The 72,089-nt window shown below is 37.7% G+C and overlaps 1 protein-coding gene, 3 long non-coding RNA genes and 2 pseudogenes across 4 annotated transcripts; 2 read left to right on the top strand and 4 right to left on the bottom strand.

Annotated features, from left to right (window-relative positions):
- Positions 1-8,982: 8,982 nt before the first annotated feature.
- Positions 8,983-11,113, bottom strand: LOC147505652 (uncharacterized). Its single transcript, XR_015193428.1, has 3 exons — positions 10,860-11,113; positions 9,827-9,906; positions 8,983-9,173 (listed from the first exon to the last, which is right to left on the bottom strand). It is a non-coding gene; the product is annotated as an uncharacterized LOC147505652 (long non-coding RNA).
- Positions 11,114-11,255: 142 nt separating this feature from the next.
- On the top strand, positions 11,256-11,850 carry LOC147505651 (inhibitor of trypsin and hageman factor-like). The gene is made up of 2 exons (XM_086558134.1): positions 11,256-11,399; positions 11,494-11,850. The coding sequence occupies exons 1-2, from the start codon at positions 11,384-11,386 to the stop codon at positions 11,685-11,687; spliced, it is 210 nt and encodes a 69-aa protein (XP_086414260.1). The 5' UTR covers positions 11,256-11,383; the 3' UTR covers positions 11,688-11,850.
- A 31,311-nt stretch (positions 11,851-43,161) lies between these two features.
- LOC147505650 (cytochrome P450 94A1 pseudogene) lies at positions 43,162-52,087 on the top strand (annotated as a pseudogene).
- Positions 52,088-53,149: 1,062 nt separating this feature from the next.
- On the bottom strand, positions 53,150-57,516 carry LOC147505649 (putative linoleate 9S-lipoxygenase 5; annotated as a pseudogene).
- A 2,446-nt stretch (positions 57,517-59,962) lies between these two features.
- Positions 59,963-63,564, bottom strand: LOC147505648 (uncharacterized). The gene is made up of 3 exons (XR_015220639.1): positions 63,456-63,564; positions 62,607-62,645; positions 59,963-60,015 (listed from the first exon to the last, which is right to left on the bottom strand). It is a non-coding gene; the product is annotated as an uncharacterized LOC147505648 (long non-coding RNA).
- A 309-nt stretch (positions 63,565-63,873) lies between these two features.
- LOC147505647 (uncharacterized) lies at positions 63,874-64,323 on the bottom strand. The gene is made up of 3 exons (XR_015221179.1): positions 64,229-64,323; positions 64,073-64,135; positions 63,874-63,930 (listed from the first exon to the last, which is right to left on the bottom strand). It is a non-coding gene; the product is annotated as an uncharacterized LOC147505647 (long non-coding RNA).
- Between the last annotated feature and the right edge of the window lie 7,766 nt (positions 64,324-72,089).

Here is a 72,089-nt window from a genome sequence, read left to right as displayed (position 1 = left end):
GTTGTGCAACAGGTACTAGATTACGATTATTGCTGAGAAGTTGTTGATTATAGTTGGGATTTGGATTGGTTGGAACAAGGCTACGGTTGGTTTGATAGTTAGCATCCGAAGTATTTTGAAAATGATTCTGACTTTGTTGGTATTGTTGATTATTGCCTTGGCGGTATGAAATAAAGTTGTTGGTTGGTCGAACAAGTGGATTAGCAAAACCTAGAGGAGCCCCCAGCTATTGGTTATTAAGCGAAATTTGGATGCTGTCGCCAAGGTGCATTAGGAATGTTGAATGCACATGCCTCTTCTGATGGTTGAGAAGGGGAGGCATATAACAAGGAACAATAAGCATCAGGATGGTCAGGAATGAGACAAAGAACGCATGGGGATGTGTCAACGTTCATGACCTATTTTGGGAGTTGATCGTTTCCTTGAACTGCAAGGGCATCTACTTTTTTAGTTAGGGATTCTATCAAAGTTTTTAATTCGGGATCGGGTTTTACCACAAAAATAGATGTAGCCTTTGTTATCATATCCTTTGATGATCTAGACGGCTCAGTGTTACCCCAGTGTGTACCTATTTTCGCTTGTTTTTCAAGAAAAGTATATGCTTTAGTAGCTCCTTTGTCCATGAAACAACCTCCGTTCATTATATCAAGAGTTTCTTTTTGATGATCAGAAAGTCCATTAAAGAAGGAACAGACAAGGACAACTTTGTCTAGTTGGTGATGAGGACATTCTAAAAGAAGATCAGTAAAGCGACTCCATGCTTCCATAAACGATTCATGTGGATTTTGACGAAAGAATTGAATTTTCTGAAACATTTTAGTATTTTTCTTTTGAGTGTAAAATTGAAGCATGAAAGCTTGAACAAGTTTATTCCATGTGTCTATGGATTGTGGCTGTTGTCCTGCAAGCCAAATTGACACTTTTTCTGCTAAGGTGAATGGAAATAGCCGAAGCAAGAGTTGTTCCTTAGAGATAGCTGGATGGTGAAATATTGTGGCCACTTGTTGAAGCCTATGAAGATGATTGTACGGTTTTTTGTGATCCAAACCATGGTACACAGGTAACAAACTAAAAACGTTTGGTGGGATACGAAAATCACCGACAATGTCCTCAAGTTTGATGCAGGAACAAGGTCCTTCATGTAATGTAGTATAGAAGTCCATGAGGGCTTCTCGGTGGAGGATCGTCAGCCATAACTGCAGAAGTTAATGGCGATGAAGGAACTTGATTAAGGTAATTAACAGAAGGAGAACAATTTTTAGGTGAGAACTTACGCAGTTGCTTATCGTATTTTTTTCGACGATAGGTATATTCAAATTCTTTAGTGGAACCAGACCTTAATCTCATGCAAGGATAAAATTAGATCTAATTGATAGAAGGAACTTATTATTACTTGAATTTTATGATTCTCTTAAAGATTTTTGAGTTGAACAACGTAGCCTAAGCCGCTACTAATGTAGCGATTGAAGCGAAAGGGGCGTGTATATAAACCAACGACCGTGTTACAAGAGAGATATGAGGGAAGCTTTCCGTGCAAGCACGGTTCTAATTAAAGTAACCTCAATCTTTCAAGTTTCCTAGACACCATTGGAATATGATTAAGATTTATGAAATTAAAATTTATGCAAGGTCGCTCTTAATTAATTTTTTTTTTTTTTTAGATTTATGCAAGGATGAAAGTTAAAGCATGCAAATCACGATCTACTCATACAATACTAGATACGATAGCATGTGAAGATACTCTACTCATAATGATAGCTATCTCTGAATAGGCAAGGTTGTATCATCAATAAATACTTCCATACGTCATGAGCAAATATACATCGATAATAATTATATGGACGCTAATTTGTAGATCGATATTACGTAGACGATATCAACAATAGAAGAACAAAAATTTGAACCACTCATAATGCATCTAAATACGATATCATGCGAATATAGTATAATGTCATGTATATAAATAAGACAATGCTAAAACTAAACATGCAACGTATTATACATAGACTAAAATACGACTCTTGTATTGCATAATAAAACGATTTCGGCAATACTCATGGAGATTGAGTGTCATATAGAGAGCGACTTCACCCGGTAGGGTTTAGAAACAACTTACCCAACTTAGATTTTAACCCTCGTTGGAATGTTCTCCCCTTTCTTGACAAAATCGAAGTATTATACAAGATGTGTACTTATACGTAGATAATTATTAAACATGCAACAATAGACACTTATATGTAGAAAGACAAATAACCATGCAAAACAGTACCATTTATATGTATATATACATTAAGATGCAATTCATGCCCAGTTAATCGTATATAAATATTTACAGGTATATGAACATGATTCATGCATATTTCTAGGCTAACACGTAAATAATAATCTATAAATTAGCACATAATAACTACGTACATGACATTCATGCAAAAACAGTAAAAATTTGGAACCTGTTGCTTCCTGTAAGTCCGCCAAAGAAATGAAACAGACGTTTCAATCCATCGACGTAATTAATCCCAGAAGATATTCGAATTTTATGTCACAGTTCCAGAAAGTTAGGCCTGGATATGGATCAGGATTTATTAGTGGATGCTGGAGGTAGAACAGGAGCAGGAAAAGAGAAAATACACCCGTGGACGCGGGTTACACCTGTGGACGCAAGTCCAGTACCGCGCACGAGTGTCGATTATGCCACAATGAGTTCAAATTTTCACAGAAACCTTAGAATCTTGTGTACTTTACTTTCCCGGTCCTAACTTTTTGTCCCTGGAAGTACAACAAAAAATTCGAGAGAGGTCAGGTCTATTGCGAGACAAAAATACGAAATAAAACAAAAACGTAAAAAAAAACGAAAAGGAAAGAAGGATGAGAGTGGGGGTTCCCCTTGGAGCAATTTCCAGTCTATAGCACAAGCCCTTGGTCTTCAGCGGCGCAGGCTTCCATTTTGATATTCATCTTTTGTTACATTAGAGATTTGAATCTCTTCTTATCTGTCTGCGAATTCAAAGATTTTCCTTACTCACGATCTTCGTGTTCATATAGTTTGGAGTAAGGATTCAACCAACCTAAATTCTAGGACCACTTACAACTTGGTTTTTACTCTTTTTAGGGAACTAGTGAGTAAGTTTAAATATGATTATATTAATACTAAATATTTGGTTTCTTACTACACAAAAATTAAAAACATTAAGTTACGAATCATGCAACTAAGACACAATAAAATTTTACTAAAACAAAAGTGGAGAGTTAATTCTCGTCATGTGAAGATTACTTTTGTTATTTGATTTTTATAAGTACATTAAAATCTTCCTAGAACTCATAGACAAGTTCTACTAAAAGAAACTTGATCCCTAACAAATATGACTCATCTCTAAGCTCATACATGCTAGCATGTGGAACCAAGCAATGACTTATCTCTAAGCTCATCACTTGATCCCTAACTAGACTCTACACCAACTATCATTTTTGGATAGAATGTAGGCCTAGTTTTTCTTCCTAAACACTTACTAAACCAAATAACAAGACTTTTCCCTCACATGAGTGTTATTAACTCCCCACAAAGGGAAGGTTTAGCTCATGATCCTTGGGCAAAAACTAAATCAAGTGTGGAATGTAAAAAGAGAGAGAGAGAGAACAAAAAGAATAAACTATTTATTTATAAACTCACTTGCATGAAGAAGTGAGAATTTTTCAAGAGGAACACAAGGTTTCCTCCATTAAAACTATTACAAGCTTTTGTTTCCAAAACCAAAAACTAAAAACTATCTAAAACTAAAGAACTAAAATAATACATGGTAAAGGAAAATAAGTCAAGGGAGTAAATGGCATTTTTGTCTTGACATGCTCCATGATTGATGACTCATCAAATCTTGCAGGCCCGTATAGTGGGTTCACGTGTAGTCCAGTGGCAGTCCAGTCTTTTGGCAATTTTACAACTTCCCACCTATGCGTAGAGTTCATCGCCCTGATTATTTGAGCAGCTCACTTGTCGCATTCAGAATCATGGTTCAAGAGGTAAGAGCTTCGGAAGTTTGATGCTTCTGTGCAGATTTGTTGGGCTTTACATGGCTGATTTGGAAGAATTCATATATACGTCGTTCCCCGTACTTTAACGCAGGTTTAACCAATATTTTCATGTTTACTGCGAATACCTGCAAAAGTACGAAAATATATTTATTTCATGATTATTAAACACATAATTAACCAAATTTATATGTCTCAATGGGGGTTTCATATTACAGTTTTGGGTGCTTATCAAGGAAACATGATTGTAAAGGATGGGATCAAAATGGATTGGTCCCTAGAGTGAATAAGCATATAGCCAAGATGATAGAAATATGTCCATCCTACATCTTTGAAGGTTCAAATGATGATCTTTTTGTTGTGAAGAATTACCATGGTGATAGGTGGAGGGTCAATATTGTGGACCACACTTGTGAATGTATGGTATGGCAGATGACTGGAATTGTATGTGTTCATGCTGTGAGAGTGCTTTTACCAAGAAGAGTTGAGTGGGTTGAGTACTGCAACTCTTACTTTTGGGTTTCAGAGTATAACCTAGCTTACATGAGTAATGTGAAGCCCATGAAAGATGTCAAAGACTGGCCTAAACTTGTAAGTGTTTATATATTTGTCTGGTTTAATATGCTTATGTTATTTACACTAAATCGTAGTAACTAATCTTCTATTAATCTTAAGTTTTTTTAGGATTCAACCAAACTTGTCAAACCACCTCCTTTGGTGAGGGGTATTGGAAGGCCTAAAAAGCAGAGAATGCGTGCTGAGGATGAAAATGGGAATGGTCATGTGCAAAAAAAGAGGAAAATGACTGTAGCAAATGTAAAGGAGAAGGGCATAATGCAAGGTCATGTAAAGGTCTTTCTGCATCACAGAAATAGCAAGCAATGCAAAGAATAAAGCACCAAGATTGAAACCTAAACCTTGGACAAGGTCTAGAACTGTCACATGAGAGTCCACTTGCATGGATAGGGCAAAGTAAGTTAAGTTTATTAATATTTGTTCAACTACTTTGTTTATACTAAAATGTTTTTACTACTTACTTTATACTTTGTAAACCTTGGCATAAAGATTGTAAGAAAAGACAATGGGTGGCATTAGGCGGCAAAAAAAATAGTGGTTTGCAAAGTGGAAGTGATGCTCCTCCAAGTGAGTGAGTCCATAGCAGAACCAACAAGCAATGCTCCTCCAAGTGAGTCCATATCGAACCACCAAACAACGCACCCGTAGAAGAGTGGCACTAGTGAGACATGAACACCCTAAAAGAGCCAAAACTATGGACCAACATTATTCAAAGCACCGTGAGCACGACATACTATGGGTGACTTGATTAGAAAGCAAGGAAAGGGGAAAAAGAATAGTGCAAGTGTGCTAGTTGCTACAAGACAAGTTGTGAAGGGAGTAGGAGCAACTTTTGCAAGTGTTATAGCTCCTTTCAAAGCACCAGCAGTTGTGAAGGGAACAACCAGAAATAAAGCACAAGCAAGTGTTACGACTCACATCTGTCAAAAACAAAGACTTGTGAAACAAATACAAGCTAGACTTGGATGAATATATGTTACATCTCCTTTCAAAGCACCAGCCAGTTTGCTTTTGATATTCATGTACAATTGGTTTTGGAAAGATTTCTTTTGGAATATATGTATACATAGTTGGACTATTTCTTTTGCAATGTGTATAGAATGTTCTATTTCTTTTCAGTGATTTCTTTTGCAGTATTTTCTATTTAAATTGCATTAAATATTATGTTAAATTTTATTAAGAAAATGTTGGTAGTTTTGGTAGTTTTGGTGATTCAAGTATGAGATATTTACTTGTAGTTTTTAGACTGTTTTTAGACTATGTATAGGTGGCAGAAAATCAAAAAATGTCTGCAGTTTTGGTAATTCAAATGTGAGATATTTACTTGAAGTTTTTAGACTATGCATAGGGTGACAGATTCATTTTACTAGGCTGGCGTATATTGGCAGATTCATTTCAATCAATGCCTCGTGAATCATCAAAACACCCTATTCACTTTCTATAAAATCAGACTACACCCCCAACACATCTCACATCAATCTTTTCTCATCTTTTAACTCTATTCTCATCTCAAGTTGCAACAGTTCGTTGGAAGTCATGGCTACAGGAAGAATAGCAAGAATTCAGCTTGATAAAAAGAAAATTGATGAGTATTTTGAGTAGATAAAAGCATTGTTAAAAGAAAAGAAAGATAAGCGGGTGTTTTTAGAGTTGATAGAAAATGAGGGCCAAATGAGTTTCAAGGTCTGTAAGGAATGCAGCAATATGTGTTATTTAAAGTTGACTGATACCATAGGGCAATGTCAAGCAGAAGAAGCAGCATCACCATATCCTCCACCAGGTTTTCCTCCTAAGCCACGCTTTGCTCCTCCACCACCAGCAAAGGGATTCGATTTGAAATTTGTTCCAAAAGCTAAATCACAACCAACACCATCACCACAACCAGCAGCAGTCCCTCCACCACCACCACCCCAACCACAACAAGTCCCTCCACCACCATCACAACCAGTATCAGCCTCTCCTTCACCCAGGTGATCAGGAGGATTACACACTCCACTTCCAGGACCATCACAACTTGGTCAATCACAATCACCAGCACGTGAAGCTAAAAAAATTGTATTGGCATTAGTAGCAGCTGGAGTGTGCATGAGCAACAAGAAGAACAAGAACAAGATGACCTAATGTGTAATGTGTCATGGTCTAGTGTTATGTGTTTTATGTGTCCAAGTTTGATGTTTGTGTTAGTTTGAACTAGTTTGAATGTGAGTCTCTGTTCAATGTTAAAGTCTCTGTTTAGAGTCTGTGTTCTATGTTAGAGTCTCTGTTTAGAGTCTATGTTCTATGTTGCTTCAATGATTCAAGTGTTCTTTGATTAGAGTGTTTTGAACAACAACAACAGTACTGTAACTCTTTCAATTAGACTTCAAATATAGAACTTACAACTTCAAACATGAAAGTTACAACAGTTACAACTTCAACTTCAACTTCAAACTTCAAACCATAGTCACTTGTGCTTCAAATCCTAACATCAGTTTCAAACCAACTTCAAAATGATGATTAAACTAAACCAAATACAAACATCAGTTTCAAACCACCCCTTTCCCTTTCATAGTCACTTGTGCTTCAAATCCTTCACATAAATTATCCACTTCAATTTGAACAGAAACTTTGGACTTCCCATTAGAACTCCCTACGAGCTCCCCAACTTGAGAAGACAACTGACTAGGCTTTTGCTCGGGCATTGACTCCTTCAGAGCATCCTTCATCCATTGAAAACTCTGGCATTTTGGGCAACTTAAAAACTTTTGACCCCATGAATGAGGTTGTTGTGAAGTTTTCACCTGGCGACTGTATTGCATCTCTTGCAAGGAGAGCCAATCCAAGGGCATCTATCATACCAATGATCAAGTTTTCCACATGAGAAGCAAGCACGAGCCTGAAATTAACAGTATGCAACTTTAATTAGTTTTCCATTGCCACCTGAATTAAGGTACAAAGTCGAGGAAATACCTTCTCTATTTGTGCTTTGGACGAGACAAGTTCACCACAACCTCCCATTTGTGCTTTGGACGAGTCAATTGCATCCATTTCCAGTTACAGATGCGTCTCCTACTTATAGATGGAAGAGCAGAGCCCAACGTTAAAATATAACGGTCTGATTCTGCATGAACCAACTATTTCATGAAAATTTATGAACCGTTGATTTCACTTCACAGGATGTTGACACGTGGCACATGAGAGAAAATGATTGAGGGTAGTTTGGTCAATTCAAGTTAGCAAGAGTATTGGGTGTCATTTAGGAAAAATATTTGGGTTCGTTGGATTAAATGAGAGGGATGATGTCATGTGTCAATTTGCAAGCTTTTGGACTTGACAGAGTCAATGGGCATTTTCATCATTTTGCCTGCTCAGGGGTAAATGTGTCTTTACACATGCACAAAAAAGAAACAGTTGAGTCAACTGTGAAGTTAGGGACGTAAGTCTTAATATGCAAAGGACTGGAGAGTGAAGTCTAATTTGATAAGTTGGTGGGACGTAAGTCTAAAAAACTGTTTTTTTTTTGTGAGCAAAAGCGTTTCTATAAGGCCTTGGCTGTTTCTTTGGAGGTGGGATCACAATTAATTTTTAATTTTTTCATTAGACGCATAATGAATCAAGAAAATATAGATCAAAATTTCCCTCTTGCCATAACCTCAGTGCGAGATTTATAATACAACTTCAAACGACTACAATTTAAACTTATCAAGCCAAATAGTGAAGAAAAATAAATCGATTTACTTACCTTGGATTCTACATTTCTAGAACATCCATATCATGATAAATGTACTTCATATCATACTAAACAATACCCCCTTCCGTTTCATAGGTGGAATGTGCGGAAGGAAAATCATGACAGAAATTTTACAAGAAGCTAAACACTAGTTCCAAGATAACACGTCTAGAGTTATTGTTAAACAAAATTGTGTGAACCAGCAATGGAGCCCAAAGAGTAATACGTAAACAAGACAACAATACCATAACAATAAACAAGACAACAATACCATAACAGCACAATTTTTGCCACTCAAAGTGACTGTAAATGAAAAAGAGTTCTACGCATCTACTGGCCATAAACTCTGATTAAAGCAAATTCTTCTTTGCCGCAAGTTGAATCAAAGAATAATCCATATAAACGTCGGGCAAATAGAAACCTTGGGCAATCGAAATAACTACTTCCTGCCTCTGCTAAGCCTCTGTAAGTGGTAATTGATGCTTCCCCATGATGTTCTACCTTTCCCAGCCTGCAACAAATAAGAAAATTGATTAGGTTGATGCAGTAAATTGATTTAATAAGAAAAGGATCGCCTTCAGTTACAGTGGCAGTAACACATGCAAACCAGGGAAAAAAGAAAAGAAATTACTGCTGCAAATTTTATAATCTTGAAAACAGATTTTGTACCTGAGCATCCATACAAGCATTCAATTTCTCCTTGAACAGGACGCACCTTTCATCATTGTTCTGGTTAAGAGACAAACAGTTCAGAAATGCTAACATCTCCTTCATGCACGGCTTCCCCATTCCACCCAAGAAATTTCTTTGGGTTTATGTATAACCCCCGCCAGCTTTTCTCCCCCATACTTTCACCAGTTTGAACCTGCACACTCAAGCATGTAGCCATCAGCCTCAGCCTACCGGTACAAAGGATATAAAGAACTCTGAGAACAAATATAAAAAACAATAGATCGCATTGGCAGTGTTATTGTCAGTCTTGACTACTGAGATCATGTGATAAGAAATCAAACAAATCCCATTTTACAGCTGTGAGGTCATCAAAATCCTTCATATTTTGAACCACCGAATTGCTGTTGCTCCTTCCGCATGCAAGTTGTAAAGTACATTTGTTCAATGCTCAATCAAGGTGAAAGTTCAAAAGTTTGGATGGATGGAACATACTCATAGACGCATCCCCACTACCTTACATGCGTGTGTGAAAAAAAAAAGTGCATCCCCACTAAACGAGGAGATCTAATGGTGAACAGGGTGCTGACAAAACGTTTTAAAGCAGAGCCCCTCATTCTCAAAGTCTATGACAATAATAGAGAAAAACTGGAAGAGAATGACAGAAATTAGTATACTATAGGAACAAGCTCAATGTTGCCTAGCACTTTCAAGATTTAAAACTCATTTTACTTGAAGACTTGATTACAAGTATAGTATGCAGTAATAAACATCGTTATTGGTCAGTCATGGAGACTGCAATAAGCTTATAAAGAAGATGATTAAGAAATGGTGATAAAGGTCACTTACGAGAACTACTAAATCTGACTGAAAACTGCTCACCCTATCCTATGCTATGGTTTTCCTAATGAGGAAGTCTCCCTGTCAAACTGAAATGTATACAAATCTCCAGATAAGATGACGAAAAAACAGTATGTAGGATGACAAACAATGTGTATTGAGGAATATTAAAGAAACTAGATGTGACAGGGGAGGAGGACGAGAACTCCAACAAAGAACATCTCCCTAAGGATGTGATATTACCGTTCCAAAATTCATAGAGAAGTTGCAGATTTTAAGTAACATAGAAACATATTGCATAAAGGCGGTTCCAAATCTTCCTCCCTAGCATCGATCATGGGAATCTAAGGGTTTGTGTGCTATGCCGTTCCCTTTTCTTTTCCATATTTTTTTTTATCGGTACAATGTAATTACATTGACAATAAGAAAAAGGTGTTAACAGTCTAGAAATCAAAGCCTTCCTACAGCAAGAGGCTAAGACCAAGAGTACTTAACCACTCAAAACAACAAAAACAAACGTAACAACTACATAACTAAAGTATCTCAGTTACACACAAAAATCTTGATATCGCAAGTCCCTCGAGCTAGTAACAGCCCTAGTGCAATCTTGCACATCTCCTTGGATTTGAATTAAGAAACACCCGAGTTTCCTTCCTTCCAAACATACATACGATGGCATCCCACCCTCGGTAAAACGGAACGAACTATGATAGATACATATACAAACCTAATCGATGACAATGAACCATGAGCAAAAAACTTTCTACCACACTTAGAAAGTACCCCTGCATATTAGTAACCACCATTTATAAAAATATGATGAATAAAAAAAAAGAATAATAGAAAAAAAGAATACCTATTTGAGAAATACATTTAGAACAGCATAATTTTGTATTGCTAGTTTCATTGCGGCATTTCTTCAAACATATGACTTCATTTCAAACAATACCAATCTGATGTAAAAATGTTAAGTTGATATATCTAAAATTAAACTACACATGGGGAATTCAGATTAACACATTATTAATGATTCAATTCTTACCTTTGAAATCGATTTCTTTGAAGCTTACGCTTCACCGCCTTCAATTTATTTTTTTGTCGTCTCCAACAGTCACTTTGAGACTTGCAGAGTTTATTAGCACTTCAGTTTTAAGCATGCAGCACGAAATGTTCCGAAATATCATGGTTTGTGATGACATGCGTTGAAATATCAACATTTCGATGAGTTTTACGGAATGTCAAGGATATTGCTAGGTGGACAGGCGTAAAGCCTAGCAGCAAGCCAGCAATGCACCATTAGACTGATGCTCGAAATAACAAATCAGATGGTAACGAAATCGCAATAGTTAAAATTTTCAGAACAAAATCAACTGACCTTATCCATGCAATGATGCAAATAGCAACAAGCACATTAAATGGTTATTTATCAAATGTCAATTGTCAACAATCAAATAAAGTGGCTTTGAATTAACATTATATAATGTGAACTCAAAATTAGGTGATGAACTTCTATAGCCTATTTATACTCGGCTTTCAGAACGACAATCGCAGCACCACAGTAGTAAAATGGCATCTTGTGAAGGTAAGTCCAATGTTCTTAAGCAATGTTGTTAAAGTAGTATCAGTGATGACTTTCTGTGTATATAATGAATTTCTATGAACAATATTGTTTACAGGTAAACGTGTATGGCCCGAGCTGATTGGATATGATGGGGAGGTCGCAGCGGCAAGGATAGAAAGAGAGAATCCTCTTGTGAATGCTATAGTTTTGCTGGAAGGAACACCAGTAACACGGGATTTTAGGTGCGACAGGGTTTGGGTTTGGGTTGACCGGGAGGGAAAGGTAGTAAGAGCACCTCAAATTACCTAGAAGAACGCGGATGGATCATACTATGTACTAAATGAAGTTGTACGTATATGCGTTCAATAAATATAAGCACAAGTAGACCTTGTTTTTGCATCAAATTACTTTGTGGCTTATATTAAATAAATTCTGCAGCCTATAACAGATCAGCCACAAATTACCTGGTCGACTACTTTTCTTGTGTTGAAGGTCTATATATAACTGAAACTAAAACCCGATCTTAGAAGACATATATCATGGAATTATTGTTTAGTGAACAAAAATTGGCTCTTCGCATTGGAGCAAATTGATTCATGTTTGGCTAGGCCTCAAGTGGGTTATATTTTCTTGTCAAAAAAAAAAGTACCAGATGTTACATCCCCTGGAATTCTGGAGCGAGTTTGAAGAGTTCAAATTCCAAACTCAGCCACAGAAATCTCACAACTAACGAAAAGGGGAAAGGAATTTCATATCATTAACAAAATCCAAAATTTTCTCTCCTTTTCCGACCTTGTTCACACTTCACACTCTTCAATCATTTATCGTCTCGTGAGTTCAAAAGTTTTTGAATACTATGAACAACAAAAAATGCAATATATAGAAGCTGTTAAATTATGATAGGAGATACATATAGTGGTTAGCTAGTTAGGTTAAAGAGATGGAGTGGAGAAGAAGAAAAAAGGATGGAGGCACAAGAAGAAGGTAGGGTTTAGAGTATATTTTACTCTAACCTACAATTCATATATTTATATTGGGTGATAGGTTTCACCGAAATAGAAACTACTAAATAAAATACAGTCTCACACTTATAGAATGTGTGAGACTCTACATACTTCAACACCCCACTTCAAGGAGTTCAAGCTAGAGCATAGATATCTCTCATGCCCAGCTTGTTGCCAATATAATTCAAAATTGGACGAATCACTAGTTTGGTGAAGATATCAGATAACTGATCTCGAGACGCCACATAAGGAGTACTTATCTCCTTTGTTTCAACCTTATGTCTGACATAATGACAATCTACCTCTATGTGCTTAGTTCACTCATGAAAGACTGGATTAGAAGCGATATGAATGGCTGCTTGATTGTCACAATGAAGAGGGATCAGTAGTTGTACCTCGAAACCTAACTCATGTAGATTACAAGTCCACATTAACTCACTCAAATTCGAGCCATAGCTCTATACTCAGCCTATGCACTAGACTTTGACACAACTGTTTGCTTTTTACTTTTCCATGTCACCAAATTTCCACAAAGAAAGGTACAATACCCAGTGGTGGATTGTCTATCTGAAACTGATCCTGCATAATCAACATCTGAATATCCAACAACATCAAAATTTCCATTAGAACGATATACCAATCCACGACCAAGAGAACCTTTCAAATACCGTATAATATGAATAACTGCCTGGTAGTGAGGAATCTGTGGTGCTTGCATATACTGAGATACTACATTGACTGCAAACGAGATATCTGGGCGAGTGATAGTAACATAGATCGCCTTTTAATTTCCCACCAGTCTACGGTATCCCTCAATATCAGCATACAACTCTCCAACATCTGATTGGAGTTTGTCATTCGAATCCATAGGAAGCTCTACTGGGTGAGCTCCTAAATTACCTGTCTCACTGAGCAAGTCTAATACATACTTTCTCTGTGAGAGATGAATTTCACCAGGGAACCTTGTAACTTCAATGCCTAAGAAATACTTCGGGTTCTCCTAGATCTTTGTCCGAACTGCCTTGAGATTGACTTTAAGTCGAAAGCAATATCCCGTTTGTCAAACCCCGTGACAATGATATCATCAACATACACAACTAAGAAGATAAATTCCTTTGCGGGCCTTTTGGTAAAACACTAATGATCATATTCACACCTAGTCATTCCATTAGCCATCAAAACCCGGCTAAACTTCAAAAACCAAGCTCTATGAGACCCGCTGAGCCCATAAAGAGACTTCTTTAATTGGGACTTTCCCCTTGAGCAACAAAACCGGAGGTTGTACCATATAGATTTCCTCCAGGAGATCTCCATTTAAAAAAGCATTCTTCACATCTAACTGAAACAGAGGCCAGTGATGATGAACAACAAAAGAAATAACAATACGCATAGAGGCAAACTTTGCAATAGGAGAAAACATCTCGAAGTAATCAATACCATAAGTCTGGGTAAAGCCTTTTGCAACCAGGCGAGCCTTTAAACTAGAAATAGTACCATCCGGATTATGCTTAATAGTGAAAACCCACTTACAAGAAACCGCTTTCTTCCAAGAAGGAAGATCTGTAAGGACCCAAGTGTCATTAGAATACAAGGCACTCAACTCCTCGTCCATTGCTTGCTTCTAGCCAGGATGAGATAGAGCTTCCCCAGAGTCGGGCGGGATGAGAGACGACAACAAGAACGTAGCAAAAGACTTGATGATGATGGTGGTAAATGATCGAGAGAAACATACCGAGAAATAGAGTAATTGGGCATACCGATAAGAACCCAAAACTGTAGTTTTAACCCTCAGAATATCATACTATTAGACCAATTATGTGAGTAATAATTAAGAGTTAACATTGACGTGTTTTTATGCATTTCAGGCTTCAAAGTCTATTATGTGCAGAAATGTGCCACTTTAGCGAGATAAAGGAGCAAAGGTCGGTTACTAAGGAGTTCCGTGACTAAAGGCCAAGATTCAAGAAGACAAAACCTTTTTAAAGCCCGATCAAAAGCTGAAAAGTCGACGCAGGCAGAAATAGCACACAAGTCAGCAGAACTTTCAAAGGCCGTATCTTTGGACTCAGACCTCGGAATGGGGCCTACCTTATGTCAAAACGACCGGCTCGGAAAGATATTTCCAATGGTATAAGCCTTGATCTAATCCAAGGAGCACAAGTGAACGAAAAGTCTGTTGAAGCCAACTGCAGTTGAAGAGCCCTTTTTGGACTGAAAGAATTGGGTTTTGGGCCTGATTCTCTGGCCCAAAACATGGCTCCAAGCCCATGCACGATTTTTGGATCTGAAAGTATAGAAAGCAAAGCTTCACTCTTTGTTAGTAGTAGCTAGTTAGACCTAAAACAATAGATAATTATAGATCTAGTTTTTATTTAATTAAATTAAGTTTAGTTTATATTCAATTCTTGTTTTAGATTAAACTCTTAGAATCATTCTTCTTAATTAGTTTGATAAATAAAATAGCTATTTGTCAATTTCGATTCTTGTCATTTACAATTGTTTAGATTTAATTTCCCTTATTACGTAGATAGCTAGACTTAGATTAGTTAGATTATTAATTTAGTATTTGAATCATTGTTTTATTATTCATTAGATTAATAAAATAGTGTTCTCCATAAGTTAGTTTCATTTCCATTAATTGTTTAGCTTCAATTCGTAGATTCAAGTAATTGCCATTATTAGTTTAATTCAATTATTGCATTAGTAGTTTTGAATTGGGTTTAAACAAGCAAAGTTTCAATCTTTATATCATGTCTTGTTTGAATTTCATTGGGAATGATAGCGTGATGATTCTCGCCTAAACCTCCATTGAGGGGTTGAGAAGCCTTGATGAAAGCTTGATTCCGATTATCGTAGAGTCGCCGAAATTCCTTTCCACTCTAGAAACGATTAGTTCACCATGAGAATGGGTTTAATCGCTCACATACTAGTTATGAATTGGTAGAAATGCCATGTGTAATTAGGGATTAGAGTAACCATATTGTTGAAGCCGATTCAGCTCAATTCGATTACTTACGATTAAATGGATAGTAGGATTAAGTCAAGTTAAGGTGGAATCAATCCCCCTCTAACTCCTTATCATAGAATCAACGTAGCATTCTCATAGTTGTTCTGATAGTCGACTAGTTGCATCTTGTGGGTAGTTGCATCGTAGTCAAGTTGCCACTTCGTAAATCTCTCATTAGACTTTAGAGTTAAGAGAACTTATACGTAGAGAACACAGCATGCGGAAGGACTAGGAGTGGAACGAATCACTCTACTCCACTATATCTCATAGGATTGAAAGTAGAATCTTTGATAAAGAATAGGCACATAAGATAGTTTTAGTTTAGTTACGTTTTGAGTTCATCGTTCATTTCGTAGGTAAACTATCAATTTTATGTTTATCAAATGGCGCCGCTGCCATCTTAGTTTAACTTTCGCATTGTTTTCATAGTATAACTCCTTTTCTTAAAGTCCCATTTCACCCACCCACCCTTGTTCGATTCTAACTGTGGTTGTCTTTTTCAAAGATTAAACTTCCTCGAAAAAATTTGCACGGAATACCGACTTCAAAAGGAAGGCGCGACTGCGCTCAAGTTATTGAAACCGAAAGACACTCGCCAACAAACACCGTAACTTGAACTTACACCGAAGCGACCAATTCGCGCCCAAAGTGAGCGCATACCACCGAAATGAATTTTGCCGGATTTCCACAGGTTTGATTCAAACTTTGATTTTTCAAGTTTTTCAGTGTTCTAACTAGTTATATACACTGAACACGCGTAAATAAGACGATATTCATAAGCGAAGCAAGAACGCTTGTCGGTATTCCTTTCTTCCACACCTCGCATCTCCTGTTAGAGGTTTATACTAGTATATCAGAATTGTTTGGAGTGTTGATGTATTTAGCGAAATTTGGTCTTAGCCTTGTATGAGATTAAGGTCTGGTCGAACAAAAACACAACAACGTCAACAAACGACTCTATCTAGTATATCACCCACTACACCTCTAGCTACTATTTCACACACACCACCTGACACAATGCCCGACGAAAGAGAGACTCCTCTCTCGGACTTTTACAAACCCTTGAGCGATAGCCCTAAATCTTGCATCGTTCTAGCAGACCCAGTGGGGGAATTCAAAATCCCCCCAAATATTTTTAATTTGTTACCCGTTTTTCACGGTTTAGACCATGAAAAACCCTATCGACATTACGCGTAGGGATTGAACAAGTCCTAACTACATTCCACCATCCCACGGTTGGTGTGGAACAAATTAAACTAAGGGTATTCCCTTTCACCTTAGCCGATAAAGCGTCTTGGTTAAGTGCCCAAGCCTAATTACCGTGGACTCGTGGGCTAAACTTGTTCAAATTTGTTTATGGAACATTTTACCCACCCCTAAAGACGGATGAGATGCTTTCCAAGATTCATTTCTTTTCGACAAAATCCCCATGAATCATTTTCGGAGGCTTGGAATCGCTTCACACCGATCTCCTTATAGAGTGTCCACATCATAACTTAGCGAAAGACACGTTAGTTCGTGCCTTTTTCAAAGGACTTCTACACCACCATAAAGAAGTCCTAGACATAATGAATGGGGATAGTTTCTTAAGCAAAGGAGCCTCGGAGGCTTATGATAAGCTTGTAAATGTTATATTATTTACGGCCAATTTTATATTAGTTAATCCATTTATTTTATTTGTTTGATTAAATTAGTGCATTTTCGGTGATTTTGCAGGAAATCGAAATAATGTATGAAAGTGTGGTAAAAGCGTAAATTGTTCACTAAATACATGTGTTGCAGCAGTAGAAGGATGGGCCACCCTTAGTTGGGCCTTAGTAATAGTACAAGCTTGTGAGCTATGGGCCAATATCTAAAGTCTAAAATCGCGATGACTAAAGGAGGTCTTGAAGACCGGACCATGTGTAACTCAAGAGACCGACCCATACCCACTAACTAAGGGCCACACCATTTCCCATCCGCTTGATTGATGTACCGTAGCAGCCCTTAGTTCCTTCTCCAAATAAATTCATTCCATCGCTAATAAAATCCGAAAACCCGCCTTTTATCCCGGACCAAAAGAGAACCTTCCTCCAAAGACAAAAAGGAAACTGCCGATCCCATACTGAAAGAAAAAAGGAGTTTCCTTTTAAAAGGGGATTCTCGTATAAAGTGGAGGCGACAGCAGTGAGTGAAGGGGCTCTCGGGGGCTAAAAGCGAGAGAGAGAGAAAAACGAGTAGGGGGGTCGTCTGTTAGCTGGAAAAAACGTAGGCGACAGCAGTGAAAGAAGGGGCGGCTCTTGGCTGAAAAGAAAGAGAACAAAACAAAGAGTGAAAGGGGGTCGCTCTTGGGTTTGGGGTAAAAGGTAGAACACAGAGTGAAGAACGGCCAAGCCGGAGACCAAAAAGGAAGAAGGAGGTCACTGGAGAGCAAGAAAGAAAAGGCTCTTTGGCTGGAAAAGAAGGCGAAACCAAACCAAAGACAGGCGTGGAGGCGACCGACCCGAGAGAGAAGGAGAAGACCTCACGTGGGCTGAACCAGAGATATATTTTATGAGGCCGTGACTTTGAGCTACGAAAGCACAACCTGTTGGAATAGGCGAGCAAGAAGAGAAGACTTCACAAAGAGGCTATGGTCTTGTTAAGGGAGTTTTATTTCTTCGGTTTTATGGTTCCAGTTAGTATGTGTGGCTAAACTATAAGCTAAGGCTTAGAGGAAGCCCTAGACTTCAAGTGAGGTTTATCTTGCTTAATTGATTCATAGTTCTCCATATTAATTAATAACTGATTGATTTCACTGATATTAGTAGAATACTTTCATTGATTATATCTCGCATGTTAAAAGTTCATGACTTGACTAGTTAATCGTTAGATAAATATTCTCGCTCTTATCAAAGCATCGCTTTTATCGTTTATGTAAACTTGTGAGAAGTCGTGCTGTAAGAAGACAATTTTTGCTAGGAGTTTATATTCTCGTTTGTTGAAATTCGATCGAACCCATATATAGATTTATATAGGAGCTCAACGTTCACATCTTCAAGAAAGCTACGATTACCTTTTCCTCGTGCTACTCTTAATTAAAAGAGAACTTTGAATTAATTAAATTAGGAAAACTTACAACAGTCTAGGGTGAATTCGAATGCCTTAGTATCCTCTCCACTGATAATTTAATATAAATTTTATAGTTTTCATAATTAAGTTAAATAGGACTAGTTACTAGTTAATCAAAATTTCATAAACCAATATAGTTCGGATTAGGTTAAGTACTATTTTAGTATTCAATTGTACCCAACACGCAATCTCTGTGGGATCGACCTCGTTCTTGCGCACCTATTACGATAGACCTCGTGCGCTTGCGAGTATTAGTAATATTAAAGAAGGGTTTAATTAGCCTGTTTATTTAGGCCGGTTAATTTCCTATCAAGTTTTTGGCTCCGCTGCCGGGGATTGTAGTAGTGCAATTGAGTTTTAAAGTTTTATTTATCGTGATTCAGTAGTTTAAGTTTAGTCAAGTAGTTATATTATTTCATAGTTTACGGTCTAATTTTAGTTATTTTTGCAGATAATTAAGCATAGATTTCTTCTTACAAGGGATAGTCGGACTTTGTTGTGAATGTTGTGAAGTGCTTGCTTGTCACCACCGGCGTCGCAAGTAGCCCCCGGCTCTCCGAGGTACGCTTTTTTTTTCCCTTTGTGGGGTTGAATTTTGTTTGTTTAAGTGGGTTGTGCTTGTTTTATTGTTTCTTGCATTTAGGAAGGTTAAATCACATTGACCAGCCTTAGGCATCTTGCATTAGGACAGGTTTTAGCCCGCCACTAGGAAAACTTTTTTTACGCTGTGGATCGAGTGATCGTGCTTTTTGCACAAGAACTGGGAATCGTGTGATTTGGGTTTAGGAGCAAATATATATTAAACAAGTTTTAAAATTCAATCTGGGCTGGAATTTTTTGTTTGGTATTGTCTGCATCTTTTATTAGAGTCTTAGGTTTTAGAAGTAGTTTATGGTAGTAACTTCGGTCCGATAACACACCTCTTACACCGCTTTGATCCCCGAGATTGAACGCACTCTCCTTAGAGAAGTAGGCATCCCAATTAGAGGTACCCGTAACTTTTGTTGACAATACACCAATTTTTGTTGACATGGAAGGTAATAATAATAACGGGTTGCCCAAGTACCTAGATCTATTAAGGAATATATATATCCTACTAAGACAACCCGACCATCTTGCATCGCTCACCCCAAACCAATGCTAATCACTTTGAGTTGAAGCCCAATCTGCTGGGGCTCCTTCCTAAGTTTAGTGGAACGGAAGAGGAAGACCCATATCTTCATGTGAGGGAATTTGAGGATATTTGTGGGACTATTAAGCTTCAACAATTTAGTGACGGCTATAAAATTAAAATTGTTCCCATTTTCTCTTAAAGAAAAAGCCAAGAGTTGGTTTCACACTCTCCCATCGAATTCCATAACGGGATGGGAAAAGTTATGCATTGTGTTTTTAAAGAACTTTTTCCCTAATCATAAAGGCGCATCGCTTTTAGAAAAGACTTGTCATCTTTTTGCCAAACCGATGGAGAGTCATTATGGAAGTGTATGGAGAGGTTTAAGGACATGCTCTTGCAATGTCCTAACCACGCCCTAGAGAACGGTAGGCTAGTGCATTCTCTATGAGGTTTCGATTTTAATTCTAAGGCTATGATTGAGACCATGAGTACCGGGATTTCTGTGATAAGATCAGAGAAGAAGCGTGGACCTTTTAGAAGAAGTCTATGAGAAGGTCCAAAGAATGGGAAACTAGTCGCGAGCCTAAGAAGGTGGCTAGTAGTACTACTACACGTATGGGGTTTCTTCCGTGTTGACAAGGAATTCGACCCAACGCTTAGGATGGCCGCTTTAATTAGAAGAGTTGAAGCTCGAAGCTAGAAAAAGAGACAAAGTCTCTAGCTCCAAGAGCCAATGTTGAAGTCCCCGGGTGTCCGGCAGTGAAAGTCTTGATCACGTTATAGATAATTGCCCGTGTAAATGCACAAGTCAATGCTTTTAATTCATACCAAAAGCCGCAATAATCCTTTTTCTAACATGTATAACCCCTCGATGGCGAACCATCCCAATTTGTCTTGGTCTAAAGGTATACATCGTGGAGGCCCCGTGGTTAACTCAAACCCAAAGATCACAAGATGCACCTCAACCACCTAAACTTTCACCTATAGAAGAGGCCATTACTCAATTAACACAAAACACCATGAAATTCCGTGACACAACGCAATGGTTTATGCAAGCCACCAAACGGCTACTTTCGGGATAATGCTCAAGCCATTAGGAAGATTGAAATCACCATAGGTCAAATTGCTAATACTTTGAATGAGAGGGACAAGGGTAGGTTTCCTAGTCAACCAAAAAGAGCTAATCCGAGGAGTCAGTTGGAAATAAGTTCTAACTTAAACCAGCTCACCAGAGCAAGCCAAGGCTATCACCGTCCCTGGGAGTAGAAAACGTGTTGATAATAGGGTTGAGATGTCTAAGGACGCCGAGGTCGATCCGATCCTATAGAGTGTGAGAAGGAGGTAGGTGAGGTGAGTGAATCTAATAGTCATAATACTTTTAAGAAGCGTGTAACCCTCCTACTGCTGTGGAGACTAACCCCGTGCCATCTTATATACCTAAAGCTCCTTTTCCCCAACGCTTGATTCCTCGCTAAGAAAGGTTCTAATCTTAATGAAATAATGGAAATGTTTAAACAGTTCAAATAAATATTCCGTTACTTGATGCTATAAAACAAGTTCCTTCCTATGCCAAGTTTCTTAAAGATTTGTGTACACAAAAAAACGTAAGTTGAATGTGCACAAGAAAGCTTTCCTAACTGAGCAAGTGAGTTCTATTATCCAAAACCAAACTCCACCTAAGTTTAGAGATCCAGGATGCCCTACTATTTCTTGTGTTATTGGTGATCATATGATTGAGAAAGCATTACTTGATTTAGGAGCTAGCGTTAATTTGTTGCCTTATTCAGGTTTATTTATTGCTTGGTCTTGGTAAGTTGAAACCTACATCAATTACTCTTCAATTGGCATATAGGTCTATTAGGATTCCACGTGGTGTTGTTGAGGATGTTTTGATTCAGGTTGATAAATTTTATTTCCCTGTTGACTTTGTTGTTCTGGATACACAACCTGTTCAAGATCCTAAACACCATATTCGGTCATTTTAGGTCGTCCTTTTAGCCACTTCTAATGCTATCATTAACCGTCGTGAATGGGAGTGTTGAAACTTTCTTTTAGTAATATGACTACAGAACTTAATGTGTTTAATGTGGGTCAAGAACCTCCCCGAACCCGATGATTTTTGGGATGTTAATCTTATTGATAGTATAGTTCATGAGACTTTCTTGGAGAAGTTATTCTGATGACCCTCTTGAGTCTTGTTTAACTAATTCTGGTAGTGGTTGTGATGTGGATGATGTAATTTGTGAAGTTAATGCTATTCTTTGATGCAACCCCAATTTTAGAAACCGATAAGTGGAGAGCCACAATAGAGCCTTGACTCCATCCGAAGTCTACCCCCCTCTTCTATAGAAATTCCTCCTAAGCTAGAGTTGAAACCATTACCCGATACCCTTAAGTATGTTTTTCCTGGGACCCGATGATTCTTTGCCGGGTTATTATTGCTTCTAATCTGGATAATGAACAAGAAGGTAAATTGATTAGGTTCTTAAAGAGCATAGAGCAGCCTTTTAGGGTGGAATATTGCCGATATTAATGGTATAAGCCCAACCGATTGTATGCATCATATTCATCTTGAGAAGGATGCTAAACCAACCCGTGAGTTTCGTGAGGCGGCTTAATCCTAACATGAAAGAGGTAGTGAGAGCCGAGGTTCTCAAGTTGTTAGATCATTGGTATCATTTATCCCATTTCCGATAGTAAATGGGTGAGTCCTGCTCAGTTGTCCCTAAAAGTCCGGGCTTACAATGAGTTAAGAATCACGGGCGGCGAAGTTAGTTCCCACCCGTATGACTACCGGATGACGCTTTTGCATTGACTATCGTAAGTTGAATTTGGCTACTAGGAAAGATCACTTTCCTCTTCCGCTTATTGACCAGATGCTTCGAGAGGTTAGCCGGTCATAAATACTATTGTTTTCTTGATGGTTATTCGGCATTACCAAATATGTATTATCCCCGAGGATCAAGAAAAGACTACTTTTACTTGTCCTTTTGGAACTTTTTGCCTATTGTCGTATGCCTTTTGGATTATGTAATGCACCTGGTACCTTCCAGCGATGCATGCTTAGTATTTTTTCTGATATGGTAGAAAGGTTTCTTGAGGTGTTTATGGATGACTTCTCCGTGTTTGGGGATTCTTTTGATGAGGGTTTGCACCGTTTAGAATTAGTGTTAATTAGGTGCAAGGAGAAGAATCTTGTGTTGAATTGGGAGAAGTGTCATTTTATGGTTCAACAGGGTATTGTTCTTGGTCATATTGTTTCTAGTAAAGGAATTGAGGTCGATAAGGCCAAGGTTGATGTCATTTCTGGTCTTCCACCACCTAAGACTGTGAAAGATATTAGGTCATTCTTAGGTCATGCTGGATTTTATAGGCATTTCATTAAAGACTTTAGCAAGATTTCTCGTCCCTTATGCAATTTACTTGGTAAGGATGTCGCTTTTGTCTTTGATAATGATTGTTTGAAACCTTTTGAGAAGCTTAAGCATTTATTGATTACCGCTCCTATCATACAGCCGCCTGATTGGAGTGAGCCTTTTGAGTTAATGTGTGATGCGTCTGACTATGCAGTTGGGGCTGTTTTAGGTCAACGGTTTGACAAGTTGCCCCATGTTATTTATTATGCTAGTCGAACCCTTAATGATGCACGATGAACTACACTACAACTGAGAAAGAGTTGTTAGCTGTTGTGTTTGCTTTAGACAAATTTAGGTCTTACCTCATAGGGTCTAAGGTTGTCGTGTTTACTGATCATTCGGCTTTGAAATATCTCCTTACTAAGAAGGACGCTAAAGCGCGTTTGATTCGCTGGGTACTCTTGTTGCAAGAATTTGATATAGAGATTAGGGATAAGAAGGGTACGGAGAACGTGGGTCACGACCACTTATCTAGACTTATAGTAGAATCTTCTACCGATATTTTGCCCAGTAAATGAATCTTTTCCCGATGAGCAAGTTTTGTTATATCACAATCGCCTTGGTATGGGATATTGTTAATTATCTTGTAACGTAAACAGTTTCCCTCATTGGAGACAACAGATAAATCCATTGTCACCAAATCGGCGTTTTTTTGAAAAAAACGCTTAAAACCCGAGATATTGCCAAAGGCGCCCCGGGTTCCAGTTTAAAACCGGGTTTTTCAAAAAACGCTTTTAAACGTTTTAAACCCGTTTTAAACTTAAAAACGCGTTTAAAACCCGAGATTTTGAAAATCTCCGCTTTAAAACTTTTTTTTTTTTTTTTTTTTTAATGCTAGAAAAGAAAAGGGTTTTGGAGTTTACCTTTTGAAGAGTAGGCATTAGATTGACTTATTGAGACCGCTCTCTATTTTGCTTTGGACTATTAATAATTAATTGAAAATTTTAAAGTTATTAACCTATTTGTAGTACTTAATTATGCCATTATGGTTGGTAATTAGTAGTATCTTATTTTGAGTAGTGTTTTGGCACTGAATCTAAAACTTATAGTATTTGGATGAGTAATGATAATTTGATATTTTCATGTATTTGAATTTTCTTTCTTTTGTATTATTATTATTTTTATTTTATGTGTCTATTTTTTTTCCACTTTTATAGAAAATCAAACTCTTTATCTATTATATTATTTATCATCGGTTTTTACCATTTTTTTTTACGTATTATACGTTTTAAACCCGTTTTTTATGCCCCACGTTTTTTTATGCTTTTTTTTTCCGTTTTTTTCCCGAGACGTTCCGTTTAAAACACGAATTAAGTTTTTTTCAAGTACACCGTTTTAAACCCGTACCGTACTTGGTGACAATGGATAAATCTAAGTTTCTTGCTGAGGTTAGGAATTTTTTCTGGGATGATCCATACTTGTTTAAGTCATGCCCCGACTGTGATTGTTAGAGATGTGTCTCCTCGAGAGTGAGTTTCATAGTATTCTCTTTTTTGCCATGACCATGCATGTGGTGGTCACTTTGGTCCTAAAAAAGGCGGCCGCGAAGGTTTTGCGGTGTGGTTTTTATTGGCCTACTCTATTTAGGGATGCACATGAGTTTTGTTTGAATTGTGATAGATGCCAGCGTACAGGTAATATTTCCCATAGGAACATGATGCCTCTTTCTTTCCCCTATTTTAGTTGTGGAGCTTTTTGATGTATGGGGTATAGACTTCATGGGTCCTTTCCCTCCTTCCTTTGGTTATCTTTATATCCTTGTTGCTGTAGACTATGTTTCTAAGTGGGTTGAGGCGGTGCCATGTAAAACGAATGATCATAAAGTCGTAGTTAACTTTTTAAAATATAATATATTTTCTCGCTTTGGTAATACGTGCAATTATAAGTGATAATGGTACTCATTTTACACACCGAGCATTTGAATCTTTAATGAAAAAGTACTCTATTACTCATAAGCTTGCTACCCCATATCATCCTCAAACTAGTGGCCAAGTTAATAGGGAGATTAAGCGGATTTTAGAAAAGACTGTACGACCCGACCGTAAGGATTGGTCTCAACATCTTAATGATTCTCTTTGGGCTTATAGAACTGCTTATAAGACTCCTATTGGTATGTCCCCTTATAGGCTTGTGTTTGGAAAGGCATGTCATTTGCCTGTAGAATTGGAACATCGTGCTTTTTGGGCCATTAAAACGTTTAACTTCGATATGCGTAAGGCTGGTTCACAACGTAAACTTCAGTTGAATGAGTTAGCTGAGTTAAGGAATGAGGCATATGAGAATGCCAAGATTTACAAAGAGCGGACTAAGATTTTTCATGATAAATCTATTCTTCGAAGTCTTTTTGAACCTAATAAAAAGTCTTGCTATATAATTCTCGCTTCGCGTTTTTCCCCGTAAGTTACGCTCTAGGTGGACTGGTCCTTTCATTGTTAAAACTGTTTTCCTCATGGTGTCTTTGTTGAGATAGAAGATCCTACGGATGGTTGTGTGTTTAAGGTAAATGGTCAACGTTTGAAACCATACCTTGACGGTTTGGCGGGCAGGGGGATGTGGAAGAGGTAAGTCCGCTTGATCCTATTTATCATGACCGATTGAGTATCCGGCTTGTTGATAAGCCCACATAGCACCGATCGGGCCAGGTGAAGCATTAAATCTGCTAGAGACGTTAACTATAGCGCTTTGTAATGGGGAGGCAACCCATGTTTTAGTATTTCCGAAATTGCAAAAAAAACTCGAAGCGCATCCACGACCTCCGTGGACACGAAAATTTCCAGTTTTTCGAGGACTCCGAGTCGAACCCCAATCGAACTAAAGCGAAGACAACCAAAAAGAGTTCGTGAACGGGATGGAGCAATGAATATGGCCATAATAGTTGGGAATTTATTTTCCATTTTATTGTTCGTGATTTGCTTATTATATATGCATGTTTTATTTTTGAGTCATGTGTACCCTTCAAGATACCTCATACATTCCACTTTAGCACCTTTTCTCCATGTTTTTGGAGACGGTAACTCTATGGAATGAGATATGTGCCACAGGTTAGTCATCATAGTAAATTGGTTCCTTTTCTATTTTATCGATATTATATCTTTAGTGAGGTACTAATTTCTACAGTGACTCGAAGTTTTATTTTTCGCTCATGGAGCTATTGGTAACTTCTTTCCTTATTCTTTTACTTATCCATGTTATTACTTTTTGAATTAAGCATATCTGTCAACATTGAGGACAATGTCCCGAACTAAGTGTGGGGGTGGGAACAAAATGTTTTGTTTAGCTTAAAAAATAAAACTTATGTATACTATGCACTTAGGGTAGTGGTATTGTTTTTCATTTTCTATGATGATTATAGTCTAGAAATCTCGGTTAGCATTAGAATTAAGAGTAGTTATTAAGAAACTTAGGTTAAGATATAGGTAATAGTCTCTCGCATCTTTTCATAAATATCTTGCATGAACATTATATTTGTAGTTGGCGATTTTCTTTCTGAGACCTAGGTTAGAGTGCTTAATTTTACATATCCAGTGAGAATCTAGCCTAAAAGCCTCATATGAGTTGATATCCGAGTGATGACACAAGGGGAGAAGTTAATTTCGAGTAGAGAAAACACACGCCCACTTGCTTGATCACCATACCATATCCTAAAAGAGAATTTAGGCAATCTTTGGATCGATATAGCAAGAAATTCAAACCTAAAGAATATTTTTTTTCCGCTAGTCGCCCCACTGAGCCTTTCATTAGTTTTTTTTCATAAACCGCAAATTCCTTACCCTATATAAAAGAAATAAAAAATAAAAACAAAAATAGGCTACCCATTTGATAAGTTTGAGAAATATGATGAAATGAAGAAAAGAAATGAGAAAGACCTGTGGAAAATCAAGAATTTGTTAGTTGCTTCAAAAGAAAAATGAATAGAAATAAAATAAAAAAGTTAGAACTCCAAAAAAAAAAAAAAAAAAAAAAAAAAATAGAATTAAAGGAGTCAAAAAGCCAAAACAAAAGGGCTAAGGATGGAGACAAAGTGTAGAAGCAAAGTAAGAACAAGACTTTCTCTAGTTACGGAATTTGAAGACCTTATTTTCTCAGACTTGTCTATTTTGTTTATCCATTCCATTTATTCTTAAACTATCACCTAAGCCATACATAACACCTAATAAAGACTTTTAGCTTAATTAGGAATAGGTTGGTGTGATAGTAAGTGGCAGATGTGTTTGATCGACCTTGACTCCTTTGGATGTCATTGAGATTGAGAGGAAAAGTGTGCTCACCGCACACTGGAGTGAGCGAAACCTGAGCGGAAAAATCAGAGTATTTTTGTCTTGACATATTTGTGAGGACCTACTTAGGGACGCTTATTCAAGTTTCTAAACGGACACACACCTTGCATTTCATAGTTTTGTTCATTGCATGTATGTTTATTTGTAGATGATTTGATTATTATGCATATGTTAACTTAGGTTTTAAAATGAGTATTCTTTATTCCTTGCTAGTGAGAAGTATGAATATCTGAGATAAATTAAGGAAACATTACTGTTATTTCTTAGTCATTATAGTTTAGATGAAGTTTGTGAGTAACTTCTCTGAAAACTCTCACGAGACTAAACTCGCCCACTAGGGTAAACCTAGGGGTTTAAAAGGCTTGTTGCACATGCTAAGTGTAATCGTGATTCCTACGAAAATGAGTTAGGATATTTAATTTTTATTATTAATTAGTTTAGATTTAGTTTTGCTCGAGGACTAGCAAAATGTAAGTTTGGGGGTATTTGATAAGCATGTAAATGTTATATTATTTACGGCCAATTTTATATTAGTTAATCCATTTATTTTATTTGTTTGATTAAATTAGTGCATTTTCGTGATTTTGCAGAAATCGAAATAATGTATGAAAGTGTGGTAAAAGCGTAAATTGTTCACTGAATACATGTGTTGCAGCAGTAGAAGGATGGGCCACCCTTAGTTGGGCCTTAGTAATAGTACAAGCTTGTGAGCTATGGGCCAATATCTAAAGTCTAAAAATCGCATGACTAAAGGGAGGTGCGTAAGACCGACCATGTGCAACTCAAGAGACCAGCCCATACCCACTAACTAAGGGCCACACCATTTCCCATCCGGCTTGATGTACCGTAGCAGCCCTTAGTTCCTTCTCCAGTTCAAATTCATTCCATCGCGAATAAAATCCCGAAAACCCGCCTTTTTTATCCCGGACCAAAAGAGAACCTTCCTCCAAAGACAAAAGGAAACCCGATCCCATACTGAAAGAAAAAAGGAGTTTCCTTTTAAAAGGGGATTCTCGCGTATAAAGTGGAGGCGACAGCAGTGAGTGAAGGGGCTCTCGGGGGGCTAAAAGCGAGAGAGAGAGAAAACGAGTAGGGGGTCGTCTGTTGGCTGGAAAAACGTAGGCGACAGCAGTGAAAGAAGGGGCGGCTCTTGGCTGAAAAAAAAAAAAAGAACAAAACAAAGCAGCGAAAGGGGGTCGCTCTTGGTCAGTAAAAAGGTAGAACACAAGAGAGTGAAGAACGGCCGAAGAGACCGAAAAGGAAGAAGGAGGTCACCGGAGAGCAAGAAAAAAAGGCTCTCTTGGCTGGAAAAGAAGGCGTAACCAAACCAAAGACAGAGCGTGGAGGCGACCACCAGAGAGAAGGAGAAGACCTCACGTGGGTGAACCGTGAGATATCTTATGAGGCCGTGACTTTGAGCTACGAGCACAACTGTTGGAATAGGCGAGCAAGAAGAGAAGACTTCACAGCAGGCTATGGTCTTGTTAAGGGAGTTTTATTTCTCCGGTTTTATGGTTCCAGTTAGTATGTGTGGCTAAACTATAAGCTAAGGCTTAGAGGAAGCCCTAGACTTGCGTAGGTTTATACTGTTTAATTGATTCATAGTTCTCCATATTAATTAATAACTGATTTATTTCGCTGATATTAGTAGAATACTTTCATTGATTATATCTCGCATGTTAAAAGTTCATGACTTGACTAGTTAATCATTAGATAAATATTCTGTTCTTATCAAAGCATCGTTTTATCGTTTATGTAAACTTGTGAGAAGTCGTCTTTCGTAAGAAGACGATTTTTGCTAGGAGTTTATATTCTCATTTGTTGAAATTGATCGAACCCATATATAGATTTATATAGGAGCTCAACGCTCACATCTTCGAAAGCTACGATTACCTTTTCCTCGTGCTACTCTTAATTAAAAAGAGAACTTTGAATTAATTAAATTAGGAAAACTTACAACAGTCTAGGGTGAATTCAATGCCTTAGTATCCTCTCCACTCGATAATTTAATATAAATTTTATAGTTTTCATAATTAAGTTAAATAGGACTAGTTACTAGTTAATCAAAATTTCATAAACCAATATAGTTGGATTAGGTTAAGTACTATTTTAGTATTCAATTGTACCCAACACGCTACTGTGGGATCGACTCTCGCTTCTTGCTTTTATTACGATAGACCTCGCGGCTTGCCAGCGCAGTATTAGTAATATTAAAGAAGGGTTTAATTAGCCTGTTTATTTAGGCCGGTTAATTTCCTATCAGCTTATAAATTTTTAGAGGATCAAACTAAGTGAAATAACAACTGGGGGGGGTAGTGACGAAATCCACCGCTCCTCTAGTTCATCAAATACAGTTAAGGCCGCCGGTATGTTTGAAATTAAACACGATCCCGAGCTTAAAACTCTAATCGAATCACTCACTAAAAAGGTAGAGGCCATTTCGCTCAACAAAAGCCTATCCCCGCCATGAATGTAAATTCAAATCCATGTAGTTTCATTGGAGCCTTGAGCATCCCGACTTCCATCGCCCTATAGCCTATGAACAGGCTTGTTCCATTAATAGTGAACCTAACACCCCTTGGAGACAAAAATCCCAACTTCGGTTGGAGAAATAACCAACACGCCACACCTCCGTGGTACAATAATCAATATGTTAGGCCAACGCACAGCTTTAACCAAGCTCCACCACGACAAGGATGAGTCGTCAGGTAATTTTAATAATTATAACAACCAAGTGCAACCTCGACAAGGACAAGCACAAGGTCAAGGTAGTTATAATAATTATAATGCTAATAGAGGTATCGTTCCGGTAAATAATAATTATCAAAATCCGCCCATAAATAATTCACGCGAGATAGTTCCAGTCACACCACCCGTGACTACTACACCCACACAACCGGATCGTCTTGACACCTTCATACAAGTGAGCCAAAAACTTTTCCAAACCATGGCTCAATCTAACCAACAGCTTCTACAATCCGTTAATAATTTAAGCCAACAGTTGGCCCAAGATAAATCCCAACCCAAAGGTGTGTTTCCAGGTCACGAAATACCTAATCCTAAAACAACAAACACAGCCTTTGAGGTAACCGATAATACTAGTAATGAATATGAAAATGTAGGTGAGCTAAAGGCCATCACCACTCTCTGTTCTGGCAGAGTGGTTGATAACAAAGTAACTATGCCTATAGTTACCCCACTAGTAGCCCCTACACCTGCTATTTTACTAGATACCGAAATAGAAATTGAAGAGCCTACCACCGTAGAGGTACCGCCATTCAACACAACCTAAGAAACGAGAAAAGCCACGGTTAAACATCCAGGTGATACCATTGCTAAATATAGATAGAAACCACCGCTTCCACAAAAATTAGCCGTGTTAACTAGGAATACTAATTATGAGGAGATTAGGGACGTTTTCAAGAATCTAACTATAAACCTTCCCTTCCTCGCTATTAAAAGCTACCACACCATGCTAAGTTTCTTAAGGAGTTGTGTACTACTAGGCGTAAGACAAATATACCAAAAGACGCCTTTTAACGGAACAATTCCCAACTCTATCCAACATAATGGAATTGTTAAGTACAAGGACCCCGGTCGCCCCTTCAGATCAATGCACCTTAGGAGATTCCTATACGACGGCAAGTATTAGACACGGGGGCTAGTGTTAACTTACTCCGTTTTTATTTGTATAGACAAATAGGTCTAGACGAGATGCAACCCACTAAAATGACGTTGCAATTAGCCGATCGGGTCTATTAAGTATCCTAAGGGTGTGGTCGAAAATGTTCGGTAAAAATTCAGGATTTCTACTATCCTATTGATTTTGTCATCCTCGACTGAGAAGTCGTTAACGACTCTGTCCAACATCTTAGGGCGTCCTTTCCTCGGCAACCGCCAATGCGCTCATTAATTGCCGCGATGGTTCAATGTCCATGTCTTTTGGCCATCTTGCTTTGTTGAAGTCAATGTTTTAAAACAAAGACACCACGGTTACTTTCGATTAGTGCGGGCAAGGAGAGGTTAGCATGATCGAGAGCTTTGCTCGAGATTATTTCAACAACACGTTCCCTTATAATCATATGCCCAAAATTCTTTCCTTTAGAAGTTCAGACTCCAACATTTTCATCCCTACACTAGTCGATACACATATTACGGATGAGGATGAGATAGATGACTTTCTCAAAGATGTAGAGGACTATCATAGTAACGTGGATATGACCAATCTAGATGAGGAATTCGATGAGTTTCTTAGAGCAGGTGATGATTCACCTTATCAAGAACTACTTTGCACAACATCCACCTCGACTCCCCTCCTTCCACCCTTTCAAAGGAATCTCGAGTTTGCACTCGATCCTTTTGTTTCTCCTGTACTTCATAATTTTTTAAATCCACCTAGTAAACAAATACTTCAGAAGAACAAAGCATTTGACACCTTCATTTTCAGACTTGAAACAGTCCCTACACACACCATGAATGAGTTTTGTGCTAAACCCACATCCTCATTATTTACATGCTTTCCTTCTACAACTTATCCATATCCACCATATTCTCCACAACCATTCACTTTTCCACACTTATTTACTAGAACACCCTCTTGTTCAAAAATGAAAAATAAGGTGCATGCTAGGTTACGTAATAGGGTTATCCGACTTTGCTTTCATTTCACTAGGTTGCGTCATAGGAAATCTTGGTGCTTGATTGTGTTTGAATATGTTTTCTGTGATATTTATTTATAGAATGAACCACAACTATTTCGGTTGTTGATATATGATAAATTGCATGTTCATACATATGTTTAGATAAAGTCTCGAGTATCTGACTATAAACGACTCAACTTTTGTGTTTGGTGCATTTCCTTTCATTTCCATATATTGGTGAGTGCACCATTAAGGTAATCGGGCCCTCCCTATGGAGTGTGTGGCAGTAAGTACCGGATCCTAAGTCCACGTTTAACATAATTCACGTTTTCCACTCTTGCATGTTTTCTCGGATTTTTGAGTCATGTTTCTCTATGGGGTGAATTATGTCTTTCTGGTTTATTGTTTTTCATTATAAAAGTAAAAATATATATATATATATTAAAGAATAAACATAGTAATCTAGGAAGTCTCGGGAATCTGACTTTAAAAGACCCACTGCTAAAAAACAAATTTTCTAAGCTTTGTTGTAAAAAAATTTGTTTGGGGGTGAGGTGTTTGTGTTTCCGTCCTAGAATGTTTTATGTCCCATTAGAGTTGCTTAGGCCATTTAATTGTATTTCGATCCGGGGGGACATAATCATGAATTTAGAGTTCAGTCGTTCGCATAACGTACGTCATGCACGCACTTCGAGGCATTTTCCACTATCTTATATGTCATCCAGGGTCAGAATAGAGTGTTTTATGGATCATTGGATTGGAAATTCTCTCCTGATCATTTCCATATCTCATTCGCAAAAATCGGACCAGTAACGAAGCGGCACTTTTGATTTGAAGTTACGCGAAAAATCAAAAAATTCGAAAATTTTGAATTGGGCTTGGGCCCAACCACAAGAAGATCGGTACCGGCCCGCCCTACCTTTCCCCAAACAAATTGCGTTCATCTTCCAAATCGCCATTAACGACCACCAAGCTCCAAACCTAAAAAAAAAAAATAAATAATAATAATAATAAATAAATAAATAAATTTAAAAGAAACCTAATTAAACCCACGCCCACATTTAAATCAACTTTAAATCTTCTATAAATCCATCCACCACCACCTCCACCAAGTAGAAAAAAGCCAAAAACCACCGGAATCTCAAAATTGTGAACTGTCGCCACCACCACCGCCACCCACCACCGGTTTGTTTTACCGGTCGACTCAAATTCCAACACCACATCCCATTTAAACCCCCACTACATTCTAAACACTAAAATGGCTCAACAACGTCGAATTTTGCCGGAGCAAGCTTTTACTGGTGACCATTTCACGCCGTTTTACGGTGACGAAATGATCAGTAGAGACTGGAATAGCTTGTGGTACTCGACCGAAGCCTTTTACCCGCGGCGACTTAGTCCGGCGCTCTACAACACGAGGGAGTTGGAGGGGACTAGAATATTTGTTATGGTGGCGAAGAGGAGGAAGGAAGTAACTACTGGGTTGTTGGCTGAGATTCTAGGCATTCCGCCTAGAATCCATCTGGATGTCACGTTACGGGAGTCCCAATATAATGGGGTAGAGCCGCTGATGATGCGTGGCGATTACCGGGAACTACAATCGCGAGATCGCATTGTGTTCGCCAGCATCCTCGAACCAACCCGGGTTGGCTGCAGCAGATGGATTGGTCGGAACGCCCCGGGTGGCAAGGAGAAGGTCGGCCCGACATCGGCCTGAACTGCCTCCACATTTTATGGATACTCCAGAGCGTAAGTACGAAGTTCTTAGTATCTTGGAGTTTTTGCTTAGCATGATTAGGGGAGTAGGGAAGGCTGTTGCACCTCTCCCCGTGTTGATAACCAAGATCATGCCGGTTGAGAGCAGCTCCGGCTCGCCACGATAGGTCTTACATCACCCTACACCCGAAATCCTCGCGATCTATAAGGATTGTGTCCAACGAGTTTGGAGGTTGCCCGAGGATAGGGTAGAGGGCGAGGGAGGATGGGGAAATGAGAATGCCGAGGAGGATGGGGAAATGAGATTGCCTCGAGGATGATGAGGAGGACTTGACTTGTTTTGATGCGGATGCCCGGAGAGGTGTTGGTCGGATCACGAGCGCATGGCCGTAATTCATCGTGGCATGCGTTCACTCAACACTATCTGCAAAGACCTCTGGACTCGACAGGCTACTATCCATCATAACCGAGATCCGATCCCAGCCGGAGGGACGCCCGGTGGGAACAGATGAGGGGCGAGCTAGAAGCTCAACGCCGATTCGAGCCGACATGCTTGCACGATTCCCCTCCTCACGGGATTCTCCTTCCGAGGACACACCATCGAGGTATGCGGCGTCATTGCCGGAAGATTTAATGGTGCTGGCCCATCGAGCTCGGGAGCCATCTCTTGAGCGATATGCCCTCCGCCACCAATTCACAGAAGTGGTTAGGGATAGTATCGTTTGATGTTTTTTTTTATTTATTTGTAGTTTCATTATTGTTATTTATTTTAATGTAAGTTTAATTCCGTAATTTTAATTTTGTAGTGAAATGTACTTCGAATGAAAATTTTAATATAATGAGGTTATTTTCATTGTCGTGGTTTTTAATATTGATCCCACCTTCCCAAATTGTTTGGGGGTGGTGTTATCTATTCCAAAGATGATTTTTATATGACCCTTGTTTTAGAATTTATTCTTGGAGTCAAGGTGAAAATATGGCCGTTTAGGCAAATCTATGAATAAGTATATGAAATCTCGATTAAATAGGTAGATTCTATCCAAAATTCAACCTAAAAGATATTAGGTTTGTTTTAGAATCAAGGAAATGAGTTGTTTCCGTTTTCGGGTTTGGAAAGTTTAGGATTTCCGGAAACTGCCGTAAAAACTTTTTGGCAACTTCCCGATCTGTTTTAGCAACTTTAAACCTATATAAACTTCATTCATTCTACACTCACAACTCACACTACACCTAACCTCCATCACTCACCTTTCACTCCCACGATTTCCACGTTTCGTCTCAATTTCCGATCTTCAGCACCTCGGAGTGCGCCTGCTCCCCCCCGAGGAGTGCACTTTCCTACCGCATTTTTCAGAATTTTTGTCGAGCGCACTCGCAGGCTAAGGTGAGCGACCAGCCAAACACTGGAATTCTAAAACTTTAGAGCGCCAAGCGACGACCGAGGACCGAAAAATTCCAGTTTTTCTCTGGGGGTGTTCCTGATCATTCGCAGCTATTTCAGAGCATAATTTTAAGATGACATCTCCTACATTGATACCGAAACAGTCTTCCAAAGATTTGTTCCAAAGCACTACTTACGGTGCTTGGTTTCGCGAAGCGATCACATACGTAGGCTGGGAACCGCTTATGGTAAGACCTAATGCACTTTATTCTCCAACACTAGCATCTTATTTTTACGATAACTGCATTTTCTTTGAGAGACCAGATGGAGAACCAACATCGATAATGAACCAATGGAAATTACGAGGTTCTTGCTAGCATTTGTGCTTGGACTTGCTATGCCCGCTGAAATACAAGACCCATGGTGTTATTGGGTAGATAATATGTATGTCTACACTTATGAGTTTTTGCATGAGTCGTATGGCGCAGGCATTTTCCGTATCGAGGACCAAGGGGAATATAACGTCGCCTTTGGTAGCCTGTCCATGAACATCGAAACTGTTATGTTTTGGATCATGCTAAACATTTTAGGGGAATGGCGTTTTTCTTCTGTGAATGATGCCACTTGCAGCGTCTTCCTTGCTTTAGCCACGGGGCGTATGTGTCATGACCTTCCCGAACCTTGATGTCTAGTTTAGCTTCGATCCCATAGCATGAGGCATAAGTTCCTTCTTATGCCTGTTCTAATTTTCCATATTATGCTATGTTTCTTTCCTTTTTTGTACACGCTTTCACGGATTGGATTACGGTGCGACACCGTAAGACCCACAAATAGTATTATTCGATCTTTCCGTGCAATGACTTGGCAAAGGGTGGAGGATACAACCTCATCAGGTTGCACCCTACACCCGTCGATTAAGTGGCTCTTAATAGGTTAGCAATAATAGATGATAAATGGCGGAAGCCCGGCAAATTATCATGGCATGGCAGATTGAAGGAACCTCACTTCTTTATAGAAGAAGAGGATGAGGAAGATGATGAGTAATCAACGGGAGATAAGGTTAGTTTTAATTCTAGTTAGTGTCTGCTATGTCCCAAGCAATTTCATTCTTGTTAACCCCATAATGGGTAGAACTTCGTTATAGAGTTCAAGTCAGTTTTTATTTTCTATATTAGACGCGTTCTAACTTTGTTTTGCGGATGTTCCCAATTTCACGCTGCGTTTCAATGGTATTTTTCCTACCCTCTTTATTTAAAATACTTTGAGCACAAAGCATGCTTCTTGTTTGGGGGCATAGAAACATGTGTAATTAAGGCATCTGCTAGGATATAGATATGTATAATATGCATTTGTTTTCTAGTCAAAATTTCAAAAATTCAAAAATATAAATAAATAAGTTCATGCTATACACTTAGGAATATTGATATTGTTTTCCTTCTCTATGCTCTTAATAATCTAGAAGTCTCACGTAGATTTTGCATTAGAATAATTTTTAGAAACTTAGGTTAATAAATAGGTAATAATCTTTGCATCTATCTATAAATATATTACATGAGTATCGATGATTGTTAGCAGTAAGTTTCTGAAATCTAGGCTAGAGTACTTATTCTACAAATCCTGTGAGAATATAGCCTAAAGCCTTATATGAAATGAAACATTTGAGAAATGACACAAGGGAGAAGTAAAATCCGGATAGAGAAATCATAATGTCCACTTGCTTGATCACTAAACCATATCCTAAGCGAGAATTTAGGCTCTCTTTGGATCGATATAGCCAAAAATTCAAACCTATGAATTATTTTCCATTAGTAAGCCCCTCCTAACCTTTCTTTAGTCTTTCATAAACCACAAATCCTTTACCCTGTTACAAAACAAAACAAAATAAAAAATTCAACCTACCCAATTTAGATAAGTCTGAGAATAGAATGAGGAAGAAAGAAGAAGAGAAAAACTTGTGTATACAAAAGTTAGTTAATTGCTTCAGAAAATAAAGAAAAGAAGTTTCCATCAAAAGAAAAGAAAAATAAAAATAGAAATAAAATAAAAACTCCAAAATAGAATAAAAGGGAGTCAAAAGCCAAAGAAAAGGAAAAGAAAAAATATGGCTAAGGATGGAAACAAAGTATAGAAGCAAAAGAAAATAAAAAGGTTTTCTCTAAGTTACATAATATGAAGACTCTATTATCTCAGACTTGTCCTTTTTGAATATCCATTTCTTTCCTTCTTAAACCATCTCCTAATCCCCATGACACCTAATAAAGACCTCTAGCTCAATTAGGAATAGGTTAGTGTGATAGTAAGTGGCAGATGTGTTTGATCGACTCCGGCTTCCTTGTTGTCATTGAGATTGTAAGGTAAAGTGTGCCCACCGCACACCTTTAGATAGATAAACTTGAGTGGAAAAAATTAGAGTGTTGTATCTTGACTATTATTGTGAGAACCTACTTAAGGCTTTATCCCGAAGTTTCAGAAACTTAACCTGCTAGGCATTTCATAGTATTACTCATTGTATATATGTTTATTGTAGATGATTGATTATTATGCATATATTAGCTTAGGTTTCGACTTGATTACTCTATATGCATTGCTATTGAGAGGTATAGTTAATTTAGAGCATGAATAAGGAAACAATAGTTTTATTTCTTAGTCGTTGTAGTATAGATGAAGTTTGTGAGTACCTTCATCGGAAAACTCTCACGAGGGCTATAACTTCGTCCACTAGGGAATTCCTAGTGGTTTAAGCGCCTTGTTGCATATGGTCAATGCAATTGCACTCAAATAAAAGCGAGAGTAGTTAGAACTCCATTTTTGGTCACTTATTCTAATTTCTCATCTTTTCTTGAGGACAAGCAAAATGCTGTTTGGGGGTGGTTTGATAAGAGCTCAAAACTGTAGTTTTAACCCCTCATGCATGATCATATTATTAGACCAATTATGTGAGTAATAATTAAGAGTTAACACCGACATTCGTGTTTTTATGCATTTCGTGCTTCAAAGTCCATTATATGTGAAAATGTGCCACTTTAGCGAGATAAAGGAGCAAAGGTCGGTTACTAAGGAGTTCCGTGACTATAGGCCAAGATTCAAGAAGACAAAGCCTTTCTAAAGCCCGATCAAAAGCTGAAAAGTCGACGCGGGCAGAAATAGCACACAAGTCAGCAGAACTTCCGAAGGCCGTATTTTTGGACTCAGACCTCAGAATGGGGCCTATCTTATGTCAAAACGACCGTCTCGGAAAGCGCTTTCCAATGGTATAAGCCTTGATCCAATCCGAGGAGCAGAAGTGGACGAAAAGTCTGTTGAAGCCAACTGCAGCTGAAGAGGCCTTTTCGGACTGAAAGAATTGGGTTGTGGGCCTGATTCTCTGGCCCAAAACATGGCTCCAAGCCCATGCACGATTTTTGGATCTAAAAGTATAAAAACCAAAGCTTCACTCTTTGTTAGTAGTAGCTAGTTAGACCTAACACAATAGATAATTATTGATCTAGTTTTTATTTAATTAAATTAAGTTTAGTTTATATTCAATTCTTGTTTTAGATTAAACTCTTAGAATCATTGTTCTTAATTAGTTTGATAAATAAAATAGCTATTTGTCAATTTCGATTCTTGTCATTTACAATTGTTTAGATTTAATTTCCCTTATTACGTAGATAGCTAGACTTAGATTAGTTAGATTATTAATTTAGTATTTGAATCATTGTTTTATTATTCATTAGATTAATAAAATAGTGTTCTCCATAAGTTAGTTTCATTTCCATTAATTGTTTAGTTTCAATTCGTAGATTCAAGTAATTGCCATTATTAGTTTAATTCAATTATTGCATTAGTAGTTTTGAATTAGGTTTAAACAAGCAAAGTTTCAATCTTTATATCATGTCTTGTTTGAATTCCATTGGGAATGATAGCGTGATGATTCTCGGCTAAACCTCCATTGAGGGGGTTGAGAAGCCTTGATGAAAGCTTGATTCCGATTATCGTAGAGTCGCCGTAAGAAATTCCTTTCCACTCTAGAAACGCGATTAGTTCACCATGAGAATGGGTTTAATCGTTCACATACTAGTTATGAATTGGTAGAAATGTCATGTGTAATTAGGGATTAGGAGTAACCATATTGTGTTAAAGCGATTCATTTGGATTCTGACGATTAAATGCCGTTAGTAGGATTAAGTCGAAGTTAAGGTGGAATCAATCCCCTCTAACTCCTTATCATAGAATCAACGTAGCATTCCCATAGTTGTTCGATAGTCGACTAGTTGCATCTTGTGGGGTAGTTGCATCGTAGTCAAGTTGCCACTTCGTGAAATCTCTCATTAGACTTTAGAGTTAAGAGCACTTATCGTAATGAGAGAACACATCTTGGAAGGACTAGGAGTGGAACGAATCACTCTACTCCACTATATCTCATAGGATTGAGAGTAGAATCTTTGATAAAGAATAGGCACATAAGATAGTTTTAGTTTACTTACGTTTTGAGTTCATCGTTCATTTCGTAGGTAAACTACCAATTTTATGTTTATCACATACTTACTAGGAAGACGCATACTAGCAAGTGGACATTCAAGTTTCCGTAGGGCAATAGGAACATCGAGGTCAGACGAAATGGCAATAGGATCCACAGACATAGTGGGAAGAGGGGAGGGCAGTGGAGCAGTTGAACTTTCAGCCTCAAACTCGTGAATAGCAGCTGTAGGTAAGGGGCATGTGCGCGCTTCTGTAAGGCCATCTGTGGGCGCGCATGGGCTCCATCTACTGGATTGCGAACATCAACTATAGGCAAAAGGTGCGCACGCGCTTCTGTAAGGCTATCTATAGGGCGCGCACTCGCTCCGTCTGCTGGAGCTCTAACATCAGTAGCGGTAACCTGATTATTAGCTCCCTCATTAACACCAATAGTCACAGGAAGATCAACAACACCAAATGGCAGAACACAATCCTCAAATGGTTCAGAGGACACCTTCCTTTCTGAAGAGTAAAACGGGACATCTTCAAAAAAAATAACATCAACACAGACAAATGATTTGTGCAGATGAGGACTATAACACTTGTACCCTTTTTGTGTAAGTGAATACCCAAGGAAAACACACTTAATAGCACAAGAGTCCAACTTATCACAACTCGGTTGAAGATTATAAACAAAGCATACACAACCAAAAATACGAGGGGGAAGATAGAAAGAAGGTTGCCTAGGAAAAAGAACAGAGTGTGGTTTTTTCTGTCTAACACTGAAGAGGGAATACGATTAATCAAGTATGTGGCAGTAAGGACTGCCTCTGCCCAATAAAACTTTGGGAGATTTGTTTGAAACATTAAGCATCAGGCGACTTCAAGAATGGGTCAGTTTTTTCTCTCAGCAACCCCATTTTGTTGAGGTGTATCCACATAAGAGGTTTGATGTGTAATGCCATGGTCATCTAAAAAACACTTGAATATTGCAGAGGTATAGTCTTTGTCATTATTAGTTCGAAAAACATACATGTGTGTAGAATACCGATTAGTAATCTTAGCATATAATTTTTGAAATACAGAGAATACTTAAGAACGATTTTCCATAATATATACCCAACAAACATGAGAGAAATCATCTATAAATATAATAAAGTACTTGGCTCCAAAAAGGCCAGTGGTTCTACAAGGACCCCAGACATCTTAATGAACTAACTGAAAAGGAGCACTAGAACACTTATTTAACCTATTTTTGTAAGTAGCACGACGATGTTTAGCTAACTCACAAACCTCACAACTTAAATACTGAATACTAGAAGAAATACTGGGAACTAATTAAACTTCGCAAACTAGCCAGAGGAAGATGACCAAGACGTCTATGCCACTAAACAGGAGAGACTGAGACTGTGAAAGCCTGCTTCTGGTGAGAGTTCCCATAACCATCTTGAAAGTAATATATGCCCCCGTGCTCATACCCCCCACCAACTAGTGTCTTTGTCTGTAGATCTTGAAACACAACATGAGTGGAAGAAAACATGACATTACAGTGAAGAGATTGGATGAGACGACGAACAGACAATAGATTAAAGGGGAAATTTTGAATAAGCAAGACATAGACAAGTGATATATTACAAGTTAATTGAATAGTACCCCGACCAAGAATACTAGCCTTAGCCCCATTTGCTAATGTGACATATGATGGTGTGTGAGTATACTCAAGATTAGAAAACAACTAGGGATTACCTGTCATATGATCAAAAGCTCCTGAGTCAATGACCCAAAAGTTGTTACCACTTGTATGAAGACATGTTTTACCTGAATCGTCTAGGGTTGCAGTGGGTTGGTTGGATGAACTCGATAAATTGACTGGAATAGGCTTGTATCCACTTCATCAGGGTTGCAAGGTCTTCTTGAACTTGTTGAAAATCGGTCACTTTCTGATCAACTACTGTGGCATTGTTGGCTTTCTGCAAAGGTGGGCGTCCTGTTATATCCCAACAAAAATCAGAACTATGATTTGTGTGCCCACAATGCTCACAAGGATCAAAACTGCCAATACCACGACCACGGCCACTCCCCTGGTTACGACCACCTCCACGTCCACAACCGGCTCTACCCCCTCTACACCTCCATTACCACGACCAGAGGAGGGATTGTTATTGCTGCTTGGAGGGATCAATAAAGCCGCACTGTCATTGTGCCTTGGAGGAGGTGCAATAATACGAGAAAGACAAGAATATGCTTCAAACAGAGTAAGAAGCTTAGATTCAGCTTAAACTTGGGCTTTCACATTAGCAAACTCGAGACGTAGCCCAGATAGGAATTTTGAGACTCGAAATTCCTCTCTTTGTTTCTTCAACTGATTTATGTATGTAGTAAGTGGGTGATAAATATTCTGTTCTTCCCACTTGCTATGAAGAGAATTATAATACTCAGAGATAGACATATCGCCTTGAGTGAGATCAAAGATGTTCTCATACAACTGAAAGATATGAGAAGTATTCTGAGATTGAGAGTATGATTCTTGTAGATACTCCTAAATCTCCTTAGAGGTTTTGAAAAACAGCACAATATTACAAACATCCTTCTCCATAGTATTCCACAAAAAATTCTTAACCAAGGCATCATCTTTCGTCCAGGTTGTCTTTCCTTTATCATCTGGGGGATCTGTTAGATGACTTTCCTTACCTTTTCAAGTAAGATAAACAATAACTGCTTCTGCCCATTGAAGGTAATTGGTTACACCTTCCAATTTAACAAAGGTCATAGCAACAGAGAAAACAGACGTATTACCGAATTCATCGGATTTTGGAACAACATCAGTCATTGTAAAGAGAAGAAAAACTCACTTGATGGAAAAGAAGAAACTGCGAGATACAGTACTTCGAGCGCATGCGCACTTTAAAGACTTCTTAAACTGAGCGTGTCCGCACCTATCACAAGAAACTTTGAGATATAGTACTTGAGCGCGTGCGCGCTTCGAAGACTTCTTAAACTGAGCGCATGCGCGCCTACACATAGAAATTGAGAGATACAATGAGATAACGATACCACGCCTTCCCCCTTTGAAAACCAAAACCTGATGTACTCATCTTTATCAATACCGAGAGATTGCGGAAGCAAAACAATACTAAGATAACAACTAATACTAACACTAGAACCTTGAAACTACGGATCTCTCTCCTAGCATTCTCTAAACAGAGTCGGCTCCTGATACCATGTTAAATTATGCTAAGAGATACATATAGTGGTTAGCTAGTTAGGTTAAAGAGATGGAGAGGAGAAGAAGAAGAAAGGATGGAGGCACAAGAAGAAGGTAGGGTTTAGAGTATATTTTACTCTAACCTACAATTCATATATTTATACTGGGTGATAGGTTTCACCGAAATAGAAACTACTAAATAAGATACGATCTCACACATATAGAATGTGTGAGACTCTACATACTTCAACAAAAGCTTCTCTACAGATGCAATCCAAGTCACATACTTCAGACAAGAGTTCACCTTCTGTAATCAAAACCTATATCTTGTCATCGATGATGCAACAAATAAGGTAAGCAAATCATAGCTATAAGTAAACTCCAGGTTTCAAGCATCATCTAGCGTTAGACGCGTTACCTTTATCATATCAGCCACAAACAACACATAATTAACAATCCCTTGCACATAGTATTCGTATAACTTTTATTGATCATGTTCCTGTATGGAGTCTTTGCAGTTTTCCTTCTTTTCGTAGTTCTATTCTTCTTCCTGATCTTCATCAACATCAATATTCATCAAAAGTCAACTTCATGTTCAGTCTCTAAATTGCCTAGATCTTACCCATTGGTAGGTTCATTTTTCACCCTCTTCGCTAATAAAGACCGACACAACCAATGGGTTGTGGAAATTCTCAGTGAATGTCCTAATGGAACATTTGTTTTTGAGGGTGCTTTAGGTTTCCGTCAGGTTGTTACAACCAATCCTTTGAATGTGTAGCACATTCTCAAGACTCGATTTTCTGTTTACCCTAAAGGTAATATCTTTAGCATTGCATTAGTCGATTTCCTTGGCAATGGTATATTCAATGCCGATGGTGATAACTGGAAGTTCCAAAGACAAATTTCAAGCCACGAGGTCAACACTAAGTCCCTACGAAAGTTTGTCGAGACTGTTGTTGAATCAGAACTCTCCAACCGCCTCATCCCCATTCTATCAGATGACGCGGCAGCTAAAAATTCAGCCTTTGATCTTCAAGATATACTCCAAAGATTTGCCTTTGACAATATTTGCAAGATTGCCTTTGGGTTTGATCCTGAATACTTGTCTCCTTTACTCCCACAAGCAGCATTCGCAGTAGCTTTTGAGGATGTTGTAAGAATTAGTGGGGAACGCTTCAGTTATATACTACCAATAATCTGGCAGTTGAAAAGGGCACTTAACATTGGGTCAGAAAGGTGACTAAAGCGTGCAGTTACACTGATCAGAGAGTTTGCACAACACATTGTGAGTGAAAAGAAACAAGAACTCAAAGAAAATTCGTCACTTGATTCGGTCGATCTTCTATCAAGGATTATGTGTTCTGGCCATTCAGATGATGCCTTTGTAATTGATATGGTTATAAGCTTCATTATAGCTGGACGTGACACAACCTCAGCGGGGCTAACATGGTTTTTCTAGTTAGTTGCCTGCAACTCTCATGTAGAAAAGAATACATTAAAAGAGATTATGTTAGAGACCCCTCAAGCATCTGTCTATGATGAAGTGAAGGACATGGTTTATACTCATGCCTCACTCTGGGAAAGCATGAGATTGTACCCACTAGTCCCTATAGACACGAAAGAGGTTGCAGGCAACGATGTTTTTGTTGGGGAAAACGATACCAATCGATCCCCACTAAGAGAGCTTGCACTTGGACAATCTACTACTCTAATAAAAAATCTAAGAACAAGTCCAATGGAGAGCTACTAAATTGGGCTGCTAAAAGGTATCACATAGGCCTTTTAGCTTGCCCCGCCAAATTTGGCACCCCAAAATCAAAAAACCAATCCAATCGTGTTTTATGTTTTGAAGTGCTAAATGATACAGACGGCATAGTTTCTGTCATCCGTCCATTATTTTGTAACTTAAGTTGAATTTTTTTTTGGACGGATGGCACAGTTTCTGCCGTCCGTCGAAATTTAACACATGGACGGCATAAACTATGTCATCCGTCTCCCGAACTTATTATAGCAGCTGCTAGCGAAGGTCTTAACTTTGGTTGAGCCTTTGACTCCTTCCAAATTTAAGACCCATTTAGTAACCCCATTGGAATGACATTTTTGTGGTTGGGGTGCTATATTTGCCTTTAGCAACCCATATAGCCCCCCATTGGACTTGCTATAATCTTTCACTACAACAAACAACCACAACCTAAACTATGGATATAACTATCACAAACAAGCAATAGAAATATAAAGCAAGTAAAACACACCACAACACAAAGATGTACCGTGGTTCGGCCAATGATACTTACTTCCACAAGAGCTAATCCTTTTATAAGTATGGGAAGGAAGATTACAATCACTCTTTTCAAGTCTCTCCAACTTACTAGATCACTCATCTCTCTCCTTACAAGTTTTTCTCTTTACAAGAGTTTTCTCTCAATTTTGATTGCTCTCATAATTGGGTTTCTATTCAAGACTTGGTTTCCCAAAACCTAACTTTTGTTTTTATAGTAATATGAAATTTCGGCGCGTCTGTGAAATTTCGGTTCCAAACGACATGCCCATGTCAAAATATAAAGTCCTGAACGACATGCATGGTGAGGTCGGGCTGATGTTGCTCCAAACGGTCTGTACAGACCGTGGAGACTTAATTCCACCAGACTCAATTTTGAACGTCGTGGTCGGGTCGTTCACTCTTCTTACCTCACGATACATGCAGACCGTTCAAACTTGATTCCAATAGAACTAACTTCAAACGGCATGGCCGGGTCGCTCGCACTTCTTGTGAAATGGTACCATGAGGTCGTCCATCTTAATGGTGAGGGACCCCAACAATCTCCCCATCTCGAAACCATGAGGGGGGATACTCCACTCCCTAATCAACATGAGGAGTATGCGACCATTCCGGCGGTAGCACAACAAACATCAAACTTACCTTTCAGTAAAACTTTGGTCATCATATCCGACCCGTTCTTGTCGGTATGGATCTTCTTAATACACAATTGCTTGTCTTCGAGAACTTCTCTAATCCAATAATAACGCAAATATATGTGCTTGGATCTAGAATGAAAACTCGAATTCTTGCTCAAATGGATGGCGCTCTGACTTTCATATATAACTACAAACTATATATTTCTACTTTAGCCCTAGTTCATCGAAGAACCTCTTCATCCATAGCATCTCTTTACAACACTTAGTGGCTGCAATATACTCGGCTTCTGTAGTGGAGAGGGAAACACACTTTTGCAACTTAGATTGCCAAAAACTGCTCTCCCTGCAAAAGTAAACAGATAACTGGAAGTGGACTTCATAGAGTCAACATCACCTGGCATGTCTGCATCTGTGTAGCCTTCAAGCAAGGTCTTACTCCCACCATAACACAAACAAGCTTTGGAAGTACCCTTAAGATATCTCAATAACCACTTAACACCTTCCTAATGCTCTTTACCCGGATTTGACAGAAAACAGCTTACAACGCCAACAGCGAAAGCAATATCCGGTCTTGTACACACCATTACATACATCAAGCTATCCACTGCGGATGCATAAGGAATCTTTTCCATTTGACTATGCTCATGCTCACCCTTTGGACACATATCTATGGTCATGCGGAACTGGCCACCAAGCGGACAACTGATTGGCTTCGCTTTATCTATGTTAAATCTCTTCAACACCTTCTCAATATAGCTTTCTTAAGAAAGCCACAACTTCCCACTCTTTCTATCACGAGTGATCTGCATCCCAAGTATCTTCTTTGCATGACCCAAATCCTTCATCTCAAAGGATTTACTCAAGTCTTTCTTCAGCTTAGATATCTTGTTGATGTTCTGGTCAACTATCAATATATCACCCACATACAACAAGAGCACTATGAAATCCCCATTTGGAAATTTTTGAACAAACACACAATGATCAGAAGCGGACTTCATGTAGCCATGTTTCACCATAAAGGAATCAAACTTTATGTACCACTGTCTCGGTGCCTACTTCAACCCATACAAACTCTTTCTTAGCTTGCATATCAGGTGCTCCTTGCCTTTGACCTCAAACCCTTCTGGCTAGTCCATGTATACATCTTCTTCAAGATCTCCATAAAGAAAATCTATCTTGACATCTAGTTGCTCAACTTTTAGGTTCATACTTGCGGTCAGACCCAATACCACCCTGATATAAGTCATTTTAACTACAAGAGAAATTTTTTTATCAAAGTCAATACCTTTCCTTTGACCAAATCCCTTCACAACAAGGCAAGTTGTGTGCCTTAGATGTGGATTATTCTCCTCATGCTTAACTTTGAAGATCTACTTATTCTTGAGAACTTTCCTTCCTTTCGTTTTCTCAACTAAGTCATAAGTGTGATTCTTATGCAAAAAATCCATCTCATCATGCATGGCCTTCAACCACTTCTCTTTTTCTGTACCTTCAAGAGCCTCTTGATAGTACATATGTTATCCACCATTAGATAGTAAAACATATGTATGCAGTGGATACCTAGTTGAAGCTTGTCTCTCTCTGTCGGGCCTCCTTACCCCATCTTTTTGTAGCTCAGGAGGATACACTTCATCTTGCTCAGGTGGTGGTTCATGCACTTCATCTGCATCTTCTATATCAATAGGTTCTATCCCATCATGAGTTATAGGATCATCATCATGAGCTTCAAACCCATGGTTTTTTGCATTCTTAATGCCTTCTACACGTTCCAGAGTATGAACTTCTAGTTCTAAGTCAACAAGATCATCAATGAAAGCTTCTAGATTCTCACCATTCTTAAAGTCTGTTATGGTTTGGTCTTCCAAGAACACAACATCTCGACTTCGGATTACCTTCTTGTTGATCAGATCATAAAGTTTGTAGCCAAACTTCTCATCCCCATAACCCAGAAAAATGCACTGCTTGGCTTTGTCATCAAGTTTGGATCTCTCATCCTTGGGAATATGAACAAATGCCCTGCACCCAAATACCCTCAAATATCCATAATCAACATCTCTACCTAACCATACTCTCTCTAGATAATCACTATTCAGAGGCTTCGAAGGCGATAGGTTGATCACATGTACAGCTGTGTGTATTGCTTCTACCCAATAACTTCTAGGTAACTTAGAGTGAGACAACTTGCATCTCATCCTCTCTACAATGGTCTGGTTCATCCTCTCGGCTATACCATTGTGTTGCGGAGTCTTAGGAACGGTCTGCTCATAACGAATCTCATGACTCTTGCAATACTTTTCAAATGGCTCAATGTACTCACCCCCATTATCTGAGCGAATACACTTCAAAGGCTTCCTTGTCTCTCTTTCCACCATGCTATGGAAAGTCTTGAACACGCCAAGTACTTCATTCTTGGTCTTCAGACTATATGCACATATCTTTCTTGACGCATCATCAATGAAAGTCAAGAACTACGAAGCTCCCCCGTTGGACTTTACTTTCATAAGACCACATAAGTCTATGTATGCTAGCTCAAGGACATTATCCTTTCTGTGAGAGGGGAATCTTAGGAAAGACACCTTATGTTGCTTTCAAACCAAACAATGAGTACATCTATTTAAAAGCGTACCTTTTATGTTTGGTAAGGCCTTTTGCTTGGCAAGAACTTCCTGATAGGGTTATATACTAAAAACATTATTTTTGTATTAACTCTAATTCTTTATATTTTGAATGAGAATCATATGGCAAATGTTATGCATATTATATATGTTATTAGTTATATGCATGTGTCTAATACTTTATGTTGTAGATGATATGGTGTGAACACACAGAAGATCATATCATCAGTACCTTATAAAGTATAAGTATAATCTGGTATTAGTTTATCTAGATGGATTTTGACAAACTATTAGTACGGTTGTAGTATAATCTGGTATTAGTTTATATTGACTATAGGATTACACTAGTACACTTTGTGTGTATTGAACAGGACCAAGTGAGGTTGTTTCTCCTTATACTGACTCTATAAGAGAACAAACGCCTCTGTTATTATGGATGCTTGTCCTCCTAATCTGGATATAATAATAGGCACTTACATGCATTGTACATTGCTTTAAATCATCAATGAGTGAGATTCATTTGTGAATCAGCAAACTCGATGGATTGGGTAATGACATTGTATGTAAGGTGTGTTGTTGATTATAGAAGGAATTCGTGTCCCGCAAGAAGTCGGGTTGATGATGTCCCCTTGAGGAGCTCAAAAAGATTGTCATGTAAACCCTACAGGTGGATTTATTCCGACATGACAATGAGGTTGAGTGGTACTACTCAAGGACATAAGAAGTTAATTAATGTAGTTGTCAGTAACTTGACTTAATCAACGGACATTCGATATCTTAAACATGGGGAGATCAACGAGCATATAATATGGAGCCCATAAACGCTGACACGTAATTTGGGATTAGGGCGGTAGTGCAACAATGGCCTTTAGTGGAATAAGCCATTTGTTGACGGACTTGGGCCGTGTGTTCGGGGTGAACATGGGAAACCCAAGCCCGCCAAGAGGCCCAACCCTAATTTCTCCTCATGGTCCCTATTGTAGCCTATAAATAGAATACTCTTTTTCTCTGGCCAAAATTCATTATTTACTGGTTCTGAAAAAGAGGCAAGAAAAGTAGATCTGAATTCGTTTCTGATCTTGAGAGAAAGAAGGGGGTTGGTAGATCGTTGTCCACACAACATCCAATCTATTCTAAAGGAATACAACAGAAGATCAAGATGTTGATTTCGGATTTCATAAAGCTTGGATTCTTAGAGTTATCTAAACCGATTCTCAAAGGTATGTTTTCCAATCACAAATTGTGGACACCCATTAATTCCGCTGTGCGTGGTGTTCGCGATTTGTAGAAATAGGCATTCTGAATAACGGTTCCTACACTTCCATGCCTTTTTCTTTTATATGACACAATCTCTTATGCCATAGTTCGGAGGAAGCTTCTTCTTGTGCCGCATTCAACTCTGCTTTACACAAACTAGCCTGTGTCTTGTAAAGCGAGCAAATTTTCTTCCCTTTGGCTACTACAATGGAACCTCTACTCAGTTTTCATACCCCATTACCAAACAAGTTTTGAAAGTCATCATCATCTAACTTCCCAGTGGAAATTAAGCTTAACCGAATGTTAGGGACATGTCTTACATCTTTAAGTGTCAAGGTGTAGCTGACATTGGTTTCTACATGATCATACCTAATGCCTATAATCTTCGAGACTCCATTGTTACCTATCTTCACTTCACCAAATTCACCACAGCTGTAGGTAGTGAAGAAACTCTTCTGCAGTATGACGTGATAGGATGTTCCTGTATCTATCACCCACTCTGTATCCTGGCATGAGGTACTAACACAGCACTCACCACAATCTGACACAATCCCCACTAGATCATCGTCTGCTATTGCGGTAGTATCTCAGCTTGTGCTTCTGTTATTTACTATGTCTTCATGTACACAGTTATTTTTCTCATCCCTCTTCAGTATTCTAAGCTCATACCTGAAGTGATCCTTGGTGGCCTAATAGTAACATTGTCTATCAGTCTTATGAGTTCTAGCTTCACCCCTAGATTTGCTTATGTCACCACCTCTAGAATGAGATGGTTTTTTGCTCTTACCTTTCCCCCGCTTATCTGTGATAAGGATCTCTGAGTGAGATGAGCTGCTTCGTGAATCCCTTCTTGTCTCCTCATTCAACAATGCCCCGGTAGCCATCTCCATGGAAATTATTCCATCCTTAGTGGCTCCATTAAGAGAAACTGCTAACATTTCCCAATTGTTGGGTAGAGAGTTTAATAGGAATAGAGCCTCAACTTCGTCACCCATATCAATTTTCAACAAATACAACTGATTGATGGTATTATGTACTTCATTAAGATGCTCAGACATCGAAGAACCTTCTTTGTACACTGTGTTACCAAACTTCTTAATGAGTAGTATCTTGTTTTCGGCCGACTTCCTCTCATAGAGGTCTTCGAGTTTTTTCTACAAGCCAAAAGTGGTAGTATCTTGAGATATATGGTGGAAGACAATATCGTCAATCCACTATCGAATGTACCCAATTGTTTTTCTGTCAAGTTTGCTCCACTCAGCCGCCGCTATTGCATCTGGTTTTACTCCTCCATTCTTAATAGGTTGTGTCAAGTCCTTCCAATAGAGCAAATCTTCCATCTTAGCTTTCCAAATAGTGTAGTTAGCTTTATTCAGAATAGTTATGCGAGTGTTTACAAAATGGTCCATCTCAACAAGTTATTTCAACTCAAAACTCCTCTCAAGAATTTTATAAAACACCTTTTGGGCAAGATTTGGATAACAACCTTGTTGGGCTTAATCCAATCTGGCTCTGATACCACTTGTTGGGGAAAATGATACCAATCGATCCCCACTAAGATAGCTTGCACTTAGACAATCTACTACTCCAATTAAAAATCTAATCTTTCACTACAACCAACAACCACAACCTAAACTATAGATATAACTATCATAAACAAGCAATAGAAATATAAAGCAAGTAAAACATACCACAACACAAATATGTACCATGGTTCGGCCAATGATGTCTACTTCCACAAGAGCTAATCCTTTTATAAGTATGGAAAGGAAGATTACAATCACTCCTCTCAAGTCTCTCCAACTTACTAGATCACTCCTCTCTCTCCTTACAAGCTTTTCTCTTTGCAAGGATTTTCTCTCAATTTTGATTGCTCTCAAAATTGGGTTTCTATTCAAGTCTTGGTTTTCCAAAACCTAACTTTTGTTTTTATAGTAATCTAAAATTTCAATGCGTCTGTGAAATTTCGGTTCCGAACGACATGCCTAGTCGAAATATTAAGGCCCGAACGACATGGTGAGGTCGGGTTGTTGTTGGTCCAAACGGCCTGTGTAGACTGTGGAGACTTAATTCCAGAAGACTCAATTTTGAACGGCGCGGCTAGGTCGTTCACTCTTCTTACCTCACAATACATGCGAACTGTTCAAACTTGATTCCAGTAGAACTAACTTCAAACAGCATGGTCGGGTCGCTCACACTTCTCGTCCATCTCAATGGTGAGGGACCCCAATAGTTTTACCAGACAGGACAGTTGTAAGGAAAGGAATGAGGGTCACATATCATCCTTATGCAATGGGGATAATGGAGAACTTGTGGGATGCAGACTGGGCAGACTTTAAGCCAGAGAGATGGCTGGAAAGGGAAGAAAATGAAAGAAAACTGAGGTTTGTCACAAGGGATTCATTTACTTATCCTGTGCTTCAAGCTGGGCCAAGAATTTGTCTTGGTAAGGAGATGGCATTCTTACAAATGAAGAGAGTGGTAGCTCGAGTTCTACACCATTTTCAAGTCTTGACGGCATTGGGTGATGGTTTCGAACCTGTGTTTTTCTCTTATCTCACTTCTAAGATGAAAGGCGGTTTTCCAGTGAGGATTAAAGCTAGGGAGGGTGATACGATCATCGAGTTATAGTCGACATGTTTGTGGTGTCGAGTATTATGATATGGTGTGTAGTAGTTGATCACTACTTTAAGTACTTTAATTTTTAATACATAAGGTGCGAGTTAAGTATAAGGGTTAGTTGCTGGATGTAAGGACGAAGATGATGATCTCAAAGAATGAAACTAAGATCTTTAGCGATAAAGTAGCACTTGTTTTGCCTAAGAGCTCATCAAGGTATGTAGCGCCTTCTGCCAAGGATCAAAATCAATGGACTACTATGAAGCCAAAAGGAAGCAAAAGGATGCAAGAGCATTCTTCAGGAGAAATAAAGCCTACGCCTTGCAATGATGAAGAAGGTAAAGTCGCTAACAGAAAACCAAAAGATAAGACGTCTTGAGGACCACACTAAAGAATATTGGGATGATACTTTGGGACTCACTTATGTGTGTTGTGCTTGTGAATGATTCTATTGTAATTATGAGAAAGCACAGACTCATCTTAGGAAGGGTCATCCTAAGATTGTTAAGGACATCATTTTCTTAGGTTCAAATGTAGCATGGTCAGTGTGTTATCTTAAGTATGTTAGGCTTGAAGCCTATTGTTATTGTTAGGGAGGCTTTGTAAGGTTTAACTATTTGCAATATAACATAACAGGTGGGGGTACAGTTTGCCTTAATCCTAGCTTACTTTTTCAAAAAAAAAAGTATAAGAATAGGAGTTAGTGCTCACTGAAATTTTCTCAATGATTTATTTGTTACAAAGAGTTGTAAAAACTTCTTAATACTTACAATATACTAGTATGTGAACCGTGTTTTGCACCGGTTTCTCGAAAGTAGCTGATGCACACATGGTATTTTAAGAAAATTCTACTCACAAAAAGATTTTTTATTGATCTTCGGCAACGGTTTAGGAAACGACCGGACTAAATGAACATGTATTTCGAAAGTTGTTGCCATTTCAAGTTTTCAACCAATTACTCCCAAGATTGTGAATGTTCAGTTTTGAATTTTGATGATATTTATATTCATTTAAATTGGTTTATTTATAACAATGAAGGTTTAAGTATTGGTAAAGGTTGTACAAACTGGATACCATCTCTTTGATGTGATCAAGATTTGTTTTTCAAAGAATACAAAATGCCGAGTAAAATAGTATTCTCTGCTAATCAAAGAATACAAAACACCCATATGGCTATATTGAGACGCTGTTAGGAATCCCCCGTCCTGTATGTCCACCAACCCGAGAAGTATCAGAAGTGCTGGGATAGAGCAAGGTGTATGGAACATTTACAGGCCCCACCCGATTCCTCCAAAGCATGTTTTTGTTTAACTTTTCAATTCTGTTTTCAATCTCCACTAGCCTATCTCTGAATCGCTTAAATGCTTCCTTTGATTCTACATCAGATGTCCATTCTGGAGTATCTCTCTACCCAAGATAGACCTCATTGGTAGAATGCCTGGACAATATTTCTATCAAGGAAATGCCAAGGAGTGTTGGAAGCTAACTTGTAATTGTTCTAAGGAAGACTTTGTCAGGGTTGGACTCGAGCTCAGCATACTCGGGTGTTCCAGGCTCAAGCATGAAACAACGACTTATTGTTGGACGGTTCTTTAAGTCGTCAAACTCATACCAAATACTTCACATTTTTATGGAGAATTGACTACCATGAGCTTTTTCAAGATTAGATTACACACACCATGATATGAAGCTCTGATATACTTGTCAACTACACCAACGTTACAACCAACAATCACATTAAGCCTATGGAGAATCAATGATGGTAAAATATGTTTTTCACGCACATTTGAATTATACATATACAAAATTGATGGTTTGAGTGCAGATATGGACTTCTGTAGGCAGTTAGTCAAATTAACTTGAATTCAAAGTTCTACATAGAATCATCAAGTGTTAAGACCTCACATACGCATTGCATACCTGTGTGTGACATGGGTGGGGGAGTAAAAAGATGTATGCTACACTGCATTGCCAGTACGAATTCTGGGAAAAACAAATGCTACAAAGCATTGCTGGAGAGGTATATAATAGCCTGCAAAAAAAACAAAAGACAATGCAACTTTAGAAATCTACCAACACCAATCTTGGATATATAATAGAGGTGAGCATAAATAACACGAGTATAGCCCAAAAAACCACTAAAACATTCATCAAGATAGACGACGAAATTAATCTCACTACACAAGGGTGTCCACAGGAACATCACTGGGGGCGACAGGAATGACCCCATCGTCTAATATCGCCAGTTATGCGACAATGCAACTGCAAACCAAGCCAGCCCACATAAACACCAATGTTAAAAAAAAATTCTTTCAATTCCAATGGAAATTTCACATTTAAAGAAACAACATAATTAGGTATTACCTTGAAGGGGTTGCTTCCATTTGCGCTCCATGGAAAGCTCTTGGTATTTCTTTACAAACATATCATAATATCTTGTCAATTTTTCCAATGCACGATAACAAGACAGTCAAAATCAGACAAAGTTTTGATGAATCTCAGCGTCTGACGTGTTTAAATTTAATGTCATGCAATCCAGTTAAACAAAAATACCCATGAATAGAAGGCTCCTACTTCATCCAATCTGGAGATATCAAACACCAAATCGGCACCTTATTACTAATCAAGAATCCTTCTTGACATGCGAGATGTGATTCAATGCTTAATTTGCTCCAAAGTAAGTATCCTCAAGACTCATAACAAATGTGCGATGAAAACATTTTTAGTTGGAGAACCAATATTGAAGGGCCAATGACCTGTGTGGTTCCCAACAGCACTCATAAACATCTACCAACTTTAACTTCAAACGTCTTCCTTGAATATCCATACTTAGAGTGAGTCGTGCAAGATAGACAACATGAAGGTCTTTACTGAAAAGAGTGTTGGGATCTCGACCCCAGCTCAAAGGTAGCACGTCCAATCTCATCTAAATATATAATTGTTCCATCTAACCTTGGATTCGTATATATATCTTTGTATGTTTTAGTGAACTCCTCCAATATCTGGATTCCCACCCAACATGTGTTTAAAACGTGTGACGATAAATCTCTTAGCGGGGCAATATATAAAAGATCACCAATTGAAGGAAAAAAGACTTCAGACTCTTTTGATAGAAATTTAGGCCATCCTCACCATGAATGATGACCGTCTTGGTGTAATTAAGATTTAGTAGAAGGCTTAGGTAAGAATATGCAAATCAATATTTTATTTTATTTTTGGATTGTGGTATACAACTTTCATTTCTCCTTTTGTTTTTATTTTTCTGTTTCTATAAATCAAAACCTCCTCCTCGTCCCTACGAGTTGACGACATAAAGTGGGAAAATCTTGTATTTGTTCCACAAAGAAACAGTAGAGTCTCGTACTGACAATAATATACGAACTCCAGCTTACTACCTCATCTTTAGTTTGTTAAATAATATGAAAAACAAACAGCAGCATGAGGCAATAATATACCCCCAATCAAAATCCTCTTCCATATATCATCATAAACTAAGCTGCTAACCATCCCCAAGTTGGTATCCACAAAAAAAGCTATCTTGATCATTTTTCAAGTTCCCATAAAAATTGCAAATGCCAACCAAGCTTTGTAAAACGGTATGTACAAAGGCAGAGTAATCAAATACAGAAGTCTCCTAAAAAAATAACATGTTTCCACCAATCTTCTAAAAATGGTCTGTTTTCATAATATTTCATACACAGTCAGAAATTCAATTCCACTTAAATATCATATTCCTAAACATTTATAATTAACTATAACATCAAATAAATATATGTACCTCAAAATTTCTGCATGGAATGCTAAGGCCAGCCATATTATGATGGTACATGATTCGGTGAGCTCAGTGACTGTTTGCATCTTAGGCAACCATGGTTCATTCTTCTTATCACCATGCCCCACGCCATGAATTTCCGCCCACCAAGACTGGAGCTCAGAGTCGCCTTGGATAAATACATCGCTTGGGTAGTAGAAAGAACAATACTCCTGAACCCAAGTTTCAATCGCTGACTAGATCTCTAGACCATCAACAACATATGGATAATCTTCAATCATTAGATGGAGGCCATGAGGGTGGCTTGGGGCTTTAACTATTATTCCTCTGAATTAAATTTGCATGGAAAATATGTTAGTTCCTTGCACATATAACATATAAGTGCTAGAGATTTATAGATGTTTGAAACTTTAAACATATTAAATTACCTTTTAATGAGATCTGGAAGAAGTGTCGGTCTGAGAAAATAACAACACGCTGCATTACATCCTAAAGGTTTTTTCATCTTGAAAAGTCGAAAAGCTCTTACCCAATTATATGGACATTTATAAATTTTGAAAGATTTTCAAGCCAAGAGTCGAAGCTCTTCCCCACCTATACAAAACATATATACATATGCATGCACTAAATCTCCTGAAACCTATATACAGACTACGAAGAAAAGTAGTCTTAAGACTTATTTTCCTAAACAATGTTCTTATACAGACAATGTTCTTATACAGGAGGGCCATATGCATGCACTAGGGCCCTCCTGTATAATGAAACAATGTTCTTAACATATTAGTACACATTAGTTAACATCTTGTATAATGAGATCGTAAAGAACTTTCAATTAAGTGGAAGACAATGAGCAAATAATAAGTTTAATGTATGTATAATATCCCTTTAAATAACAAAAATATATAAGTAAAGCAACTTCAACATATAACTTGAGTGTATTTTCGTATGTCGTGTCTAATAGAATTTTTTTTCTCGCACTCTTTCGTTTACGTCATGATTCTATTGATGAGAAGCCTTATGAATTCAATTAATCCTGTAGTAAGAATAATTTTAAATCTCATTAGTTATTCTTTCAATATTTTATTTCCAAGTATTAGGGAATGAATATGTTACCTGAATTTCTACACATTGTTTTTTGGCATTTGCTTCTTCATTCTCTTGTTTGATTTTGATGCCCTGTTTTTAAGATAGTAATTGAATAGGTTAGTAGTAGAGCAAAACGTTAGCTATGACTATTTCTGGGGTATGAAAGGAAGTTAAAGTTCCACAACTTGCCTAGGCAATAAACTGCAACAGTAAAATTTTAACAATGCATTATAACCAACAGTAAAATTTGTACTTACCTTTTCAATTTTGTCTAATTTTAAGACAGTTAATGAGCTATATTTTCCATTTTCACAGTTGTACTTTGTTATTCTGACTTCAAATTCATATTCCTTGCCAATTGCTTCTTCTAATATTTCAGAAACCAAGTCAAAGCCATTTTCCTGCATAGAATATTTTAATATCAACGTGCGAGATTTTTTGTAAATAAATGTAATTTTAAAGAGTTAAAGCTAATTAATACCTTTTTCTCAATTTTCAACAGTTCATCCAAAGGACGTTGCAACAAATATTCGGCCTCATCATCAAACGTTGTTATCAACTTTTTGCATGTTGAATCTTCCATTTTAAATTGGACTTTGTACTTGCATAGAATGTAATTACTTTAGTCTCTATGAAAATATTTGTAATTTTCTTCATAATATTTGTTTCAATACCTTTTTGTTGGTTCTTTCATTGAAATGGAACAATAGTCACACCACCATTCTGGATATTTTAGTTATACTTTTCTTCTGCACTGATCGCTTTCATAACAATTGTAATGTCAGTTGTATTTGTTGTCAATATCTAATATTTTTGCTTTAAATTTGTACATTTTTCCCTATACATTGATAATTTCAAATTTTGTTAAACAGTAAAACAATAATTAAAAAAAAGAATTACACATGAACTTGGATAAAGGTAGGAAGTTACCACTGATGAAATACTCATTAGCAATGTATCAATTTCTTCTAAATTTTTCACTCGAATTGCCTCTGTTGCATAGGTAGGTGACTTTTTTCTTGAAATTGGCAACTCTGCTCATTGATTGTTTGAACTGCATTTTACATGAGAGATATGTCATAAACTTTAAAGTATGTACATGATTTTTTCTTGTGAAATAAGTAATTGTTACCTATTTTTTTTAACTATGAGCATCATCTTTCCAGGTTTATATACACCTTTGATTGTTGTCGGTGTTGTTTGGAGTACATATTTACCTGAAGCCCAATAACTTTGTACATTAGCACATATCACTCAAATTTATTGAATGTACATATTTAGATAGATGCACCTGAGAACAATCTGACTATTGTTGAAGTCACAGTTATGATATCTCTTGGGCCATTTTTTGTTAGGACTTGTGGTATTTGTTTAATCCGATCTCCCCATAAAGTAATTTCTAAGCATTCCATTAATCTAACAACAAATAAGGAAATAGAGTTCAAAATATACCATTGGTGATTAGTTGGTTTATTAAATAGCAAAGTATCATTAATAAGAAAAAACATATCTCTCATTATCAATGTAGATTGATTTTTTTATATGATTGACCCATTCTTGTGTGAACAATTTTTTGCAATTCACCGATGTTGTTGTAGAATCCAATGACATCTGAATAAGGTAAACTTTATTGGTAAGCCTATGAAAATTTTACCAATAAACGAACTAATGTACTTTGAAAAAAAAATGTTAGAATTACCAATAAGAAATTCGTCTTGCTTATCTCGTGGGGCTAATTTCTTGAAATCGACAAAGCAGAATAGTCGTCGTGGAATTGATGTTTCATCTAAAATATTCCTCATGGTTGTATACTTCTCAAATGTTATCTTGTTTTTATTGTTCACGGGGCAATAAGACCTAACATTTTTAACGGTGAATTTTTCCAAATGTACCACTGAACCATCTTGAACTTTTTCCTTAAATTGTGGATAGATCTCCATAGGTATAGACGCGTTGATTTGGTCACCCTGTATGAATGACAAAAATAATGGATATAAATCTTAAAGTGATAAAAAAGATGTTGAATAAGTGTGGTACTTACTTTTTCGTCCATGAGGATCATATCCTTACTTAACAATGTCTCATTTCCAGCTAGGTAGTGGTCCTAGCTTCTATCAATTCATACTCTGAGCTTCAAATTCCTAACTGACTTGGTGGCTTGCTTTATCAAACTGTAATGAGTTGTCACTAGGTGAAAATAAGACTTTTTTGACGGGCAGAACCCGTCAAAAAACACTATTTTTGACTGACATTGCCTGTCGTAAGGCTCGTCAAAAAATTCACAATCGTTTTTTTTCTTGACGGTTAGTTACCGTCAATAATTTTAAATTTATTTGACGGGTGGTGAACGTCATTAATAAATAGAATTGTTGACGGACTATAACCGTCAAACTTTTCTATTTCACTAGTCAAATTTATCCAATTTTAATGGAATTTGGGATGCAAATTTGAAAATTATTGACGGTATGCTACGTCAATTTTCTGTATACATAAATTTTCTTGACGGTCTATATCCGTCGTTTTTCTGAGCATTAATGTTTTTTTAAAAGAAATTCTTATAATCTAAATTTCATATCCATTTTTCTTGCAAAAATTAAACCATCCAACTCAAATCAACATTCTACCAAAATACAATAGATACGGGAGTAGATTCTTTCATCAAAACACACATGTGATTATCTAAAACACCAAAATATTGTAGCAAATTACATTACATGAGTTTTAGTATACTCCATAATCCATATACATACATCATATGTATGCAAAACCAACTAGGTTGCACAAAAAAAGTGAAACTACTAAAATGCACAAAAAAGAGTTCACCAACTCACATCAAATTGGCTCCACAAAAGGCATGGGCCATATGATTGTATCTCCAATTGAAATGTCACAAATGTTCCTTCCCCAACATATAACTCAGTTGTGTGATCAAAGATACCGTCAATTGTTATGTTATAAATGAAATGAGATGGTACATCATTAGACACTTCCAAGTGCAAAGTTCTTTTCCGAAGTTCTTTAAAAGCATCGTGGATGGTGGATCATATGACACTTCATCAAGAACACGTGATTGTCTTCTTACCTACAGTACAACATCACGGTATAAATTAATACAAGTATGTTCAACTCTCAGTGAAAACACAACAATATTTAAATTTAAATACTTAATTTAAATTGGCTTATTAGCTCAATTGGTTATAGCAACATCCATTCTCTACCGAACGGATGCTTAGAATATACAAGATCGCAATTCCATTTCTTTTCTTCACCGACCGGATGCTTAGATGTTATATAGTGCACACCATCCGTGATAGAATCACCAATATATCATATTTCGATTACCATTGTTCGCAATTATGGAAAACTATAGACATGTAACCAAGATATAAGTGGCTTAAAAAGGTAAAATACCAACACTGCTCCTCGCTTGATATGGGGTGACATTATGACAACTAGGGTACAACAACTATTGGATGGTGCTCGAAGCAAGAAAAGAAAAGAAAAATAAGATGCATCTACAACAATGTGCAAGACGCCAAGAACATATCGATTCGACTAACGGACCTAGTACTCCCTACATGTACATTGCCTCATTCACATTTTCTTAGTCCATCTAACGTCTCTACAGATGCCAAAGCCTCTTCCAAAACCATAGGAGCTACTCAACCCTAAATGTCAGTTGCATTCAACCATAGGAAACTGTTTAAACACGACTTCTCCTGGAGAGTCTCGCTCTGAAAAAGAAGGTTTTAACGAATCCAAAGAAAAGAGCACATTATGGCCATGATCGGCTAAAGATCACAGCCATCTCACGAATTAGATTCGAACCAATCAAGCTACTTGCCCTTTAGTAGATCGTGAGCAGGTCTGTCATATAAGGGTTCATCAGCACCAGTGTTTTCATTCTCCCAAGTTGGCAGTACTACTTCGTCCGCATCTCTTCCATCTTAGCCAGTGTTTGGTACCCCAAACCCAGCTGTCCCGTTTGGTTCAAACCTTCAAAGTACTAATAAGATGAATATTGAGGATAACATGGTAGAGGACACAGTCTAAGCATCTAATCCTGCACTTCCTAAGAACTTCTTTTCAGTAAAAATGAGACACTGAACTTCTTTCATTTCAGTAAAAATCGATAACGCCTCAATAAATCTCTTGTTCTCAACAAAGTACTAAGAAGTGTACAATAACTAATAGTATCGGAACAACACCAACTTCTCTCATTTCATAAAGAAGCGTGGTCGCTTCACCTAAAAAGCTTAGCTTTATCAAACACATTAATCATAGAATTATAAGCAACTAAATCAGGAGTAATACTAGCATTCTTCAATCTCATAGATATAGATATTGCTTTACTATAATCACAAAGTTTAAGCGATTTCTAGATACCCATAAAATAAGACCTTTAAAAAAAAATCAGCACAACTATACGCCGTAAGCTGTTATGCTAATGTCACGACTAAGTTGGCCATGCACCAATTTTATATTTCCAGATGCATGCACATATAGACCAACCAAACTGGGGTTTGTAAGTCAATCTAGTAAGATCAAGTTGTACCAAACAGGGGATTGTAACCAGGGTAAATATAGTCCGATCTAGTTGTAAAAGCCTTTCCGATAAAACCTTCTATCGACAACAAGCACCTCTGCATGCTCTATATATACATGATGCTAAGAAAGGTAAAGAAGAGAGCGGGTAACATGTAATCGCTCAAGAGACTTGCATGAATTAATAAGGTTGTTCCCTTCCTTGGTTTTGTCTCAGAATTGTTCAAGCAAAGGAAGAGGTGGGGTTAAAATGTAATCCAACTAGATCCCAAAAGGAGCTCAAATTACAATCTTAAAACCACCTCGACTTCATGAAACCCAAAGTCGGACAGACTCAACAGCCCTCTACCTCACCATTACTGAAACAAAAATAAAAGGACACACGAACACGCACAAGAAACAAGAAAATACATATCCATGCTAATAAGCCTACAGACTAGAATGATGCAATGCCCTTGTTTTAATTTCTTTAATAACATCCAACCCTCTCGCTAGTCGCTTAAGCAATAAGCATGCGATGTCTTCATTCGCCCATCTCATTCAAAAGAACTTTAACACACAAATCTTAGAGGCTTTAGAGCATTTCAATTCTGACTCCATAAAGCCCAAGCTAATTTCAAATTTGAGCACTTGTTCAAGAGTTAACTTTGACATTTACTAGAAATTAACAATCAGAAATAACCTCCAATGGCTCCGGATAACCGACCGCGAACATGCCCACTAAATAACTACAATTAGCTTACTTAAAACGGTCATAAGTTACACTCAACGCCTAAGTTTTGTCTAGTTCTAACGCCACCGAATCACTAACAAGTACCACTCAATATGGTAAACCTTTAATTTCTCTTACGAACCCGTTGGATTTGTATTATACAAAAGATTTTATGCATTTGCGGATTTTGGCCGTGAAACGACTATAACTATAGCATGGCTTTAAAAACGGCTTCATTTAAAATCACAAAGAATAAAAAGAAATAAAACAAAGAATACACAATATTTAAAAAGATAACATATGAGGATTGAAGCTATGTAAATTGAAGTTATGAAAATAAGAGGTAACGAGAGACTACATACTTTGCATTGGTAACGAGATTCTAAGTCCGGTAGATCAACATATAAGAAACTCACCTTTGCCAGATTTACTTAGACTGAAACCACAAGAACCACCTATTCAAGAGATGTAAAACAAAAGTAAATAAACTAAAATATAATCTTAGGCATCAGTATTTCATCAAAAAGCAAAAAGAAATATGAAGTAATGACAAACTTAACGCAAACCCGTATCAAAAACTATTCAACCTACGTCATTTATCAATTTTTCCCTCAGATTGTCTTGCTTGTTGGCTACTCTATACACTAGCCCTCAAAAGGAATCAGATTTACTTAGACAATAGAATGATAGATTAAATTCGTTACTGGGTTGTGAATTTGACTAGGATACCACCAATTCAACAGTAATTGCTAATAAGGTTGATTTGTAATCAATATTTAGCAATCAAAGTAACATACCCTACAATATTCACATATAACTAAAGATGTACAGTTGACATAAATAATCACTATGTAAAACTTGTATTAGTTGTATTAGTTGTATGAACTTATTGACGATGTGATCTTTGGTTTGTAAAAGCATTTATGCAGTCTGTCTACCTACACCTTGCCTTATTTACCAATAGCTAAATAAAATTAAAAGAATGCATGCTGGATTGGGACACTCAATAGCTTGACTCCCTTCAAGCCATTTGATTAAAGGCATAGTATTAGTAACTGTTAAAAGAGTTACACCTTACAAACCCTACAAATTGCAATAGACCAATAAAACCCTGAGATAGAATTGTGGAACCCAACCATATCATATATACTTCTAATCAAAAGAAATTGTTATATCTAGTTATCTCCCATACAATTTTTGGCATTTTGCATATGCTTCTAGAGTAATATATAATAGATACGTGAAGATCCTAACTATAGACTCACCGCTGACGGTAACGCTTATCTATATCAATTAGACCATGATATTTCTCTGGAAATGGTAGCAAAGATTTTGTGAGATTGCAAATGACCTTACACAAACGTAAAGCACCCCCGAAAAGAGAATAACAAAAAAGCAACTTTAATCCAAAGATTGTGCAACGAAAAGAGCAACACGTAATCGCCATGGTCATTCGTAATAAAAATCTATAAGAAACACTTCATGAAATTCATGCTCAAAACCAAACAAGAATATGTATAGTGGTTGCTTCTGAAAATTACTAGGAACCACCAAAAACTACAAAATTACGACACTAATTAGCACACATTTATAACTACTTAGAAATATACTCCAATTAGCATAAGCTAAAACTCTAAAACAATGATGTTTCATATGGAAATACCTCGTACTGAAAGATCTTCTCTCCGCTTTAGTTCCTTAATGCCATTTAAAAAATGCAACCAACAGATTAATTTTTAACTGAAGGCAAAGACAATCACAAAAAATGAAAAGTTAATACTCTTCTATGTATGGCATCAACTACCTAGTCTAATGTAGCACACAGATATCCAAGGTTGACATGCACATGCTTATACAAATTTAAAGCAAAAGCAGAAGATACCTACTCCCTTTTCTTCAATTCAGCCTGCTTGAATTGGAGTTCCTTCTCCTTCTTTTTGATATCCTGATTCAAAACAAGTACCATATGATGAGTTCAGGTTAAAGCTTAAATAGGGCATCCTAATAAGGTAATTTGATGTCCTGAAATTTATCTTACCTTTGAAGAATCAAGAGGAATATCAACTGTTGCACCACATTGAACGGGAGAGAGAGGTTAAAGCCTTGAGTTCTTGGCGGGAGTAACACTTCCAGATTCTAACAATCAAACCAAAATGTTAGCTTGATACAACATAATACATCAAATGAATCTCGAAAACAAACAAAAGGATAAAAAGCGAAAAAACTCCAAGTCATAGTAACATATATAACTAACAATTTCAGAAATTAGACATTACCTTCAAACAAAAGCAAAACCCCATGGCACCATCTACCCGAATTGAATCAAAACAAACAGATCTGAAATTCCAAAGAACTAGATACCTAGTCAAGAAAACCCCATGGTAGGTTACCTTTAATTCCGCTTCTGCCTAACAACACATCCAAGAAATCCCCAATCTTTAATTGCATGATAAAAGCTTGTACATCACCTTCAACTTGTAATGGGAGAATCATGTTTGGATAAGAGAAACAAAGCCTTCTAACCCCTTTCCCGTTTAGTAAATTCAAAGAATTAAAATTGAAAATGTAGAGATGAAATTGTTAGCATTCGCAGAATTTGTTGTATATGACGATGAGTTTTGGTTTTGACCAAATAAAACTGAAAGAGAGAAAATTGGAAAAGAGCGAAAATTTGGGGGGAAGGTATTCGTGGAAAGAGAGAAAATTGGAAAAGAGAGAAAATTTTGAGGGGAAGCTATTCGCGCTTTGGGTTGGGATTTCGGGGAAATTTTTTTGACAAGCTTGGTCGATCGATTTTTTGTTTGACGGTTATGGACCATCAATTTCATAAAAAACCCGTCAACTATATTCTTGACGATTAGTACCCGTCAGTTCCTACCCGGGTCAGGAGTCAAAAAAACCATATTTTCACCTAGTGTGTCATGTCTAAATGCTGCAAGTTCAGTTTGTTGCATTATATAATGTTAGATCGGCCAAGAATAGATAAGTAGGATATTATCTTTTCAAAGTTAATATAATTAACTAAAAAATAAATATAAAATGAAAACAAAGGTATGTCCAATGAAGTAGTAAACTGTAGTGATTTCAAACACTTGACATATATAGAAAATGGGTGTGTATATTCCAATAAAGAACAAAAGAGAATAAAAAAAAATTGGCGAATGTGAATAATGTCTCCATTGTAACGCCCGTATTTTTAAAATACGTTTTTATTTATTTATTAATTAATTAAATAATTTATTTTAAAAAATTGGTTGGATTGGACTCGGGACATGTGGGCCTGGTTTTTGGGCCCGAGTCTGTTTTGGGCTTGGGTTTCGGACCCAAGTATATAAACACATTTTTCTAGAGAATAGGGTTTTTTAAAAATAATAAAAATGGAGGCAGAGAGAGAAGCTGGTTTGCTGGAGAGGTGGAGCGCGACGGTTCGGACTACGGAGGATTCATCGGGTTTTAATTCAGGTGAGTAGCTATTTGGCTATTTCACCGGATTTATAGTTTTTCGCATATCTGTATACTGTTTAATGTTTCTGTTTTTACTGTTCATTATATTGTTTTGATTCGACGTCGTGTTGTCGAGTTGTTAAAACTCAAGTGAATTCGGATTTGATATAGACTGTCGAAACTCTGTGGAGGCTAGGAAATCCACATTTGGACTGTCCAAGCTTTATGGGCGCAAATGGCGTCGCCCAAACCAGTACCGAAATCTTTGTTTGGCTTGTTGAACTTTCTGTATTTGTTGTTGGTTAGAGGGATTACGATTGGTGGTGGTGGGAGGTTGTCAAGGTGCTGCCAAAGCTTTGAGGGAAGCTTTAATGGCGCCAAACGCCTTTACTGTGTTACTGAAAGATGCAATTTTTGTCTTTATTTTTCATTGTTTTGAACTATTTTGGTTAGTGTTGTTTGGGGTTTGATGAATGGTGGTAGTTGGGTTGATGTTGGATTGTGTGGGGCTGTCGATTGGAAGCTTGTAACAAGCTTTAATGGAGGTCGACATTTTTCTAGATCTAGTTTGGAAGAATCGGGATTGTATGATTTGGAGTTTTTGTGTTTGTTAAAGTGGTAGGGGTTTGTAGGAGGATTAAAATCGGTGGGTTTGATGGGGTGGTTGTGTGGAAGGGTGAGTCGACCGGTGATCCGGCGGTTGGAGAAGATGCTGCTGCAATCGCTCACCGATTTGGGCCTTGGGCTTAGCTAGTTTAATTGGTTGGGCCGAATTCTATTTTAGAGGGTTGGGCCCGATTATGTTCTAAAGTATTGGGCCAGTTCATTTCTATTTTTGTTTGGGCCCTTTTCCTATTAGTTGTTAACTTGTTATGGGCCAGTTCTAATTTTTGTAATTGTGGGCCGGTTTTCTCTTATTTTGTGGACCTGTTTAGTTTAAAGTTTTGGGCCGAATCCAAATTATGTTTTGGGCCAGTGCAGTATAAGTTTTTGGGCCAGTTTCTAATATTGCTTGGGGCCAGTCCATAGGACTTAATATAGATCCCCATTAGGTCAGGTAGAATAAATGAGTTGGTTTTAGACTTTCGGGTTCTAAGGTTTGGGCTTGGCCAGTTGGGTCCGAACTATGACCTTGGTCATGAGCCCATGAGTCATGCACCTTTGCCCTTAGCCATGAACCATGGCTATGACCCTGAACCTGTCGAACATGGAAACGACAGTTTGACTTTGACCAGGACATGTTGACCTTTGACCATTGACGGTTGACTTTGACTTTGATTATGACATGTTGACTTTGACCTTTGACCGTTGACTATGAAATGTTGACTTTTCCAGTTTTTCACCTATTTGATTTGTATGGACAAATATAGTAATAAAATATTGTCGATATTATATAACTTGGTTGGTCATTATCTAATTTAGATTTGACGTGAGTAGTGTAAAAGCATATATATATTGGGCTTTGATTGTGGGATATGGACCCCCTAATTGTGTTACGCTTTTATGTTGTATATTATATGGACACATATAGTAATAAAATGCTGTGGAAGCTTGTATAAATTTGGTTGTCATTATCTAAGAAAGATTTGACATTTATGTTGTGTATTTTGACACGGACGATATTGAGATGTTAGGAGACATTATATTCCTAATACGTTATAATAAAATGTATGCGATCGTTGAAGCATTATGACATGATATCATATGTTGGGATATATATATTAATGTAATATCTTGGAGAAATTTATATAAACGCCCATTCCATTATTATATATGTGAGATGCTACTATGAGGTAGCATAGTATTGGTGAATATTTGCCCACGGAGTGTGGTGTAGTGCAATAATATATTGGCATGTGAAAGTATGAAAATGGTTATGAGATATATTGAGATATTTCTATATATTGTGGCTTAGTGCAATAAGGCAATTGAATATAGTGGATTTATTATGAGTCATTAATGTATGACACTTGAATAAATTACGTAACGAAAATCCTAGAACCTAGACCACAACTCATGTGATTGATTGGCCATATAATAATGGCCGTGGATTTAATCTTCATTATGTATGACATTCCGAATTTAATAAATTACGAAAAATCCCCTAGCTACCACAACTCATGTGATTGGCCCTTTCCGGGCGCTTCATAATGGCGCCTTCGGGCGTAAGTAATGTGATTGGCCCTCCCCGGGCGTTTCAAGAAAGCCGAATGGCCCTCCGGGCGAAATCAATAGTGGCTTGATTATTCCGTTCGCAAAATAGAACGATGACGCCAATATTTTATGCGAATAGTGGCATTACTTACATAATTGCTTCCGTGTGAGGATTTACCTGGTGTGCGGCATCCCGCTCAGGGTGGTTACGCACGGAGTGGTTCATTATGTAAGGGGAGGCATGTGGATGTACATGTTCGGCGTTGGGTAGCGATTGTGGTAGCCAGGGAAACTAGGTAAGACATAGATACGACGTGATTTTAGGGACACACAAAGAAAGCCTTAAATAATCTAATTATGGTAATATGTTGGTTATTTGTTTAGTTAGAACCTAAGGCGCCTCGATGGAGGAACTACCTGCCTTATTTATTATGCGTATAGGTTGTTGTGTGGTTAGTGGGAAGTTAAGGCGCCTCAGTGGAGGAACTACCTGCCTTAGTTATTGAACTTAAGGATGTTGTATTAGTCGTTAAAAGTTAAGGCGCCTCGGTGGAGGAACTAACTGCCGTATGGATTGTGTATATATATGTATATTATATGTTGTATTTTAGGACTACTCACACCAGCATTGTTTATAATGCTGACCCGATTTGCATGTTTGCTTATCGGGTGTGTTCATTAAATGAACATAGTTGATAAGTCTTGACAGGTTTAGTGATGAAGAAGATTGGTTCTTTGCTTGTGGTTTTAAGTTAGCATTGCATCTCGTGTTGTGTTTTGTTTTCCTTGAGGTGATATAGATTTTCAGTCTGGACGATGTTTTACGTATTTTCATTTGTAAATTTTTGTAATGAAGAGGACATTTGTATAATGGAACTTTTATTTGGTTTTTAATTATCCGCATATTTAAACTGTTGATGGGTTTTTGGGAGTGGAGAGTGCGTCACACCTCGGAGATCAAGAAAGAGTCGGAACAAATAATGTTTTTCCGATTCATTCGCCGAATTCGTGTGACATCCATAGTAGTTGATGGTCCTCTACACTGTAATAGAATAAAAAAAATTAATCAGTTAATAATTAATTCGCTCTATATGAAGTTAAAAAATGAAAATTTGAGATTGAACTAATATTTTTTATACCTCATTGTAAATTGTTGAATGCTTCTTTGTACACAATTTTTTGAGTGTATCCTCCTGGTTTGTCACAATTTTTCTTGATTAGGAATTTCAGTCCTGAAGGTGTAGTTGTTCGTGATACTACAATGTATAGTTGTCCATGACTGAAAACTGGCTTAGGCAAGTATACCCCCACATGCTTCAATGTCTGTCCTTGACTTTTATTTATTGTCATTTCGAAACAAATCTTTATTGGAAATTGTATTCTCTTCAAACTGAAAGGCCAATTCATGCACTTATAAGTTGTCTCTATCCTTGGTATATCAGTTTCCCCACCAATGTTGCTCCCTGTTATAATTTTTGCTCTAATGACCTTCGGAGCTAGTTTGATAACAATAAGTCTCGTTTATGTTTCTAATTAGCATGATTGGCGTACCAAGTTTCAACTCCAGCTTGTGGTTTGGAAGACCAAATCCTTTAATTGTGTTAAGAAATTCAACTGGGTATACTGCATACTGTTCTTCAATATTTTCAAATATGGAGCTTATTGAATCTACAACCGAAGTACTCAATGCATTTGTCCCTCGAAAGAAGACAGGATGTGGGAGTTGATATCATCTACAGACTCGTTTGTAGGCAATAGAATGAATCTATCTATGAAGTAGTTGTCATCCATGTATTTTGATGGTAAATCTTTGTAAATACTTGACACAATATCACTTATACTGTCATCGCCAGGGGGAATAAGAAGATCATTAGGAATTTGGATCCAATTTTTTTCTTTACCTTCGAATATGGAAATGGCAGGTAAGTTTCCTTCTCTGAGGTCTAATACCCACTTGCTGAAATCTGATGCCAATGAAGAATCCACATTCTCTAAGCGCATGTTTCTAGTTAGCTTGAAGACTTTGCAATGGTGCCAAATATGTGATATGTTTATCGATGAAGAAATTATTAATTCCCTTGTACCTCTTGGAATGACAGGTAAAATCTGCCTTTAGCAGAATAATTGTACCTCCAAAGATCTTGTTTTCATTTTCTTTGCCCATTAGATCTTTCAGCGTCCTGTCTACTGCCTCAAAATCATGCATGTGGGTCATAGGAGCTTCGTCCCATACTATAAGATCAGCTCGTTGAATAAGTTTGGCCAGCATGGTGTTTTGATTTATATTTCAGGTTTAGTACTCATCAATATCTATTGGGATTTTAAATCTTGGATGGGTTGTCTTTCCACCTGGAAAAAGTAGAGCTACTATTCTCAAAGAAGCAACTGCAATGGCTATTTTCCCTTGTGACCGCAGTTGGGTCAGTATGGTATTGTAGAGGAATGTCTGGCCAATCCCTCCTCCTCCATAGACAAACTAAATCCCACCTGAGTTTGTATTGACTCCATTTATAATTTCATCATATATAGTCCTCTGGTCATGATTCAGGCAGTTTTGCATTTCATGAAATTGTTGGTGCATTTCATTGTGACTATATTCTTGTTCTTCCGTGATCGGTCTATCTGGGTCTCTAGGTTCTAACCTCATATCTTTGAATGGTATCTTAAAATCCTTCAGTTGACGGTTTACTTGTTTCAGTAATCTATCAATCTCAGTCAGCGCATGGTTTCTAAGCTCTTCAAGTGTTAAAATCAGATCACCGTCATTTGCTCGAGTTCCTTCTTTGTCTAGTATGTCATTTGTAAACAACTCCCAATGTTTGTTCCATAGAACCAAAGGTTCACTCACCTCACAGAAAATTCATAGTGTCCCAAATAACTGCCTCAAGGAAGCACTACCAGCCCATTGACTTGCTTTAATGATTGCATCGTTCCATTCGTCGTCATTTTACAATAGTCCAAGTGTAACACATGTTGATTTGAAATCCTCATACACCTTACCGTTGACAGTTCTGAGATCTTTATATGACGTTGCACCTTTTTGAACATTTAATACCATTCACAAATAAAACTGTTCTCCTTACGTCAGATGTGCATAAAAGATCCTTCCGATTTTTACTCCTTTCTATCTTAATTGCTAATATTTCAGAGAATTAACCCAAACAAATTTTAATGGGAAATCAACATACCTCAGGTGTCTACCATCTTCATGTAATTGGTTTTCTTTGCACTTTCACGGGTGTGATAACTTCATCTGTGTTGTCATCATCATGATAGAACACCGTATGTTCGCCTTCAAGATGGAATGGTAGTCTCTCAACAGGTGGGTATCGATATTGGATATCGTATCCAAATAATCTCCAGCAAGCTTCATGTGCAGATACATACTAGGGGTGAGAATTTGGCCCTAACGACCCTAACCCGGCCCTGACCGACCTGACCCTAAGCCCTATAAAGCCCTCACAGAGTTTAGGGCAGGGCTGACCCGGCCCTAATGCCTTCTAAGGCAGGGTCAGGGCTAAGGTTCTGAAACATAGGCCCGACCCTAACCAAGCCCTAACCAAACCCTAGTTATAATTTCACTATAAAATACACAACTAAAACTATCTAACTCCTTGTTACATATTTTCAATTAAAATAACACTGTCCTTTGTAATTTATCACTTACCGTATGGGTACTTCTAATAACTTGTCTTATATCATAAAAACTTGTAAACCTAATTGTTTCTATCTCACAACTCACGTACACCTCACAACTCCCCATCTAACTTAGTCGCCAAGAACAATAATGAGCACTGGGCACTAGCTTAATGAAAAATAGGTTGACGTCAGTAAAAACTCATTCCATACTCTTATTTGTCTTTGTGTTCTTCAATGTTAAATGTAATTTTGGTGAGATTTGAGTACAAGAAATAACGGAATTATGTCAGTGAAAGCTCATTCCAAAATGTGTCTTGTGCATTTTAGCTGTAATTTTGAAATATAAATATGAGTCTCTATGTACTTCAGTTTATTAGATTGTAGATATGCATTTTAAATTGTTGGACTTATCAAGAATTATTACTAGATGGTTGTTATTCAAATTTCAAAGTGGTGGGACTTTGAGTTTGCAAATCTTTGAAATTTTTTTGTAATATAAATAAGTTTTAAAACGATGCAATAAAAGAAGAAAAATATATAGACCGGCCCCCACCCGCCCAAACTATTAAAGAGGGCTTAGGGGTAGGTCGTGGCTTAAAATTTAGACTTATGACCCGCCCGACCCTCCCGGGATTTTATGGGGCGAGGGCCGAATCCTAATA

This window comes from Coptis chinensis, chromosome 4 (genome assembly GCF_015680905.1).
Source record: "Coptis chinensis isolate HL-2020 chromosome 4, ASM1568090v1, whole genome shotgun sequence".
Classification (NCBI taxonomy): Eukaryota; Viridiplantae; Streptophyta; class Magnoliopsida; order Ranunculales; family Ranunculaceae; genus Coptis; species Coptis chinensis.
This window is presented reverse-complemented; position numbering and strand designations above follow the sequence as displayed.